This window comes from Netta rufina, assembly GCF_964035555.1.
Source record: "Netta rufina genome assembly, chromosome: 20".
In the NCBI taxonomy this organism is placed as follows: domain Eukaryota; kingdom Metazoa; phylum Chordata; class Aves; order Anseriformes; family Anatidae; genus Netta; species Netta rufina.
Genome location: NC_140144.1, coordinates 6,231,709 through 6,298,537, shown reverse-complemented (window position 1 = coordinate 6,298,537; position 66,829 = coordinate 6,231,709). Strand labels below are relative to the sequence as shown.

At 61.2% G+C, this 66,829-nt stretch overlaps 4 protein-coding genes across 6 annotated transcripts in view; 2 read left to right on the top strand and 2 right to left on the bottom strand.

The window, feature by feature from the left end:
- URM1 (ubiquitin related modifier 1) overlaps positions 1-15,648 on the top strand; it is a 16,116-nt gene extending 468 nt beyond the window's left edge. Inside the window, exons 2-5 of the mRNA XM_084299321.1 lie at positions 2,160-2,230; positions 13,441-13,522; positions 14,583-14,631; positions 15,390-15,648. Of these exons, the coding sequence (XP_084155447.1) occupies positions 2,160-2,230; positions 13,441-13,522; positions 14,583-14,631; positions 15,390-15,458 (271 nt within the window). The 3' untranslated portion in view covers positions 15,459-15,648. The remainder of the gene's footprint in view (positions 1-2,159; positions 2,231-13,440; positions 13,523-14,582; positions 14,632-15,389) is intronic.
- A 12,552-nt stretch (positions 15,649-28,200) lies between these two features.
- Positions 28,201-33,646, top strand: CERCAM (cerebral endothelial cell adhesion molecule). Of its 2 annotated transcripts, XM_084298837.1 has the most exons (12): positions 28,201-28,287; positions 29,770-29,880; positions 30,232-30,349; positions 30,454-30,588; positions 30,666-30,870; positions 30,954-31,073; positions 31,204-31,280; positions 31,428-31,534; positions 31,627-31,759; positions 31,949-32,076; positions 32,146-32,349; positions 32,958-33,646. In XM_084298837.1, exons 2-12 carry the CDS (start codon positions 29,807-29,809, stop codon positions 33,190-33,192), a joined length of 1,536 nt encoding a protein of 511 aa, XP_084154963.1. In that variant the 5' UTR covers positions 28,201-28,287; positions 29,770-29,806; the 3' UTR covers positions 33,193-33,646. The 2 variants fall into 2 exon arrangements, with proteins under 2 accessions (XP_084154963.1, XP_084154962.1); XM_084298836.1 differs by lacking the exon at positions 28,201-28,287 and having other exon boundaries at positions 29,558-29,880.
- Positions 33,647-40,837: 7,191 nt separating this feature from the next.
- On the bottom strand, positions 40,838-45,458 carry TOR2A (torsin family 2 member A; the record flags this gene model as incomplete). Its single annotated transcript, XM_084299284.1, has 5 exons — positions 40,838-42,435; positions 42,994-43,121; positions 43,477-43,652; positions 44,728-44,993; positions 45,320-45,458. The coding sequence occupies 5 exons, from the start codon at positions 45,456-45,458 to the stop codon at positions 42,191-42,193; spliced, it is 954 nt and encodes a 317-aa protein (XP_084155410.1). The 3' UTR covers positions 40,838-42,190.
- A 180-nt stretch (positions 45,459-45,638) lies between these two features.
- Positions 45,639-66,618, bottom strand: SH2D3C (SH2 domain containing 3C; the record flags this gene model as incomplete). 2 transcript variants are annotated; one of them, XM_084298968.1, is made up of 12 exons in its annotated part: positions 45,639-46,118; positions 46,233-46,439; positions 47,066-47,177; positions 47,852-48,023; positions 48,161-48,276; positions 48,471-49,042; positions 49,485-49,609; positions 50,909-51,357; positions 51,568-51,696; positions 60,555-60,594; positions 64,349-64,955; positions 66,579-66,618. In XM_084298968.1, the coding sequence occupies 12 exons, from the start codon at positions 66,616-66,618 to the stop codon at positions 45,943-45,945; spliced, it is 2,745 nt and encodes a 914-aa protein (XP_084155094.1). In that variant the 3' UTR covers positions 45,639-45,942. The 2 variants fall into 2 exon arrangements, with proteins under 2 accessions (XP_084155094.1, XP_084155095.1); XM_084298969.1 differs by lacking the exons at positions 64,349-64,955; positions 66,579-66,618 and adding an exon at positions 63,455-63,573.
- Positions 66,619-66,829: the final 211 nt, after the last annotated feature.

Below are 66,829 nucleotides of genomic sequence, written 5' to 3'. Positions count from 1 at the left end.
GCGTGTTCACGCGCGCTCGCTGTGCGCTTCATGCCCCTTGCCGCAGGTGGGGGTGAGGCCGCCGGGCTCTCGCTAGCAGCATTTTGGCCGGTGCTGCCGCCCCTCCGCCCCTGGGAAGCTGAAAAGTGCCTGTGAGGGAAGGCTGCGAGCGTTTGTGACCATACTTGTGCTCCTTCCTTAAAGCCTTCTTTTAGCAGAAGCTAAAAGGCTGCTCTTTATTTGGTTTTTCCCACCCTCTCGCAAACACAGACACGCCATAACCCTTGAAATGCCCCTCTCCTTAAGAATCCTTTCCTCAGTCTTTCCCGCTTCCAGCTGCAGTAACTCTCCTAATTTTCCCAGAAGAGTGAGATGCATTTTTGCTTCCCTTGGAAATGCATAAATGAGCTCTCTATGTACAAATCGCAGCTGAGTTCTCCCCAGCTAGCGCATCACAGAAGGACCTTATCTTGCAATCTACATTTCCCGCTGTAACAAAGCGTGACCTTGTTTTCATTGCATAAAAAAATGTTTTTCATATAATTACTGTGACTCGTTCTTCTGCACGAGTCTCAGCTCTTGTTAATAATCGCTGCTTCAATTTGCACATAACTATTTTTTGTGAGCTGGTGGAAGAACACCAACAGAGTGCTCTTTAGGAGAGTTGCTGCATATAAGTAATGCTGCTGAGGGCACAACAAGGCTCCTGTTGTGCTCTGCCATGGTAGAGCCAAGAAAACCTAGTGCGGCATTTTTAGATATCGAATTTAAAGGAACTTGGTAACGTGGGGGTGCACCTTTGCTGATATTTAGGCAGGGATTATTTATTTTAAATAATTTATTGAGAACGTTTTCAGGAGATGCAAGGCACCCGGGAAGTTTTCCAGAATGTAATCTCGTTAAGAAAAAATAAATTTAAATGGTTTAAGTGAAAATAGCATTTTGCCACGGTTAGATGTTCCTTCTAAATGGGTTAGGCATTTTTCGGTATCAGTTGAGTGCTGAGTGGTTTGGGTTTCCCAGTTGTTCAAGCTCTGGCCATCCTGGTCAGTCTGGAACCAAGAACTCATCCTGCCTGCCTCTGTGCCGTGTTTTATGGCAGCACGCACGTTTCTGCTCTGTGTTCCTACTCACACGGTGAGGTTTTATAATCTGAGGCTGAGTTCGGCCTGCTGCCTCACACCAGGAATGCTGCCTTGTGTCTGTCAAGCTCAAAGCAGTCAGAATTCAGTCTTTTCCCCCTCCCCCCAAAAATGGATACAGATGAGAAACCTGCTGAGCCTTATTAAGTTGCAATTACAAAAAAGACTTTTTTTTTAAGAGCCAAAGGAGATGAGGTGCATTGAATGTAACTCCCATTTTGTCAGGTGTGAGGACCAGCCCCTGCACTTGCCGGTCTCTCTATTCTGTAGTTTGTTCACACTTGCTCTCCTGTACAGAGCTGTGGCTCAGAGCTCTGCTTTGTTACCTAGGGTGAGTGCTGCAGGTAAGTTCTGAGTCTCAGAAAAGGGAAGTTAGGTCGTTCAGCAGAGGAAGATTGTATTTTTTACGTTAATTTGTAATCGTTGCCACTTGCTCAGCTTGCTTCTCCCGGGCAAGACCCTCCTGCGAGGGAGCGCTTTGCAGTGACAAGGTCGGGAGAGGCCTGCCAGGACTTGAGGATTGCTGGCGCTGCCTCTGCCTCGCCGTGTAACCTCGCATGAGTCACTTCCTCTCCCTGCTTACAAGTGGAAACGGGGGAAACGGTGACTCCACAGCTACGCTGTGATTTTTCACATTTCTGAAATGCCTGGAGGCTTCTGGCCGAAAGGTGCTCGGGAAGAGCTGTAGCGCAGTGCCCGTAATGCGTTTGGAACTGAAGCAGAGCTGATAGCGAACAGGAAAGGGAAGGCTGGGCACTGCCTGCTGCTCTGTGAGCTCTTTGGGATGCAGCCACCTTCCTGCTCGGGCACCGTGGGGTTCTGGACTGTGGCTCTGGTGTGTGATGGCAACAGGAGATGGCACCTTCCCCAGGGCACTTTTGCAGTTTGAGAGTGGAGAAAAGACGGAGAGAATCCTGTACTGAATGTATTCTGTGTCGTTTGTGTGCTGCATTGTGGCATCTGTGGAAATTGCTGCTTTTGTCCTGTCTTCCTTCTGCCAATAAAGAGGAACTCAGCAGTTCGTTCTTTTTGTTTCAGAGGTGGTGCAGAACTCTTGTTCGATGGTGTTAAAAAGCATCAGGTGACTTTGCCTTCTCAGCCAGAGCCTTGTGAGTATCCGAACCTGCTGGATAACTTGAAAGAATGACCACAAATGAAATTCACATGCAAAACAAAAGCTTATTTGTGCAGCAGTTGCTGTAGTTTACAGGTATGGATGTATTTTAAAAGCACTTCCAGACATGCCGTTGATCAGATGGCTTGCTGCTTGGGCCTCAAAGTGAATACCAAGCAGAAATAGTCCGAACACCTCTGTATGCTCTAACAAATCATGAAGTGAGTCCTTTGTTAAGCCTTTGGCCTCCCTCCTCCTGGGCAGACACCAGCCTCGGAACATGTCCATCATGTCTACGTTCATCTTGATGCATGGCACTCCTATAACCCGCTCTACCTTGTTTTGCCTTGCCTCTTTTGAGGTTCCCAAGAGGCACGTATAAATAAATGTGCGTATATATGCACTGTGTAGAGACGTGTGTAGAGCAGTGTAACATTTGTGTACTTTGTCTACTTATTTTTTGTACTTTTAAGTACGTGTAATCATTCTATATTAGCAATACAATTGAAAAGGGCAAAGCTAATGCTTGAACGTGATGCTGGACACGCTGCCTGTGGCTTTACCTGCAATAAAAACTAAGAAGCTGTTCAGTGAAAGCTTCGAGCATCCCCGTGATGCAGTTACAAGCTCTGCTTTGTGATTTGGCTTATCAGCACTGGGAAGGGCTGTGTTAACTCTTGTTCCTACTTGTGTGTGCGCGTACTTCAGTTGCAACACACTCCTGCTGCAGGTAGGTTTTGGATTTTTCCAGCTAGGTAGCAGTGCTTTATGCTGCTGGAGGGTGGGATTGGAAACTGAGTGAACACAAAGCATCAAAGGATGTTACCAGCTACTATCTGGTGAATGTGCAATACCACAATCTACACGCTGTGAACGTTCGGGCCTGAAATCTCCTTGCTACGCCTGTAAGTAATTAGGGATCCATACGAGTACTTGGACATAAGTATAGGTAATTCAAACGTAATAGGAGCACTGAAATAGTGTGTTATCGTGTCGTTAGTGAGTCTAGGAACACGATCTGAGACCGACTAGTGTGGTGAATTTAGTCATGTCGCTTAACGTTCCCCTGGTGCTACTGAAGCCGTGGTGAGAGCTCCATGTGGCACAGGAGGGTTCGGCGCTGAGTTCCGGCGCTGTTAGAGCACTTAGGGCCCTTAAACGGGAGCTAGTAAAGAACTGCCAAAACGCTCGTTTGGTTGGTTTATGAACGTGGGGGCTAGAGCATCATTTTCTTTAGTGCTCTGTGTGTTCAGGATTCCTGCTGACAAGCACGGCATCGCTGGCGTTCAGACCGTGATCAGACCCTCGAGCAGGAGGGGTTGCTGCCTGAGCTGTGGATTTCTGCCCAGGGAGGGGGGAAGTGATGCCAAAGAGTGATCTTCCAGCCAGGTGGTGGTTAGTGCAGTTGTGTGTGGCCTATCCCATTCCCATTCAGAGCTGCTGGGAAGACGTTTGCAGACTTCCCAGAGAGCTGGCTTTATCCTACAGGATAAATCTTTCCCTGAAGATCTGGCTCAGCCTCAGGGCTCGAGCTCACGATCTCCGGTGATTCATTCCAGATTCACCTGATAGATTTTTGCTTCTGGCTTTTGTGCCGCCGTGCCTTTCTTTCTTTTTACAGCTGCTGTTATCCCTGCACCTGTAAGAGCAGCAGAAAGGGCACTGGGTCCAGTTTGCAGCTCCCGTGGCTTGCAGCCTGCTGCTTGATGTGAATGCTCTTTCACAGGTTTTTACGTGACAAGGTGCTGTCGGTTTGGGGGCTGGTTGGGGATGGCAGAAGCTCAGGAGTGGACACTCTGAGTTGTGAGGCTCTGGCAGTGTTTACACCAGCACGAGGATGGGGTAAGCAGATGTGGCAGTAATGCCCAATCTAGGGGATCACTGGAGACACCCGTCGTAATTTTCCAGATGAGAATTGCATCGGAGAGGTAAGAGATCAATAGAATCAAATCAGAAACGTGTAAATAAGGAATTTAGTAAATTCTTGCAATTTTATGCTGTTCCTAATGCCGTCCATGGTCCTCTCCCAGCAAGGAAGTAGGATTCAGCTGTCTGGGTAAAGGAAGATCTACGTAGTGTGTTCCCTGCTGCCCTGTGCAGCCAGAATTACCCTGATGAGAGAAACAAACCAGCTGGGTGCTGCGCTGTGGCCCCCTGCTCACCTTGCCTTCTGCGTTCATCGCTTAATGCTCTGGGGAAAGCTTTGTAGTATGAGGACCGCCTGAAGACCTGCACTTATAACCCCATTTTAACTGGTTTCATTAGCTGTCAAGCTTATTTTTGGCCAGTTTGGCCTCTCTTTCCCACTCTTCCTTTCTTTCTGGGTTATTTTTGTCTTTGTCCTCTTTTTTTGCAGAGCAGCTTCTTCTCTCTGGGACGTTGGGCCCAGCTATATTTTAATTGTTTGGGCATTTATATATCTATCCCAGAGGGGAGGGGAGGGGGAAGATTTTATGAGGATATAATTTTATATTCTACAAATATTTATGTGAAGAAAAAGAAACAAATTATGCTCTGTAGCTGACACGGGCAGCGTTCTCTGAATGGTGATAACGTTGCTTTAACAAAATTCTGCAGAGCCCATTCCTTTTTGCTGGTAACAGGCACTGGGTGGAAAGTAGGTGGGTTCCAAATCCAGTTCACTTTTTGTACCTTCGTTTCTCTGCCCTATTCTGATGCCTGAAGATGGGCTCCTGGAGGGATTAGGCAAGGCAGGAGGAAGGAAGCTGCAAATGGGCCAAGAGCGAGCCACAAGGGGTACAGCTGTGTGGCAGGCCCTCTTTTTATTATCCGAGGGGCTTTTTGTATCCTTACAAGGCCAGGAAAACAGCAGTTCTTTATTCCCAAAGCGCTGCTGTCGTGGTGTTGCTGCCAAGTGAGAACTTCACAAGGTGTGATGTATCTGCAGGGAAAGGCAGCTCTGCAGAAGCCCAGCTTCGTGCAGGGCTGTGCAATCTCTTCGAGCTGCCGCAGAAACAGGACCCGAAGTTGAACAAGAGCCTCGTCCCGAGCTGCTGGCTGTTCTGGTGATCTCACTGATAATGCTGTTAGGATCTGAAGGCACTGATGCCCCGTTGGCTGCCTCTGCATAAAAACTGTGTGTGTGGGAGAAGGCAGCTGGGGGAATAAGGATATTTGTCACATGGAGAGAGGATTAAATTGGCAGGGAAATCAACTTTATTTTCGAGCATCTCAGAGGCTATTAGAGACAATGGAGCATAAAAGAGAGAAACCCTAAATTAAAAACTGAAAATGTATTTGGCAGCTTCCTCCTGAAACAAGCCACAGTAATTTAACCAAGTGCTTCAGTAATCAAATAGATCATTGTATGACTGCTCTGCGAGTGGTGGCGGAGCTCCTTCCTCCATCTCGCTGGGGCTCACAGTGGTGGATTTGTCTATGGCCATGCGAATTGCATGGACGCCGCTGGAGGGGTGGGAAGTAGCTGCCTGTGCTTAACCCTTGTAGTCGGTTCAGGTTTAGATCAGCAGCGTCCCGCTGGCGAAGAGGGCTTACAAAAGTTTTCTGCTGAGTGCTTACAAAAGTTTTCTGGGTGTTGTATCCGGGGGCCGGGGCTGCTTGTAAAGTGTCTGCCAGTTGTGCTGCAGGCTGCGGGCCTTCCACTTCCAGCTTCTCGTGTGGTTTCAGTGCTGGGACTTCTGGTTTAGGAGCAGCAGTGGTCGCCTGGACCTTCTGGGCTAACCCAGAATTCGCTGTGTGTTTTGGCACTTGCAAGTCAGGAAGGATAAATTTTTAATCAGGCTGTTTTGGTAATTGTTTGTGGTTTCCTTTTACCAAAACCCCAGGGAAAAAGGCTTGTTGCTAATCAGATTTTTTTTTTTCTTTTAGAGGGAAAATTAAAATAATCTGCCAAGTGCTGCTTATGTTAAAATCCCTGTAGAGAAGAGCGTGGACTGCTCCTCAAGAGCTTTGCTTCCCGGGGGCCTTGTGCACAGCGTGGAGGACTGCTGGGGAGCTGGGAGAGTTCATCCCCTCAGAAAAGAGCCTGGGGATCTCGAGAGATCACACCTGTGCTACAGGCCTAAAAATGGCATGTGTTTGGAGGGACTGGGGTGCTGCACAAAACCCTGTAAAGCCAAGAGTGAAAGTTTGAAAATCCAGGGTAAAAGTTGTCTTTAAATGCCTAGTGCTGCTGCTAGGTAGCGCGGGGTAGCTGGTAAGTAATTAGTACTCTGGGATGCCTTTATTGCTCTGTTCATTACCCCTGATGGTTTAAAACTTGCTCCAGAAAGGAATCAAAGTGGTGGAGGTGACGCAGAGGCTTGCTGGAAGGCCGGCAGGAAGCTGTAGGTGAGGAATTCCACGCGGCCAGGTCTTGGAGCACGGCAGGGCTCAGAGGAGGCAGGGAATCACTGCACGTGTTGGGGTGAGGAAGGGGGCTCACCGAGTTACCGGGCTGGCACCCCACCTGCAGCCAGGAGCTCGGCGTGAAGGAGCATCCCCGCCACGGCTGCTCTCAGTGCTCCAGCTCCCAGTTTCAGCCCGAGGAGGAGCAGCAGGTCCCTGGCGAGGGACGAGGGACGGGGAGAGGTGTCACAGCCCTACAGCAGCAGCCCCAACACCCTCGAGGGAGGCCGCGGAGCCTCTCATTGTGCGGGGAGCTTCCCAGGCAGCCAGAACCCAGCTCTTGTGTGCGACCAAATCCCCAGGGCTAACAAAGCCTGGCTTTTCCCCCCCCCTCCCCGCCTCCCCGGCCGCCGCGCTGCAGTGCGGGCACCTAGCGGGATAACCTCTCTGCGCCGTGCCCCCCCCCCCCCTTCCCTCGGCTCTCTCTTTTCTCTCGGTGGGATTTGCTGCGCTGACAGCACTGTTCTGAGGGTGGCAGCGGAGCAGGGCTTGGGGAGGAGGATCCGGGCCCTTTAAACCGCTTAGCATGCGGTTCACACGGCTCCGGGCCAGCTGTTCCTTTCTCCTCCTGCCCTCACTCGCAGGAGTTGTTTGCTGAGCTCAGAGCTCCTGTGCAAAATTGCTTTTCAAAAGAGCCACTTTCTGCTTAATTAAACAATGAGCCGCCGTCCCTCTGCACATCTGTAAAGCTCCCTCTGCAGCCCCTTTATCCCACAAACTGCTCCATTCTTACCTCCATTCACTTGTAAATCTTACCCCCCCTCTCCTCCACCCTGATCATCTCACTGGCCCTTTCTTTTCCCCTTTCAAGTAAGACTGAGGGGCTCGGAGTATCCGTGGGGGTGGCTGGGCTGGGTGGGCAGGAATCGGTTTAATGGTGCTTGCCCTGTATGAAAGTGATAATAGCCCAGCGGAGCCGAGCTCGAAAGTGAGAGGCGAGGGCTGGGCTCGGCGTGGTCCCTGCATTTAGGGGAAGAAAACGATGGCAGTCACTGAGCTGTGACACTGACTCATCCAGCAGCCAGAGGGGACACCAGCCACCAGCACGGCTGGAAGGGGGGCGAGGGGTCTGCTTCAGGGAGCTCTTCTCCAGCTGGCAGTGCCCAGGAGAGCCCAGCCCTGGGGGATTCCCTCTGCCAGGCTGGCTGCATGCAGTGCCAGGCACAGGGAATCCCTCTGCAGCTCCTGCAGGAGCAGCCACCTTCCTCTGTGGGGTCTCACATGGGGCTCCTGTGACACCGAGAGGGTTTTCCTTCGTAACCCTCCGCACGCACACAAAACCCAGGAGCTGGGAAAAATTGAGAGAGGGGAAAAATGCAGTGTGCTGGGTTCTGGCTAAGCTTTGTGCCTGCAGTTAGTAAGGCGTCCTCTGAATTGTCTTCCTCAGCAGCTTAAAACAAAAAATAACCAGCAAGATTCAAGGTTAAGCGGGATAAATGAGCGGAAAAGCAGTGAGGTGGGATATCTCCTTGGTCACAGGGAAGGACGGATGATAGCCGGGGTGATGCAGTGCCATCGAGCACAGATTGATAGGGAGGAGTGGAGAAAAGGGAGTTTGGTGCGTCGCAGGAAGATTCCCGACTGCAAAACTGTCAGACCATGGCACAGTCTCCTGGGGGGCTGGTAGCAGGCCTCTGTGGCTCGAGCATCTCAGAATCGGAGCGGGCAAGGCTGGGGGTGCTCTTTTGTTGCAGGTAATTCTGCGCTGCCAGAGGGATAAAAGTGCAGGAGCTGTTAACCTGTTGTTTTTCGTGCCTGTGCTTCCTCATCTGGCCCTCTGCTGCCTGTGCAGGAGCCCGTGAGGCTCTCCCAGGTCCTTCCCTCGATGATTTTGAACAGGAGGCAAGGCTCCGGACCAGCAGCAGCGGTCTGTGATCCTAATTAAAGGAGACGGTTTGGTGCACCGGCATTTCTTTGGGAGGCTGGAGTGACAATAGCATCGGGTGTTACGGGATTTGCTCTGACTTTGGGAACGCGCGGGGATTAGGTTTACCCCGAGGAGCAGCCCAGAGCTGCTTTCTTGTAACGGGAGCTGATGGATCTGGAGCCTCGCTGCTGGCTACGTAGGGGCATTGGAGATCCCTTGAACTTGTGGTGTCCTGCCAGCAGCCTGCGGGGCACGGGAGATCCCGAGCAGCTCCTCTGCAGCTCGGGGGAGCTGTGATAAAACCTCAGGGCTGAGAATTGCTCAGTGACAGCTGGGATCTGAGCCTCTGCTGCTAACAGCAGGGCGATGAAAGAGCCCTCTGATCCCGTGGACACAAGGAAATGGGGAAGAGCTGCTAAGGCTTCTCTCCAGGCTGGGAAGTGAGAGGAGGGTGTTGTAATACAAATAAAAATGACACAAACCAAGACCTTGATGTTTGCTTAGAGCAGACAACAACAGAAGAGAGGAACAAGTGGGATTCTCCTGTAGTTACCCCCTGATATTTCTGTAGCACTTAAAGCAGCGGCCACTCCAGCGCCTGGCAGGGTGGGCTCGTGTGCCTGTCAGACAAAATGGATTTTGCTCTCCTCAGCCTGGCTCTGCGCAGCACCGAGCCCGTTTGCCTGTGACTCCATTTCTCTAAGCTATTCCAGGTCTTCTTCTGCGGTTTATGGCACACCATCGTCTGCTTCAGCGAGTGATTTGCATATCAGATGGGAGGCTGCGAGAGGCTGAAGCATCCCTCAGGTCAGGTTTTGTAGCAGGCTCTTTTACAGAGCAGGTTCCCGGAGTGCCGTGAGATGGAAAAGCACACAGCAAGCGTTCACCTGGCGGGGCAGCAGGTACCGGGAGCCGGTTTGTCTCTTTAGAAACATGCTGCTTGAGCAGGGAAGGGGGCTACAGATCGTCTCTCCCTACATTTCCATGCAGGCAGGGGGAATAATGGCAGAGGAGCGGCAGGGAAGGGGCTTTGTCATGGTTACAGGCCAGTGGCGGAGAATGTGGGTGGAGCGGCGCTCGTCCAGAGTTAGTGACCTCAGCAAATTGGAGCTCAGCCATGGTCAGTATGATAAATGATCTGATTCTGGGTCAAAGAAGCGGTACCCCACGGGGAGCTATCCGCGAGGCGGCCCGGGAAAGCGCCGTGCTCCTGCGGCACTGACCCCTTAGTGACCAGTGCTGCATAGATCTTCTTTATTGCGGACCAGAAGGGAATTTTCCATGCTTCGCCCTTTGTAGGGTTCCCCTCTTCCCTGAAATAAGCGCTCAGCTCTGCAGCCAAGGCGTGATACGGGTGTGACTGCACCCTCGGGATGCCCTCTGGGCGCTCTGTGCTGCCTGATGGCCATTATTTGGATTTTAAGGCCGGGGACACGGAGGTGTCTGGGCACTGCACGTGTGTGTGCGAGGCTGCCCGTGCCCTGTGCAGCTCCTGGGAGTGGGGCCGTGTGTTTGTGTAACTGGGATCCTGCAGAATCCTTCTGTGTTCCTGCACATGTATCAGCTCGGTGTGAGGGTCTTCCCCTGCAACCCCCAGCTCGGTGTTTCTTACTCCAGGCTCCTGTTTTCTCTGCTCACAGGGAGCGCCCTCTCTGCTGAGCTATGGCTGATGAACCTGTCAGGCCAAGGAGGTTTTATTGAGCTGGGGAAGATCTATGGGCTTCAGCCCTGGGTTTCAGGGTGCGAATGAACCCGGGCTCTTGTTCCAGGCAGTGCTAAAATGGAGTCCCGGGCGCGCTTCTCTTGCAGAGGAAGCTCAGCAGATTCCTCATCAAGGAACAGTGGGGATAACGCAGAAGATCAGGCCTCAGAGGAGACGCGAGGGGACCGAGCAGGCTGTGCAGTTCTCCCCGCCACTACCAGGAGTGTTTGTACTGCAGCTGGGCTGAAAACGAGCCGAGGCTGTGGGGTTTTTGTATGCACGCTCACTGCAGTTTTTGCATCCTGTCCGCTTGCGTGACAAGCCAATGATTTTGTGTCACTGCGAGCACGCTCGGCGTTTTCCTGAGCTGTGTGTTTTCGCTGGGTGATTTGTTTTATGCATGTATTGTGGGTTTGAGCTCCCATCTGTGCACTTGAACTAAGCGGTTTTCTCAAACGTTCGTCAGTTTTCCTTTTTTTTTTTTTTTTTTTTTAATTAACTTTAGATTATTTTTCCCGAGAATTTGGAGAGGTTTGATGTACTGTTAGCACAGGCAGCAGAAGCTGTCTCTGTGTACAAATGAGGCAGGGATTTCCTACCATGTGCTCTGGTCCCTCCTTTGCAATTTGAGAATATTTCAGCTTCCCCGGCCTCTTCGCTCTGGCTTCTCTGCTGATGCTGCCAACGGTGAGGACAGTTAGGGTGGCTTTTTGGTGGGGATTATTTTTTCCCCTCCTTCTTTGTTGGGTGTGGGGGCCCGGCCGCTTGCACAGCAAATCCTTCACCCAGGGAGCAACCTGGGCGCGACCCAGCTCAGAAAGAAACTGCCTCAGGAACTCCACGTATGTCAAAGACAAGAGGCAGGAGGTAATTCACCTCTGGTTATTGCCATCGTGACGCCGTGCAGGAACCGATCGAGGCGCTGAGCTGCAGGATGGCTTCTCCCCAGACCAACTGCGATGGAAGCAATTTTGTTCCTTTCCGATAGCTTCCGTGGCCGAGGTGGTTTTGGGGCGTCTCTGGTCATTTTTCATCCTCTGTAATTGATTTGTTCTAGTAATCTTGGTGCACAGATTGTAAAGACATGAAGGTGGGGGGGGAAAAAAAAGGTTCAGTGCAGAGAAATCAGCTGCAAGTATTAGTGTGGAGGTTGGCCAAAGAGAAGGGACCTTCATTTTCATCACTGCTAAGAGCAGGGAAGCTCCAGGCATGCACAGGGCGTCAGTTTTTTCCTGCTGCCTGAATTCTTCAGTGCGTGTGCGTGACTTGTGGGGAGGGCTAAATGAATGTAGGCTCAGGTGGGGCTGGAAATAACGTTTATTACGGGAGGAGCAGGGCTGAGGGAGTCTTCCAGCGCGGCCTCAAATAAATCAGTCCTCTCGCCCCTCCGTCCAGCCTGCGTCTAGGTGGCTGCCTTTTATCCAGCTGGTGCAGCGTGTTTCTGGTTAAATGATCTCTCCCGAAAGGTCCCAGAGGAAAGGGCTGCTCATTCCAGGCAGGGAGAATTGTATCTGGCACAGCTCATTGTTGCGTGCCCCGCCGCAAGTGCATAAATATGAAACAGCTCGCGGGCGCGCTGCTGGTGGGGCCGGTGTCCCCTCCGTGCCCCCCCCCCTCCTCCTCCTCCTCCCGAAGGCTTCTCTCCATCTTTCTTCCTCCCCAGCTTTCATTTCTTGGTGATGGAGAGCGGGAGCTGTTTGGGTGTGGGATCCTGAGGGCCTGACGCTGCAGCAGCATTTTCCTGTGGTCCAGAGCCACGAAACAGGGGAAATGGGGGCGGAATCCCAGCAGCTCCCCCTTTCCTTAGGAAAAAAGACACGTCCCCATCTCCAGGGCTGCTCACCCTTAGCGTGACAACAGCGACGGGGTGACCCTACTGGAAGAACCCCAGCCCTGGGTGTGCACGGTCCCATAAAACCCCACTGTGTGTCAGGGACTGGGTCGAGCTGCTGCCAGCACGTTTATTTTTGCTGCTCACGAAGCAAACACTTGGTGAATCAGACGCAGGGGGTCGGATTTCTGTGCAGGAGGGTTCCCCGCAAGCACGGCGGGGCTGCCACACGTGCAGGAGTCACCAGGACCCGAGAGCAGCTCCAGCCCTCGCCGCCTCCGGGAAGCGGCTTCGCGCCTCTAAAACAAACAAAACTCTTCCAGGGCTTTCAAAGGGTTGTTTAAAGGAGCCCCGGGAGAATAACTGATCGTGGATTCAGAGTGATGAAGTGGGCTGTGGAATGGTGAAATATAGAGGCAAAGGCAGGAGAACTCCACGTTGTAATTTGTCAGCTTCTCTAAACCCTGTAACGGATTATTCCCCCCCCCCCCCCCCACCGTCTCTTCTCACCTCTCCAATAGGAAATTAACTGATGCTATCACTAAAGAAATTGTTTTTGCCTCACAAAGTAAAATTGATACTATAAAAACCCGCCAGCAGTGTCTCCTCCTCCTTTTACATGAAGACAAATCCTTCCTGTCACCTACCGAAATGGAAAGATAAAGGCTGAGCTTTAATAAAGAAGCCGTGAGCACGAAGTGCATGGGGAGGGAGCTGGTGGGGAGGGAGGAGGCCGGGCACGGGGGGCACGGCTACGCCAGCAGGAGCAACGCTGAACAACGTGACCAGTGCCCCAAACACACCTGGCACGGGCAGGGCCTGCGTGGTGCCTGGTTCTGTGCACATCTGTGAGCTGCAGAGCACGTCTCCAGGAGCTGGAGCTGGTTTCGGTACCCCTGGTGTCTCTGCTGTTCGTTCAGATGCTCGGCACACTTGTCTGGACTTTTAGAATTGAATTAAATGCTGGGTTAAATAGCGATTTGTTGGGTGAGCCCAGGATGCGCAGGGCGTGGGGTGTGCTGAAGGAATCTTATCAGGAATCTCCTGCTTCGGTGCTGCTGCGTCAGCCTTGTGGGATGCCTGCAGCGCACAGAGCAGGGGGGTTGAAGGAAGAGGCCCTCGCCAAAGAGCTGCTCCAGCTCTCAGACTTCCTTTTTGTACCCCCACCAGCTGAGGCAGGGGGGCACCAGTCCCCAAATCGCCCTTTCTCTGGGGAGGAGCAACCCTTTTCTGCCAACCCGGGGAGCTGAGGGCTTTGAGCTGCCTGGGTAGCTGCTGCTGAGGGGCAGTCCTGCTCTGATGGGAGGAGTGGGGCTCTCCCTCCCCATCTAGCCGGCAGGTTCCTCGTCTCCTTTTGGTGGGTGAACAATCGCTTTGTCCTGGCACTGCCCAGGAGCTGTCAGCTCGCCTGTAACCTGCTCTCCTCTCTCCTTGCAGGGGATATCAGGAACCTGCTAAAGTGGATCAAAACGAATCTGCTGAAGGAACGGCCGGAATTGTTTATGCAAGGGGAATCTGTGTAAGTACAGCTGCCGTGAACCTTCCCTGCGCTTCCCTCTCTGGTGATGCCCGTGGTTTGGGCTGCGTTTTTCCTGTTGGTTGCAGGAAGGGAAATGTCCCTGAAAACAGGGGATATGCTGATGTGATAACGAGGAGCGTGTCCCCTGGGTTTGGAAGGAACTCCAAGCTCTACCTCCCACTGTTCCCTGGAGAGCTCGTCTGCCTTTTGCAGCCCTCACCCCGAATCCTTAAGCCTTAAACCCAAAGCAGGGCCCCAGATAATTTCTGCTCTCCGCGTTACCACCTGGAGCGGTGCAGCTCGCATATCCCCAATTCCAGGACTTTTAGCAGGTCTGTCCATTCCCTGCTGACATCACTGGGACTGAAGCAGTCGCTCGGCGAAGTGCCAACAAACATTTCTTCTGGGAAATGTATTTTTATTGTCAAAATGGGGCCAGCCTCGTGGAGGGGGAAAGGAAAAAAAAAAAAAAAAAGAGAGAGAGAGAGAGAGAAATGGAGCAGAGTGAGCTGTGCAAACCATCCCTGACTGCGGGGTGGCGCTGGGGGTGTTTAACATTCGTCACGGATCTTTGTGAGCTGAAGCGTGTGCCAGGTCCCCTGGTAACAGGAGAGACAATTGCAGGACACTGAAGATCAAAGAGGGGGAATCCCTCTGCCTGGAACCGGGGGCTCGCAGTGGATCCCAGGTGGTTGCCGCCTTCGGTAGGGGCTCCGGAATGCCTTCCCCTTCCTTCCCATCGAGCTCTCTGCGCTCGACTGTTGTGTGGGGGTTTTAATTACCTGGCTTTTCTACGTGGTACGGAAATATAGTCATCCTGGAGCATCCTCAGGAATGGTGCATTTTGATTTAAATGAGCTCTGGGATTGCTCCTGCCTCCCCTTTATTTGATCTAGAAAGGGCACAGACTGTACCTGTTCCTACCTCCATGCTAGGATTCCTTTTTCCCTTTGGCTTTACAGGCAGCCAGCTTGTGATCTGTGCTTTAACGTCCCTCGTTCTTAACTATTTGTGGAGCTTTTTAGCCGCCCTGTATCCTAATTATTTCTGTGTTCTGCAGGAGGCCAGGAATTTTGGTGCTCATCAACGACGCAGACTGGGAACTAATGGTCTGTACTCCTTCACTTTGACTTTTTCTTTGTTGAAAATATTGCTCTGTCTGTTCTGCAGTTGCTCTCAGAGAAGCTATTTCGGATTCTTGCCCCGAGCCAAGTGTCTGGGATTTGAGGGGGAAGGGGCAGGCTGGGATCTCTGCCCTGCCTTGTACCACCGGGGCTGTTCCACAGCCTGCAGCCTCGCTCTAACCTGCTGAGTCTCATCAGCCAGCCTCTGTCTGAGGAGAGAGCCCTCATATTCCCCGGCCTCCGGCGACGGGCTGCTCACCCCTGGCTGCTCCCAGCTCTCATCCACGCAGGAGGGAAGAGCCTGGGGGGTCCCGGGCAGCTTCCCAGCCCTGAGCCAGACCCCTCAGCAGGAGCAGGGTGGTGCCCTAGCTGGTGAAGACAGCCCTGGGGAGGTTTCTACCCAAACAAGCAACTGCTTCATGCCTCTCCTTTTCAGCCCACTGTTGTGCTCAGCAAACAAACAGTCCCTAACTATTTTCCTGCCTCAGGCAACCACCTGTTCTGTCAAAACCGTGGTCCAGAAAGCGGCGTGTTCCTGGGATAATGAGTGTCAGCTCCTTCTCTGATCTCTCACCTTTGCTGCCTTTAAGATGAAAACATCCGTCTATCCCCTTCTGCTCTCCCTAACGCTCACCATCTTTTTACAAGATGTTTTCTCTTTGCAGCTAGTATTTGGAAGTGACATTTCAACCATTTTTCTTTCTTTTTTTTTTTTTTTTTTTTTTTTTCCCCTTGGCCTGCAGGGTGAGCTGGATTACAAACTCCAGGACCAGGATAATGTGCTTTTCATCTCGACATTACACGGCGGGTGAACTCCTGGAAAAGCAAGAGGACGTAAATCCAAACCTTTGGCCAAAAACAAACAAACAAAAACCTAAACCCACCCAAAACTCTCTTGAACTGTCCATGCCTGGTCTCGGCACCTTCCCACCATGTTCCCTTGTTCCTACACATCCAAATAAAGCCTCGCCAACGTGCGGCCTGCTGTGTGCTGAGACAGCATCCATCTTTTGGTCCTCATTTCACCTCTCCTGACTGCACTTCAGGTACCTTAACGAGCAGAGAGCACCTGCTGCATGTGCAACTGTGGTTTTGTGACGGAAGGAAGAGGGCTGCTGGACCCTGATGGTGCCTCTTTGCAGGCAGTGAGGCGTTTGGGGGGGATTGTACCCGCTCTGGGGTGAGGCGTGGTGCCTTTGCTTTGGTGCTGGGGATCTTTCCACGCGGTGTTTAGGGTTGTGCAGGCTATCGCAGCAGCCACGGGGCTGCCTGGGGAAGGATGAGACGGGAAGTGCAAGGAGACAAAAGGTGGCTTTACTGGGAGGTGGTGGAGGTTACAGCTTCAGAGCCCTCTGTGCCGGCTCTCCACCTGTCTCACTATTTATCTGCAGGCAGTAGACAAACACGCTTTTTTGTTTCTGTTTTTCTGATGCCCTATGCCTCCTGCATACCTGAGCTGCGGCAGGGTGAAGCGCGGGTCCACAAACAATGTCAATTTACAGCCATTTGGTTGGAGGGTAAACAAACCCATGCCTGCTCTCAGACAGCACGGAGCGATAAGGGCAGCAAATTATCTTTCTGTCAAGGTGACGGACAGAATTGATCAGCCTTCGTTTCATTCTGTGCAGGTGTGGAGCAGCGGGGAGCTGCGCTGCTCCTGGAGAGATGCGGAGCCGGAGGCGGCGCGGGGCGGGTTCACGCCAGTGCTGCTGCTTCAGGCTGGGCAGGGCGGGAGGCAGGGGCTTGAGAGCACGGTAAAAGTGGAGAGCAGGGAAAGAGAGAGAGGCTTTTAACCCTTTCCAGCAGCGGCAGGGGGAGGCTTCTCGCTGCGCGCCCCGAGGACGTCCTGTGGGCGCAGCACAAGTGGCAGCGCGGGGCTCTGCTAGGACGGAGATGCCGTTCAGCTTCCAGAAGTTTCCTCGGACGGGCGAACTGGCCCACCTGCCACGGCGAGAGCACGGGGAAGGAGCCCGAGAGGACGGCGTTGGCCCCGCAGGTCTGCACCGCGCTGCGGCCTTCCTTCCTCGCCCCTTCCTGCGCTCCCCCGGCCCTGCTCACCTCTGTTTTCACACAGCTCGCCGTGGTTCCTGCACGGGGCAGAGGGGCTGGCCTGTGCCGGGAGCTGCTCTCCGTGCCCTCCGAGCTGCCCTGCACCACCTCCAGCTCCCTGCAACACCGAGGAGGAGCCGAGGCGGTGAGCAGCACAGCGTGCCAGCCCCTGCTCGGGCAGCGCTCACGCCAGGAGCCTCTCCCGTCCCGCGCTGTGGAGGAGTTCCTCTGCCTGACGGGGAGGGAGTGCCAACGAGCAATTCCCCCGGCTGGCTGCTCTGGTGACTCCTCGGTCACGTTCACCCCGCCATAACCTGCGTAACCACGAGCACCGCGAGCTACGACGCTGCCGCAGCTGAGAGACCTGAACTTCGGCGCAAGCCACCGCTAGCGAAGCGACACTCGGCCCTCTCCGAACCCAGCCACGGCAGCTCCAGCCCAGCTTGTGCCGTTTGTGAGCCACACGGACGGGCCAAATGCTCTTCTCTGCCCTGGCCCTGCTGGGCGAGGGGAGCCGGAGGGGGCTCCAGGTGACGGTAGGACTGGCTGAAAACCAGTGAACCTGCGTGGCTCGAAAACGGCCTTAAACCTAGCTGGGAAAAGGCATTTTTTTTCTGCTGCCTGCCCTGCATCTCACCACGGTTTTGCCTCGGGCTGGGCTTTTCTGTGCTCATCCCCCCCAGCTGCTTGTTCCCGGCAGGATGAGTGCCTTCACCGGGAAGCGTTAGCCCTTGCTAGTGCAGGTGGGCCCCGTGCTCGGCTCCTGCTGGAGTAAAAGCTGCCGATCCCTGCTGGAAATCTGGGAACGGGGAGGTGAGGGATGCCGGGCAAGGGGAGGGGGGGGGAAGAGAGGCGCAGCAAAACCCGGTAACAAAAACTTTCTGAAATAAAAACCCTTTGAAAACACTCTCTGCCTCCAGCTTTGTCCTACATAGGCTCTGGGTGAAATTTTGCTCGGCTCCTGCAATGCTTCCCTCCTCCTCCCGGGTTTCCTTGGCAGCTCCGGCGGTGCGGCCAGGCTGGCGGGGTCAGCGTGCCTCCCTTCACCGCCTCTCCTCCCGGCCTCTCCCCTTCACGGCCGCCGCTTCCCGGCCCCGGCCCGGTTACGGCGCTGAGATCCCGGAGCTGAGATCCCGGAGCTGAGCCCCCGGCCCCTCCTGTCCCACTGCCGCCGGGAGCCCCGGGGCCGAGCCGGGCCGGGCCGAGCCGTGCGGGCTTCGAGGGCCAGCCGGGGGCTGCGGCTGCTTCCTCCCGCAAGAGGAGGAGGAGGAAGAAGAGGAAGAGGAGGAGGAGGAGAAGGGGGTCCCTGCTAGCAGGAGCTGCGGCCGGGGCCGTGCACCCGGAGCCCCGGCGGGGAGGCCGCCCTCCCTCCCTCCCTCCCTCCCTCCGTGCGCGGTGCTCTGCGCATCCCCACCGTGTGCCCCGGGGCCGGGCGGCGGCGGAAAGAAACGAAATGAAAACGCGATTAAAAAAAATGATAATAATAAATAAATAAATGGAGAGAGCCACATCTGCCTCGGAGGGATGCAAGGCAAGGCGCTGCAGGGCCGGGGAGCGCGGCCGCAGCCTCCCGCAGCGCTCGGCTCCATCCCCGCCGGAGAAATCGGGTCTCCCGGAGAAAACCCCGCAACCGGAGCCCTCCCGGCTCGGTCCCAGCCCCGATCCCGGTCCCTGTCCCTGTCCCTGTCCCGGTCCCGGCCCCTCTCGGTCGGGGCTGCGGAGCGGCGGCGGCCCCGGCTGGGAGCCCGGCTTTTGGCGCAGCAGGACGGAAACAGCGGCAGAGCTGGGGGTGAGGGGTGGCCACTGGCGTTTATTTGGGTTCCTCGAAATCCTTCCCGCGGCTCCCCCCGGGCCGCAGCCGGCAAAATCGGTACCTTGCCGAGCCGCCGGTGCGGGGAGAAGGGTCCCGGTCCTCCGCCTCGTCCTCGGCCCGGCCGCCGAAGTTGAAATCTCTGCCACAGATGTCCAGACACAATTCTTGGTTCGTACGGCTCCATCGCACAAGAATTGCGTTTGGACAATCAGGAGCAGAGATTCCCGTCCCGGGCTCGCAGCATCTTTCGGGGAGCCGCCTGGAGCCTGGAAAAGAAGCACACGGGGGCCCGGAGCCGCCGCCAGCCCCGGTGCTCGGTGCTCGGTGCCCGGTTCCCGGTGCTCGGTGCCCGGTTTCTGGCCCTGCCGGAGCCGCTCCTGCGGCCCCAACAAGTTTCCAGCGCAGCCGCGGCGCCTCGCATCCCGATTTCGATTTAATCTCACCGCCGCGGGTTTAATTTTAACAACTCGTTTCTTACCCCTCTTTAAAAAAAAAAAAAAAAAGGAAAAAAAAAGAAAAAAAAATCAGCCCTTAAAAAAATTAAACCAAGCTCAAGCGAAAAAAAAAAAAAAAATGGGAAAAGAAAAAAGGAGAAAAAAAGCCCGAAAACGAAAAGCGGCGAATTCATCCCTGCCGGAGCAGCTCCGGTGGAGCCGGGGCTCGGTGCACCGGGGCCGGCAGCCGCCGGCGGGGCTGGGTGCCCGGGGCAGCCCGGGGGGCTCGGGGGGGCGCCGGCTGCGGGCACAGCCCCCGGCCCCGCGCCGCATCGGAGCAGTGACCGCTCCCAGCCGCATCGCCCTCCCAACCCGGCCACTTGGAAAATCGCCGAAATTCACGAACGCGCGAGTGGAGGAGGAAAATAATAAAAAAAATAAAAAAAATATTAAAAAAAAATAAAAAATCAGAAAAAAGGTGAAAAAAAAAAATATATCAAAAAAAAAAACGAGTTGCTCCCTCCCCCGGCCCCTTCTCACCGAGCGGCTCCCACGAAGTTGGGACCGATCCCCCCCTTCTCGGAGCGGGGGGAAAGCCCGGCCCGCTGCCGCCGCTTTTGCCCCCAGCCGGCGGGGGCCGGGCGGCTGCCCCCGGGGAGGGCTGCGGGAGGTCGGCTCCCGGTCCCCCGCGGCTCCGGAGCGGGGCTCCGAGTTTCCACGGGGCTCGGAAAGTGCGTCCCGCGGGGGCGGAGCGGGGCCGCGGTGCTGGGCTCCGCTGCACCTGCTGCCGGCGCCTCCCCCGGCCGAGCCGTGCCGAGCCGAGCCGGGCCGAGCCGTGCCGAGCCGTGCCGTGCCCAGCCCCGCCGGCTCTGCCCCTCGTCCTCCACGTTGTATCCACCCGGGAGGGTCCCAAATCCGCCCGGGAGGGATGCGCACGCCGGGGCTCTGCGGGCTGCGCCGGGGCCGGGCAGGGCTTTTAGTTGAACGGCACAACAATAAATGTGTTGCAGAGCCGGCGAGAAAAGAATGGGGATGACCTTCAATTGGTACTGGATTTGAATAACACCACGGGGTGATAAATGCCCATTGTGTTTTAGGAGTAATGAATCTCCACTGTCTCTATAGCACAGAAACAGCAGCTGCAACCTGGAGCCAGCCATCTCTTAAAGACACAGCTCCCACGCGGCAGCCCCCGGCCCGGCTCGGCTCGGCCCGGCCCGGCCCGGTGCCCCCGGGCTGCCCGGTCCCTGCTCGGGGGGTCCCCGGGGTGCGCCCCGCTCGGGTTCCCCCAGCCCGGCCCCGGCAGCAGCCGGGGTTCGCCCCGCCGGGGGCTGGGGTCCCCCCGCTCAGCCCCCTCTGGCTGTGCCCTGCACCCCCTTTGACCCCCCCCTCGGGGTGTTTCTCCGCGAGTTTTGGGGTCCCCCCCCCGGTCCTGCTGCTCCGGGACGAGGTGGGGGCACTGCTCGGGTTCCCCGGTGTGGGGTCACCTGCACCCCACGCCGCCCTCCCGTACCCCCCCCCCCCTCCCCGGTGCTGGGGATAAATAATGCTCATTGTTGTCCCCTGATGAATATTACTGACTCGCCAGGCCGGCAGCTGCTGGAGCCGGCCGGGGGAGCGGGGGCATCGCCTGCTCTGCCCAGCCCGGGGGTCCCCAACCCCAAAACCCCCCGCCCCGACTCGCCCGGGGTCCCCGCAGCCATGGCAAGGACGTGGGGCTGCTCCCTGCCTTGGCCCCATCGCAGCCCACCAGGGAGCTGGGGGGCTCTGGGCAGAGCCATGGGGGGTTTGGGGAGGGGGCTGGGGGCTGGGGGGGTCCCTGGGGGGGGGTCCCTGCCCCTCCTCGCCTCCCTGCATCTCCTCGTAAGGGCTCCGGCCACGTGGGGAGAGGGAAAGGTTTGAGCTGGGAGAGGAGATCCCACAGCCCTGGGGATGCTCTGAGAAGCCCTACAGAGGTGCCGGGTGGCCCTGTCCCTGTCCCTGTCCCTGTCCCCGTCCCTAGCCATCAGCTGTGCCAGGCCTGGGCAGGGGACAGCTGGTGACGGGTGAGGCCTGAGCACCCCGGACACCCACACCAGGGGTGTCCCCGAGGCAGGGAGGAGGCACAGAGGTGGCGCAGGACGTGGGGACCCTCGTGTCCCCCTCAGCCCCTGCCCTGCGCCATGGCCAGGTGGCAGGAGGGACAGGAGGGACGCGGGGACATGGCCCCCACCGCAGCCACGCGCCTCCCTGGCAGCGCCGTTGGTGCTAAACCCGCTCCTAGGAGTGTGAAAATCAAAAGAAACCAAGAGCATTAAAAAAAAAAAAAAAAAAAGAGCATCAGCATCATCCGAAGGCCCCGAGCTGGTTGGGAGCCACCGGCGGGGACCTGCTGGGTCTTTGGGGTCTTTGGGGACCCTCAGCGGGCGCTGGGCCCGCGGGGAAGCCCCCGGCGCTGCTGCTGGGCGCTGGGCATTGTTTCAGCCCCTGGACCTGGCGGCCTTTTAACTCGCTTTAATTCCCAACGCTCCCCCCACCTTTTCTTTTTTTTTTTCCTTTTTTTTTTTTTAAGTCTCTTTCCCAAATCTCGGCCGAGTTAATGAAGTTATGTGATCCTATAAATGTTAATTGTCTAAACTTCTTCTCCTCTCTCCTTTTTTTTTTTTTTCCTTTTTTTTTTTTTTTTTTTTTATCTCTCCCCTCCTTGCTGCTTTCTGCTCCACTTGTAATAAAGAAAATATCTTGGCTGGTCTTAGCCAGTTGCTTGGCAACCTCAATTGAAAAAAAGAGAACAGAATGTAACCAATCCAAAGACAACCGAAAGATTTTGGTGACATGTGACCCCTCCGAAAAGGGCAGCCTTAAACTGTCCCTTCTGTCCTTTGCTCCTGACCATTAGGGTACCTCTCCCTCCCCCCCGGTTCCTTACACCAATAAATATGGATTAGTGAAATACTTTTTCCCACACTGATGAAAAGCCGGGATTGATCTTTCCACCTCCTTTATGTACCAACCTGACAAGTTTCTAAACAAAATTAACAGGGAAGAGGCACAAGGAGCGAGCCCGGGCTGGGCGGCCGGGGCCGGCTCCTGCCCCACGGCCCCACGAGGGGGGACCCGGGTCCCCAACGGGGCGCTGGCGCCGGGCAGGGCCCCCCAACCTGCCTGAAACATCCCCCCGTGTGCTCAGGGTGCCCCGTGCAGCACCAGCGGGTCGGGAACTGAGATCTATTTCAGCCCCAAGTGGGAAAAATAAACCCTGGGCCCTGCCCTCCGCTCCCTCCTCGCCTGTGTGTGGCTTGGGGAGGAATTTCGCTGCACGTCGCCGTGGAGCCCGAGCGCTCGCGGGCCGCAGGGGAAGGCGTCTGCAAATGAAATTTCATCCTGGAAAAAAAAAAAAAAAAAAGAAAGAAAGAAAGAAAGAAAAAAAAAGCAGAAAACCACCACCCTGATGTCATTGGCTTTCCGGTGCATCCTGTGGTTGGGCCCGTGGATTCCACCTGCAGCGGCCTCCCCGCTCAGCCCCGGCGCGGTGGCAGTCCCCCGCGGCACGAGCCTCCCTGCCGCCCGCCCCTGGGTCCCCTCGGGAGAGCGGCCGAGATGCCAAGTGTTCCCGGGCTCCCCGAGCGGCGAAAGCCTCTTTCACCAGCAGTCCCCCTCTTCCTCAAAAGCATCACCTTGCCAGCTCCCTTCCTCCCGCGGGCTGCCAGGAAAAAAAAAATTAGGGCAAGGAGAGCGAGCGAGAAAAGCCAATGAACTTGGTTCCAGCTTTCGCTTCGGAAGAGCCGTCCAGCACCGGGAGAAAAATATTTCTCCTGTTTAAAAAAAAAAAAAAAAAAACAACAAAAAAGCAACCCTCTCAGTGCAGCCTCAGAGCCCTTCGGCACTGGGAAGCTGTCCGGAGACGTGGGCTGAGCTCTGCGGCAGAGGACACCGTAAGTCGGGCGCCTTCTCAAGCAGTTTCCTGGCTTTTTTGGGGGGGTTTTGCCGTGGTTTGGGGCTGAGCTGCCTGGGCTGGTGGAGGAGGGGGTGGTTGGGGTGTGGGGGGCCCCGACCTGGTGCCGGGGAGGGCTGCGAGGTGCTGGTGGTGGCGGGCAGTGCTGGGTGCCGGCGGCTCCGCACACCCCGGGGTGCACAAAGCCCCCTTTGAGCGGTGCACAGAGCGGCCGCTCATCCCGCACCGTCCCTCGTCCCCGGAGCTGTCCCCAGCACAGCCAAGTGGGATCTTGGCCCTTCTGACCCCACAGGGTGGGGGGAGCTCGGGATCTGGGGGCTTGCACCCCCAGGAAGGGGATGGCTGCTCAGCTATTGCCCCTGGGTGCCCCCAACCGGGGATTTCTCGGGATTTTCAGCTGCTGGCTGTCCTCGTGCTGCCTCACGGACAAAAACTGGGCCTGGCCACCCCACGCTCTACCTCCTGCCCCGTGACGGTGACACCCGCGAAGGCACCAGCCCCTGGTCCCTGGGGTGGCCGCGGGGTTGGGGTGGGGAGGCTGGTGGCACCTGGTGGCACCCGGCGGGCCCCGCTGGCCGCCCGCCCCGCGGCGAGGCCGGCTCCCCAGGCACAATGCCGCGGCCCCGCTCCTGAGCCGGGAGCTGAAGCCCCTTTCCCAGCGCCGAGCGCCTTTGTCTCGCCTTTGTGATGGAAAGAGTCCCTCCTAAATCAATGCCATGACACCGGTATTGTCTCCTCGCTAGGAGTTTTTAAACTTTTCCCCCCCGAGGTCAGGAATGTGGCCGGTTTCTATTGGGACGGAGGAGCACGGGTGGGTGGGGGGCTGCGGGGTCACGCTGGCTCGGCGGGTCAGCCGAAAACAAAACCTTTTGAAATACCTACTCTCCATCACTGCCAACATTGTCCCCTGCCAGCAGGGGCCTGGCACGGCCCTTCAATGCCTCCAGCCCGGCCGCTGTCCACCCCAGCGGTCAGCATCTGGGAACGGACAGAAGGGCATTGTGCGGGGACAGCTTTGTTTTCGGTCACAGCTGCCCGGGCTGGGACGGGGCCCGACCCAAAGTCCTGGTGGGTGGGAGAGGAGGGAGGGGACGGAGGGGATGGAGGGGACGGCAGTGCACGGGTCAGCGCGTCGTGGGGGGACCCGTCCTGTCAGTGCTGTCCTGGGCACCCCAATGGCACCATCCCTCTGAGAGGGTGCAGCGGGGGACGGAGCAGTGTGCCCTGCTGGGGTGCCCAGGGGTGCTACCACAGCTGCATCCTGCCCAGTAGGGCCAGGACAGGTTGGGGTTGGGGCTGGGAAGCAGGAGATGCACTGGTGGCATCCTCCCACTTCCCTGCCTCAGTTTCCCCTTGCTCTGAGGTGCCCCAGTGCCCCCAGTGGGTACTCCGGGGGGCTGCTGGCCTGGCACCGCTGATGGGTCCCAGCCTGAGTGGTGTTTTGGGGCTGAGCACCCTGTGCTGCCTATGGGGACGGAGCCTGTCCCCATAGAACCTATGGCTGCTGGGAGGCTGCAGCGTGGTCATGCCCATGGAGCAGAACATCGCTGATCCCAGCACGGGGCAAAGGGGCTTCCCCTCCCCGACACCTGCAGCCCCCCAGAACCACCCCAAGCATCTCCCAGCCAGTGAGGGGCAGCATCCCGGGGGGGTTAGCGATGATTTTCTGCCCCATCCCCAGTAAAAATCCCCCTGGATCCTCCATCCAACACGAGGATGCTGCCCCAGGTGGCCGGAGCAGCCTCCATCCCCTCCCACAGGGTCTCTCTTGGGTGGCCCCAAACCCCCCGGGGATTTCTCCAGGTGGGACACGGGAGGATTTCGAGGCTCTGGGTTTGTTTGTGATATTTTTGCCTGCTCCGGGGGAGCGGCCTGGAGAGGAGGAAATCCGAGCGGCGCCCGGCGATGGGTTTAGCAGAGAGCTGGGAGCGGAGCCCGGCTGCGAGGCCAGCCCCGGGCTGCTGATGCAGCGAGCAGCTGGGGGGCAGCGAGCACAGCCAGCACCCAGGGGCTGCGGGGTGGGCACGGGGCGAGGGGAGCCAGGCACCACCCCTGCCTCAGTTTCCCCAGCTGGGGCAGTGGGTTTTTAGGGGATGGAGTCACTCGGGCAGTGGCACAGCGAGGGAGGGGGCCCCGAGGCTGCGCTGGTGGCCGGGGCACCCGGGGACACCGCGGAGCGGGGCCGTAGGAGGAGTTCTTCCTATGAAATAAGTTTTTAAAAGGATTTTTGGAGGCTGGGGGACTTGTACTAACCCCCTGGGCACACAGACACGCATTATTTCTGGGCGTATAGAGATATTTATTAATTTCCTGCAACCAAATCCGAGGCTTTCAACCCAGCAGAATGTGACGTTTGAGGAACCTGGAACTTCTCAAAGGCTTTACTGAAAAACGTAGCGAATGTCAAGGAAGGGGTGGAGACAGGAGGCTGGAGAGGGCCAAAAACCTCAGCTCTGGGTCCAAAAGCAACTTTTCCCTGTAAAAAAAAAAAAAAAGGAAACACACTGACAGAAACTTCACTGCGCAGGAAGGAGGCAAGGGGGTTCAGCGCCCGTCCTGGGGGGTCCTGGGGCCCAGAACCAGCAGCAGTCCAGGGGCTGGGGGTCCAGGGGCTGGGGATTCAGGGTTTTGGGGGTCCAGGGGGTGCAGGGCTTGATCAGCAGCCAGGTGGGGGATTTGGGCAGGTGGAGGAGGCGCTGGGCTGGCCCCGGTCCCGCTCTGATTGCAGGACCCAGCTGCCCCAAATCAGCCCGGCTGGGGGAGCAGGGAAAAAGCAAACTAAAAGAGATCTTACAGCCCTACCCGAATAAAATCAGGACTTTAATAATGGCCAGGCACGATGGGAAGGGGCTTTTTGGGGCGGGATGCTATCGGGCCTGACGGTGGCTCTGTGTTTCAGGTACTGCCACTGCTGCACGGGGTCCCCTGGGGACCTGGCCCCCCCCCGTGCCACCCCGATGGAGGTGCTGAGACGCAGCGAGCCGGGCGGGCTGGCACCCTGAGGAGGACACAGGCACAAGAGCAGGTAACCTCCGCTTCTCCCTGTGCTCCTTCACAGCTTTCTTTCTTTTTTTTTTTTTTTCTTTTTTCACTGCTTGGCACAAGCTGCAAGGTGTCACCAGCCCCTCGGGGCTCTGAGGGCGATGTGATTTAAGGTGCACGACCAGCAGTGACCCCAAGTGATGCAGGGTGAGCTGCTCCTGGGCCAGTCCCGTCCCATCTCTGGTGTCCGTGCGCTCCTTCCTGCACTGCTCCGTGCCTCAGTTTCCCCAGGTCGGGGCGCAGCACCAGCACCCCCCTCAGTGCTCGCCGAGGGGACAGCAGGGGACGAGCACACGGGGTATTCTGTGGGTTAATCGCTGCTGGCACCCGGCCTGTCAGGGATCCAGGGCTCTGCACAGCCTGGTTGCTGCTGGTGCTGAGCTCCGTCTGGCCCTGCAGGGTGCTGGGGGCACGGGAGGGCTGTCTGCGACCCCCGGGGGTGCAGGAGTAAAGGGATGTGGGGGTGAAGGGGTGCAGGGGTGGAGGGATGCACAAGTAGAGGGACATAGGGATGTGGGAGTAAAGGGGTGCAGGAATAGAGGGGTGGAGAGGTGTGGGGGTGGAGGGATGCAAGACTAAAGGGATCCAGGGATTTGGGGTGCAGGAGTAAAGGGATGCAGGGATGTGGGGGTGAAAGGGTGGAGAGATGGGGTGAAGGGATGCAGGGGTGGAGGGATTTGGGGATATGGGGTGGAGGGGTGCAGGAGTAAAGGGATGCAGGGATGTGGGGGTGAAGGGGTGGAGAGATGAGGTGAAGAGATGCAGGGGTGGAGGGATTTGGGGATGGAGGGGTGCAGGAATAAAGGGACGCAGGAGTGGAGGGGTGCAGGGACGCAGGAGTAAAGGGGTGCAGGAATAAAGGGACGCAGGACTACAGGGCTGCCCCCTGTCAGGCTGCAGGCACGGCCCCGCATCCCCCCCCGGTCCCCGCGCCCCCCCCGGCCGGGCCCGTCCCGGTTCGTCCCCGCGGGGCCGGGAGGTGGCAGCAGCGGCCGCGCTGCTGGAGTCGGGACCCGGCGGCTGCGGGGACCTCGTCCTGCCCGGGGACCCTGCTGCGGGGTTTCGGGGTGTCCCCCGCTGTGCGGCCGGGTTTTGGGGTCCCGCAGCCCTCCCCATGTCTCTGCAGAGCGCCCTGAGCCTCCCTGACCGACCCCGTCCCCAAAATACTTGTCTGAGCTCGGGGTGTAGAGGTATTTTTGCTCCCTTTCTGCCCGTTATGGGGTGTCCCCGTGCTCCCAGTGTCCCCCCCCCCCCGGGTAATTTTCTCCCCTGTCCTTGTTCCAGGTGCTGTGGGACAGCTTCGCCCTCCCGGCCACATTTCGGAGGTGCCAGAATCCCAGCAGGATGGAGGCGCAGGGAGTGGACACCCGGCCGGGATGTGGGGTGGGCCTGCAGGTTTGGCAACGCGCCCCCGGTCCCTTCCCAGTACTGGGGGCACTGGGAGCACTGGGAACACCATCCCGAGGGGTGCCCAGCACCGCCGGGGTGGCCACTTTCTCCCCAGGACACGGCCTCTCCCCGGCCACGCTCGCTGTGGGTACCGGCCGGTATTTATGGGGCCGGAGGTTGGTTATAGGGAATTTCTGGCCAAATGTCCCAAAGTCCGGCAGCTCGGACACGTTGCAAAGGCCCCGGGACCTGCTGCTGGGGGGGCTCAGTGGGGCCAAACCCCTCGGCCACCCGTGGGCAGGGGGTGGCTGAGCCCCACTAGCCACGGACCCCTTGTGGCCACCAGCCCCTCGCCCCCTGCAGCAGGACACGAGTGGAAATCGCAGGGTGGGGGCACACGGGGGGGTGCAAAGGGGCACGGGGGGGTGAGAAGGGGCACGGGGGGCACCTCCTGGGGGCTGCCATCCCGTGCCTGGCTCTCACCCCACCGGGGGGCTTTGGGGGGGGCTTTGGGATGCCGGCTTTATTTCCCCACAATATCTAACAAAGCGCCCCCCTCCCCGGGTGGTGGTGGTGGGGGGGGGCGTCCCCTCGGCCCTGTAGCCCCCTTATTCCTCCTCCTCCTCCTCCTCCTGCTCCGGGGCGGTGGTGGCAGCGAGGGGGAGGGTGGGGGGGGGTCCGTGCAGGGGCCGGGCCGGGGGCGGGGGGTGCGCGGAGCTCGGCGGGTCCCAACCCGGGCGCGGAGCCCGCCCCTTCCCCGCCCGCCGCCGCCGCTCCGCCATGGGGCTGCTGCGAGCCCTGCTGCTGCTGCTGGCCACCGGCACCTCCAGCGGGACCCCCCCCGGCACCGGGACCCCCCCGGACCCCGAACCCCCCCGGGTGGTGCTCGCCCTGCTGGCGCGCAACGCGCAGCACTCGCTGCCGCACTGCCTGGGCGCACTGGAGCGCTTGGATTTCCCCCCGGCGAGCATCGCGCTGTGGTGAGGGGGGGGGCGCCGGGACCCCCCCCCCGGGGAGTTTGGGGTCTGGGGAGCAATGGGGGGTTTGGGGGGAAATGGGGGTGTTGGGGGGAAAGGGGGTGGGTGGGTGCGGGGGGGTCTCCGGGGAGGGGGAGGGTGGTGGGATGGGGGGATGTGGGGGGAGTAAAGGGGGTCTGGGGTGGTTGGGGGGGCTTTAGGGGATTGGGGGGGCTCTGGGAGGTGTGGGGGTGAAGGGGGGGAATGGGGTGCGTGGGGAATATGGGGTGAGTGGGGAGAATGGGGGCCCTGGGGGGGATAAGGGAGAGGGTAATGGGATCCTGGAGGAGTGGGAGCCCCTGGGGGGGGGGGGCAGAGATTTGGGGAGTGGGAACCTGGGGACTGCCCCCCCCCGTTTGTGGCAGGCAGCAGGGACCCTGCGGGTAACCAGAGGGGCTGGGGCTGTGCGGGGGGCTCTGCCCTGGCTGGGGTACCAGGGGCTGGGGGGGGGGGCACAGCCTGCAGCGAGGGGCAGAGACCCCCACTGCCCCCCTCCCAGAGCTGTGGGGCTGCCGAGGGAGGGGCACCCCGGGTTTGGGGGGCTCTCCACATCCCCAGGGACAGACGCTGCCTCCCCCTCCCTACTGAGCCTGTCCCCGTCCCCCCACCCCCACACACAGCCCCCCCAAACCCCTTTTACCGTGCCGGTGGGGTGGGAGAGGCGCCCCCGTCCCTTCCCTTCCCCGCTCTGTCGCAGCCGCCGCTTGCCCGAGCTCGCTGGAAACTTTCCCCCAGCTGCTTTTATGGGCAACGAGGCAGGGGCTGGCCAGGGAGGGTTTTTTTTGGGGGGAGGCTGTGTTGGGGGGGAGCTGGGGGGCTGTCACCTTCGCTGTGCCACCCCTGGAGCCTCCCCGGACCCGATGTCTGTGGCAGGCGCTGCCGGAGCTGTGCGGGGCCAGGCCTTGCCTTCCCCCCGTGTCCTCGGGGTCCCTGCGGTGCCAGGGCCTGGGGGGCAGCTTGGGGGCTCTGCAGTGGGGTGAGGGGGGCGAGGAGCATGGGGGTGGCACCGCTGTGATGTGGAGCTCAGCCCCGTCCCAGTGGGTTGCCCCCGGGCATCGTTTTGGGGATGGGGTCTGTGTGTGGCGGGGGGGAAGCTTTGGGGAGGGGGTGCAGAGGGGCGCAGCGGGGTGCAGAGGGGTAGGAGCCACAGCTACGGGGCCAGGAAAGGCAAAGCCGATTTCGGGCTGCAAGAACAGGGTCTGAGGGCAAGCGAGAGCCGCGGGACAGCCCGTGCTGGCGGGGCAGAGTCGGGGAAGAAATGACCCGTTTGCCTTCCTGCTGCGAGTGCAGCTTTGGTTCCTTCAAATTACACGGTGCCTCTCCGAGCGAGCCCCGCTCCCCTCCTTCTCTGCCCCGGCCTCGCGGGGCTGGCGGTTTTTATAGCACAGGGAAGGGTTTTGTTGTTTTGTTTTTTTTTCCCTGCGGGGCTGACGTGCCCCCCTCCAGGTGCGCGACGGACCACAACTCGGACAACACCACGGCGATGCTGCGCGAGTGGCTGGTGGCGGTGGGCAGGGATTATCACTCGGTGGTGTGGAAGGAGGCGGAGGGGCCCAGGTGAGGCTGGGAGGCACGGGGCCAGGCTATGAGCGACCCCACAGCCTCTTCTTGGGGTTTGAACCCCTTTTTCCTTCCAGCTGCCCCTTGGATGCGGGGTGCTGGCAGGGCTCTGTGCGGAGGGTTGCTCTGTTGTCCTCCCCGGCTGGGTTCGGGGCAGCTCCGAGCGGCGGCACAGCCCCGTCCCGTGCTTGTGGGGCTCCACGGCCCCGCCGGCCCCATGGGGATCCCGCTGCAGACCTGGGGTGGCTGCCAGCAGCAGCCGTGGGCTGACTCAGCCGGCCGGCACGCGGAGCCTGCACCGAGTCTGTGCGTCCCCGTTAACCCCCGCCTTCCTCCCCCCTCGCTCAGCGCCTACCCCGACGAGCTCGGCCCCAAGCACTGGAGCGACAAACGCTACGAGAACCTCATGAGGCTCAAGCAGGAGGCCCTGAGCTACGCCCGGGAGCAGCGGGCGCATTACATCCTGGTAGGGCAGGAGGAGCACGGGGGGCACCGTGCATATAGGGCGCGGGAGGAGTCGTGGCCGGGCGGGCATCCCCGCGCCTCCAGCCCCTGCATTGTGCCCCATAGTACGTGGACACGGACAGCATCCTGACCAACAACCAGACCCTCAAGTTCCTCATGGCGCAGAACAAGTCGGTGGTGGCCCCCATGCTGGACTCGCAGACCTTCTACTCCAACTTCTGGTGCGGGATAACGCCCCAGGTACGCCCCCGACACCCCCGGGGGGCCGCCCCGCTGCGTGCCCCGCGCCCCGCCGCCCTCAGCGCGCTGTGCCGCAGGGCTACTACCGCCGGACGGCCGACTACTTCCCCACCAAGAACCGGCAGCGCCGGGGCTGCTTCGCCGTGCCCATGGTGTACGCCACCTTCCTGATCGACCTGCGGAAGGAGGAGGCGGCGCGGCTGGCCTTCTACCCGCCTCACCCCAACTACACCTGGGCCTTCGACGATATCATCGTCTTCGCCTACTCCTGCCAGGAGGCGGGTGAGGGATTGGGGAGGGTGAGAGAGAGGGGGTTCGGGGGCCGGGTTCTGTGGTGTTCACCCCCCTCTGCTGTGGTCCTGCAGGCGCTGAGGTCCACGTGTGCAACCAGCAGCGTTTTGGCTACATCAACGTCCCGGTGAAGGCCCACCAGACGCTGGAGGACGAGCGCGTCAACTTCGTGCATCTCACGCTGGAGGCCATGGGTGAGCGCTGGGGGGGTCCCGGTGGCGCAGGGTGAGGGGTCCTGGTGTTGCCCCCATGTGGGGCCGTCAGCCCTGGGTCCCTGCCAGAGGGGTCCGGGCTCCATTGAAGGGATTTCCCACCTCTTGGCAGTGGACGGCCCCCCCATGCAGCGCTCCAGGCACATTTCGGTCCCCCCCAAGCCTCTCACTAAAATGGGTTTTGATGAGGTAAGTGCCCAGCAGCCCCCCCCGTGCCTCCCCTCCATCCCTCCTTCACCATGTGCTGCTCCCCACCACCACGGCGTTCAGCCAAGCCCCTGTCCCCACGGTGATGTCCCCCCCCACACCCCGTGGGGCTCTCCTCTTCCTCCCCAGATCTTCCTCATCAACCTGGTGCGGCGGCCGGACCGGCGGCAGCGGATGCTGGCGTCCCTGCGAGAGCTGGAGATCGCCGCGCGCGTGGTGGACGCCGTGGACGGGAGGTGACTGTGCGGGGCCACCTCTGTCACCCTGGGGAGGGGGCTGCGTTTTGGGGGGTTGGGACACCTCGGTAATGCGACCCCATGCCTTGCAGCACCCTCAACAGCAGCGACATCAAGGTGCTGGGTGTGGACATGCTCCCGGAGTACTACGACCCCTTCTCTGGCCGCACGCTGACCAAGGGTGAAGTCGGCTGCTTCCTCAGCCATTACAGCATCTGGAAGGAGGTACGGGACCGGGGGGGGGACACCAGGACTGGGGGGGGCACCAGCACCGGGCAGAGACCCCGTGTGCAGCACCAGCTGTCCGGAGCCACAGGGAGAGGGTTTTTCCTGCAGGGTGAGCAGGCCCAGTACGGCCCAGTATGGCCCAGTGTGGTGCTGGGGCGTGTTCACAGCGCTGTGCCCTCCCTGCAGATCGTGTCCCGGGGCCTGGAGCGCTCGGTGGTGTTCGAGGACGACGTGCGCTTCGAGGTCTCCTTCCCGGCACGGCTGCGGCGCCTGATGGAGGAGCTGGAGGGGGCGCAGCAGGACTGGGACCTCATGTAGGTGCCGGGAGGGGGGGATGACAAGGGGGGGACACACGGGGCTGGCTCTGACCGCTCGCCCTGCAGCTACCTGGGGAGGAAGCAGGTGAACGCGGAGGACGAGGCGCCCGTGGAGGGTGTGCGGAACCTGGTGGTGGCCGGGTACTCGTACTGGACGCTGGCCTACGCCATCTCCCACCGCGGGGCGCAGAAGCTGCTGGCCGCCGAGCCCCTCTCCAAAATGCTGCCGGTGGACGAGTTCCTGCCCATCATGTACGACAAGCACCCCAAGTAAGGAGCAGGGGGGGGATTTCGGGGAGGCTGTGGGGCCGTGCCGCTGTGGGAACATGTGTTTCTTCTCCGTCGTCACCGTCCCCCCTCCCCGTCCTCCCCCTGGCGTTGCTCATGCTGGAGGAAAACATCTGCAGCATGAGCTCATTCCCCCCCAGCCGCCGCCTGGCTGCCGGCCGCTGGAAAATGGCCCTTGGCCAGCGTGGGGGGGTGGCGGGGACGGAGCTGGGGCACGGTGCTGGCCCCGCACAGGGGTCTCGGCCCCGTTGGGGGAACCTCCCTGCCCCGCATCCCAGGCTGGGGGCAGTGGTGGGGTGGGGGGAGGCAGCTGGGGGTCAGGGGGAGCACCGGGGGTGACCCTGGGGAGATGGGGTGGGAAAAGCAGAGAGCAGGACATCAAAATGGAGAGATGTGAGGGTGAAAGGTGGACGGTGCTCTGGATGTGGATGGGGAGCTGCGAGGAGCCCCCCAGCACCCAGAGCTCTCTGAGCACGCAGTGTCTGTGCCCATCCCCACTACCCGCTGTCCCTCCCCACGCGGTGGCTTCCCCAGCACGGCTTTTCCAGCCCTGCTCTGTGTGCGAGCCTCTCTCCTCCCGCTCTCCCCAGCGAGGACTACAAGCGGCACTTCTCCCCGCGGGACCTGCTGGTGTTCTCGGCTCACCCCCTCCTGGTTTATCCCACCCACTACGCCGGCGACAGCAACTGGCTGAGCGACACCGAGACCTCCACCATCTGGGACGATGACTCCAAGCAGACGGGCTGGACGGGCTCACGGAAAACCCTGAGGGACCCGCGGGGCGGCGGGGGCTACCTGCGCTCCTCTGCCCATGATGAGCTCTGAGGTTGCTGGATGAGCCTCCCCGGGGGCAGCCAGACCCCCTGCCAGCCCGGCATGAAAACATTGGGTTGCTCACAGTTGCTCCTGCCTGGACCTGCAGGGATGCTCGCTGCTTTTCCCCGAGGGACCAGGCGTCGGGACTCCGTGGGGAGCATCGCTGGTGCCCCAAGGTGGGATTTATCCCCAGGGCTCTCGGAGAGCCGGTGCCCAGCTGGGCAGAGGGGCTGCTGGACTGCTCTGCTGGGGATGTATTTTCCTGGTTTGCCAGCGCTGTCCCGAATGGTGCAAACTTCTGTTTTTTTGGACATCTCATGTGGATTCGCAGGTGTGGGAGGAAGGGGGAAGGCCTCCTGCCACCCACCGGGCCTGTCCCTCACCTGTGCTGCGTCTGGGCTGAAGCCCAGGGAGGATTAAACCAGACTGTTTGGAGCTGACGTGCCCGGCTGCTGGCTGTGCTGGGCAGCACTGCCCCGCATCACATCCCGGAGCCTGCCCTGGCTGTGCTTTGGGGTGATTGCTTTGGAAACAGGGAAAAAGGAGAAATGGGGGAAAAGGGGGGTGAGAGATAGGGAATGGAGCTGTGTGCTCCTGGGGCAGGACCAGGCCTGGGGTGAAGGCTGGACCCAACAGAGGACCCAGTTTGTACCAATGTGGTGTGCTGATCAGGGTACTTCTGTGGGGCAGGGGCATGGGGAAAAGCCCCTTCTAGCAAACCAGAGCTGCAGGGGGAGAGCCCCATCCCTCCTTGGCAGCCATCGGTGTGCTCCGACCCTCGGTGGGTGCCGGTCAGTGATGCTGGTGGCCCTGTGCATCGCTGTCCCCCTGGGGCTGGCGGTGGGAGGCAGCCAGGAGGACCCATTCCTGCGGAGCTCTGCTCTCCCCAGGTACCGCCGATGAAAATGACTTCCCTCGTTTGCGCCGATGCTCTCAGTGGAGGTTTTGACCTTTGGACTGAAGACCTGACACCAGCTTGAGCACCGGGATGTGCAGCTGAGTCCTGCTGGGCTCTGGCATTTGTCAAGTTTGTGGCCAGATTTGGAGGAGGGTGTTTGCTTTTCAAGAGCCTGAGCTTGTTTGGTGTGAAACCTCAGCTCCCTGGAGCGGGTAAATGCTCTGCAGGGCAATGTTTGGTTGAAAACTGAGGTGGAGGAGCAAGTTTCTTAAAAATGCTTCAACTAACTATAGTCCGGGTGAGTTTGGGGAGACGTGAGCTCCCTGTCAGCCCCCCAGCCTGATGGAGGTGGTGGGGAGGTGGCAAGTGAGCCCCACAGCAGGATGTCTGAAGCCACCAAAATAACGATCCAGGAAAGTGTGATTCAGGGCAGGGTGAACAGCTACACCAGGGGCCTCCTGCAGCTCCAGGAGGTCACAGAGGGCCTGAAGATCCCAGTGGATCCCTGGAGAACAGGGAGCAGGACATGGCCACGTGCAGTCTGCAGTCACAGGGTCCCAGACAGTACGTGCATGGGTGCTGTGGCAGGATGGAGAGCTGATGGGAGGCTGGGGACGCCTTTGCCACATTGCCTGTCCCTTGGCTGCAGGTAACCTCGCTGAAGACCTTGCAGCTTGAGGAGCTCTTGGCTGGGAGCTGCAGATGGAGAGGGTGAAGGTCTTTTGCCAGCTGGAGCAGCTGAAGGAAGCAGCAGCAGTGCTGTGGTACACGTGGCACAGCAAGGGTCCTGGGACATGTTCCAGTGCCCGCTGGGATGCAGGCAAGGAGCCACCGTGCTCTCAGGGCTTGTAGGGCAGGCAGGACGTGCCAAGGAGAGCCCAGGGCCTTTGGGATGCTGGAGTGGTGGTGGTGGGGAGAAGCCATTCCCTGGGCTGCCCGCTCTGGCAAGGGACCTGTAACGGGGCTGGCCAGGAGGAGCCAGAGTTCCTCCAGCTTTCAAAAACTCCAATTTTGGCACAAAAACCCTAACTCAGAAACTATGACGGTCCCTCAACCTCCCCACTGCTTGCTCCAGCTCAGTGGGCGCAGACCTCATGAGCTGGTGAGCTAGGAAATTCCAGGCAGCTCTGGCTTTCCATGACACACGGTGCTGGGACACGCTGCCGCAGTGCATCCGCGCATCCACGAAGCAGGGAACATGCAGGTGAGGATGGGAAGGTGATGTTTGGAAAGCGCTGCGTGAGGCTAAAGCCACCAGCAGGGACCTCAGGGAGGGACCCAGGAGGCAGCAGCCCCTGCCCAGCCACCCTACAGTCATGACGGGGCAGAAGGTGGCGATATCTTGGTGCTGTCAGAAGGGCTGGCTGGCAAAACAACTAAAAAGGGTCTCCTGCCTTCCTCCTGTTCATGTCTCTGCTCAGATCCCTTCTGTATGTTGTCCCAATTGTCCCTGCCATGTGCTCCAGTTTGGCCCTGCAGCTCTCCGGGTGCACCCAATTTCCCCCAGAACCTCCCTAAGGGCTTCCAACAAGAAACCCTTAGAGCTGCAGCCACCTTCACGGGCCACCCCTTGCAGCACTGGGACTGCCATCGTGGGGACAGACTCCGATGGCACCTGAGTACTAGGGTGCCTGGCAGACATGGAGCTGCCAGCACTGGTCCCAAACAGGCAGCTGAAGGGCGAGGGGATGGTGCTGGGCCATGAGGAGCGGCCCCCATGCCTTCCCTGGGTGTGTGGGGCCCAGCTCCAAGAAACATGAGGCTGGCCGAGGTTTGTGCTGGGCTGCGCCAGGACAGCGGGCTCCTGCCAAGCCTGGCGGGGCCGCGAGAGCTGCTTGTTTCCATGTCCGCCGCCCTGCCAAAACACCGTCTGCCTTGGGGAGGCGGGAGGAAGAGGGCAAAGGAGAAAAGAGGGAGAGGAAAAGGGGAGAGAGGGGAGCAGGGACTTGTCAGCAGCAGAGGGGGGAATGGGAGCTGGGGACGACGAGCCCTGCACTGAGGAGGGGACAGCACCTGTCCCGCCAGGACCCCCTCCCACTGCACAGCACCAACACAGGGCTAGACCCCATCATGTCCCCGTGGGGTAAAAGGACAAAATCCCCCACATTATGCTGCAAGCACCGGGCCACGGGTGGATGCTGAGCCCCTCTCCGCAGGCACGTGCCCTGAGGCCAGCCGCCCCCTCACAGGGCACCTCCCCGGCGCCATCTTGTTGGGGGGAGGGGAGGGGGCAGCCATCTTGCTCCCGGGCACCGCAGCCATCGTGGTTGTGGGCGGGGGGCGGCATCGTGGGGTCGGGCTGGGCTCCTCCATGCTGCCTCCTCCACAGCCCTGGGGGTACGGAGGGACCCTTCCCTGTCCCTTCTGCCTTCCTCCTTCCTCCCAGCTTTGGCCGTGGCTGGGGTGCCCCCCAGGATGCTGGCTGGGGGGGGATGCTCAGGAGGGGCTGTGGGGCAGAGGAGGGCTGCAGGGAGCTGTGTGCTGCTGCAGGGGGACGCAGAGATGGCTGCTGGGGAGCTGTTTGTGACAGCAGTGCCTGAGGAGCAGCTGGAGGCCGGCAGGGAGAGGGCTCTGCAGAGGATCTTCGGGTCCAGCCACTGCCTGCGCAGCATCGAGCGCCCCAGGGAAGCGGGGCCCTTCGGCGCGGTTGTGCAGGGCAGGATGCGGGAGCAGTAAGTGCTGGGGCTGCTCTGCCTCCGAACATGGTCACGCCTGGGGCACCCGGTACCCGTTACCTGCTCTAACTGCCTTCAGCAGCACTCTGCGTGGGCAGGAGCGTGCGGGGTACACGGTCCTCAACATCCCCCCAGCCGCCCTCCAGCCCTGTGTGTGTCTCAGCTCTGCCTTTGGAGCTGAGCTCCCTTCGGGTCCTGATGGGCTCCACAAGCTCCCACGTTTGGCAGCGAGAGCCTGGGCCCAGCTCATGGCTCTCTTCCTCCCCGCAGCTGGCAGAAAGGGCTGGAGTTCTCCTCCTGCGGCCAGTGGGAGGAAGCCGTCATCTGCTACACAAAAGCCATCCGCCTGGATCCGCAGCGGGTAGTGGGTCCCAGGGGGCTGGGGACATGCTGGGGAAGGGGAGGCAGTGTTATGAAGGCTGGCTGTAACACCAGTAACACCAGCAACACCAGCATCTGGTTTCAGGATGTGAAACTGTGGCATTAGCCTCTTGCCAGGCTGATCCTGGGGAGCTTGAGTATTGCTGGGTCGTGGGCAGCAAGGGCTGAGGGTGTCTGTGGTGCAGGCAGAGCTGTACGAGCAGCGGGCAGAGGCTTTCCTCCAGCTCTGCGACTTCCAGTCGGCCGCTCTGAACCTCAGGAAGGTGCTCGCATTGGGACCTGCACGGGAGCAGCACTGCCTGGCTCGCTTAGCCCTTGTCCTTGACCTACAGGTGAGCTACCACTCCGTCCTCCCTGCCTGCAGCCCTGCCCTGTGGCCACGCTGACAGGCTTGCCCTGCAGGGACGATGTCTGCTGGACCAGGAGCTCTACAGCGAGGCCCTGGAGTCCTTTACGCGAGCAGCTGAGCTGCAGCCCCACCGCAGGGTGTTTCGCAGGAGGAGGTGAAGCAGCACAAGGCTGTTCAGCCGCGCTGGTCCTGCCGTGGGCTCCCTGCCAACTATGCCCCTCTCCTCTTGCAGCATCTTGTGCCTTGCTGCCCTCAACAAGTTCCCCGAGTGCCTCCGGATGCTCAACAGAGACCTGGCGGAGGATGCGAGGAACCCTGACTTGTACGTGCTGCGTGCCTCCTTCTACGAGCACTTGGGGCAGGTACGGCCGCTCCGGTCCCCGAGGGATCCTGGCTGCTCCTCCTGGAGGCGGGGGATGCAGATGGAAGCTCCAGGTCCTGAGGGATCCCGGCCTCCCGGGCAGCTGTCCCTGTGCCACCAGGACATCCAGCGGGCCCTGGAGCTGGACCCGCAGCACGGAGCCGCCCAGGCGCTGCGGCAGAGGCTGCGGAGGCGAGGCCTGGAGGCCAAGGCTGAGGCAGTGTCGAAGGCTCTGCGCGGGGACCTGCGTGGGGCCCTGCTCAGGATCAGCTTTGCCATTGAGACCAACCCCTTGGCTGCTGAATTCTTCACCCTCAGGTGGCGGACGTGTTACTGCAGCCAGTTGGCCCCGCTGGTGTCCGAGTCTTCATTTCTCTGTCCCTGTGTCGCAGGGGGGCCCTCCTCCGACGGCTGAAGGACTTCGGTGCAGCCTTAAAGGACTTGGCCAAGGCGAGGCAGCTGTGTGCCGACGAGGGCCCGGAGGCTCAGGAGGCTCGGCGGCAGCTGGCGCTCACCTACAACGACCGTGCCGTGCTCTGCTATGCCCGGGGCCGGCTCGATGAGGCTGTGATGCTCCTTGGCAAGGCTCTGCGAGATGAGAGGACAGAGGAGGGGCTCTATGTCAACAGAGGAGGCAAGTGGGGGTCAAAGCAGGGTCCCCAGGGCAAGAACGGGGGCTCGGGGATAGGGCTGGGGTGTCAAAGAGCAGCAGCTTGTACCTACACAGTGCATGCAGGGAAAGGCCCTGCTCTGGGGTCCTGTGTTAGGGACTGGTGGCTGAAGCTGGTAGTTCTCTTGGGTTCCTCCTGGGTTCTCTCTTGATCCTGATCCCAGTTCCCAGACAAGATCTCTGTGCCCCTCAGGGGTGCCTTTACTGTTTCAGCAGTGGGGAGAGGACCAGGAGTGAGGATTTACCACTGGCTGTGCTGCTCCCTCCCCACAAGATCTGTTCAGGGACAGGGCTGGGATCTGCTGCCCTCTCCCATACCGGGCTGCTTCTCCTGGTGGCCGCAGAGCTTTTGCCTAACGATGCTGAAACCTGGGGTGGGCTGAACACGAGGCATGCGTTTCCCACCAGCATGGAGAGCTCCAGGCAAAGGCCCAGGGCAGCAGCCAGCCTCCAGCTGCTCCGGGTCACTGAGACGCCGGCACGGCTTCGTTGCAGACTGCTTCCTTCGCCTGGGGGAGCTGGCCCACGCGCTGGCGGATTACCAGCAGGCACTGGAGCTGAGCCCAGGGAACCTCGGTGTGCAGCGACGTGTTGCGGCGGCGCTGCACGAGTTGGGTCGTCGGGACGTGGCGGCGAGGTGAGCAGGAGGTTGGTGCAGCTTCCTGAGGGCCTGCGGAGAGCCCTGTGTGTGCTCCTGTCCCCTTGCAGGTGGTACCAGCAGGCAGAGGCTCATTTCTCTGCTACCATTGAGCACGACCCCAAGGAAGCTCTGCACCACCTGCACCAGGCCCGCCTGTGCCCACAGAAGGTGCAGAGCATGAGGGAGGACACCTTGCAGAGCCTGCAGCTGGACCCTACAGACAGCGAGGTACGGCCCTGCTGCTGCTCCCCGCTGCCCTGCTCGGGGAACAGGCAGTCACTGGCTTGCTGCCTCAGCTGCAGTGCCTGTGCCTGGTGGTTTGGGACAAGCCTGGTGTTTGTGCTCTGCGTCAGGGCCAGCAGCTGGCACCAAGAAACATGAGTTGGGGGTCAGGGGTCCTGCTGGGGTACAGGTCCAAGCCAAGCAGCAGTGGTTACAGCCTGGCTGTTACAGCAGTTCTGTGGTAGAGCCATTGGGCAGGGCTTTTTCCTTCTCATCATTTTTATTTTCCTGTTTCTTTGAACTTAACACAAGGCAGAAGCCCTCCTGCAGCTGGCTGCGATGAGGGGAGCATGTCCCCACACTGCTGTTGCCAAGCGTGGCACTTAGTGGGGCAGCAGCACTGCTCAATAGATCAGGGGCTTCTTTATGGAAAACCAAAACAAAAACGGGCTCCCTGTCGGGGCAGGTCCTGGGGAGGCTGCCAGGTCCTTTGCTGGTGGCACAAGGCAGGTGTTTGGCTGCAGGGGAAAGCTTTTCCGTGCGTGCTGGTACATCAGGAGGACACCCAGGTCTTGTCTTGTTGCCGCTGCAGATCCTTTCCCTCACACACCACCTCTTTCCAAGAACGACTGTGCAGCCTATCCTGAGGAGTGAGACCGGACGCCTCACCCAAGAAACCTTGGAGAAAATGCTTCAGAACCCTCCAGAACCCACAATTTTGGCCGATGACGCCTGGTGTGACAGCAGTAGGTGAGCAGGTTTGTCTCAGGTGCCAGCCTGCTGGCACTGCCTGCTCCCAGAGGGGTTTGCTCAGCCCTGAGCGTGGCAGTTTTGTTTGCTCTGGAGCACTGGGGCCCATTTCAGCTGCCTTCAGAGCTAACTGCTGAATTACCCATGGTGTCAGTGCGGTGACAAGTTGTGTGTGCTGCCAGGGCACAGGGGCTCAGCCTTTACCCAGCCTGTGATGCAGGCTGTGGGCTTGGACACCACAGCACCCACCCAGCACCTCGCCTTGGCTGTGTGCTTGCACGGCCACCCAGCAGCTTCTGCTGTGACCCCCCTGGGGAGCGAGGTGCTGTGTGCCTTCTGCCTCCTGCTCTGGCACAAGTCCTGCGAACGTGGCCTTGTACACAGAGCTGTGCTCTGCACAGGGGAAAAAGGGCTGCCCGTAGCTGTGGCACAGGCCCCGTGGTGTTCCTGTACCTCTGCTGGCTCCTCTGCAGGGAACGTCTGGGCCAGCCACTGCCACTTCTCCTTCTCCCCTGGGAAAGGCCCCTGTCTTGTTTCCAGTCACCTAATTAGAGACATCATCTCTGGGCCACCAAATCCCTGAAGTGCTGTTGCATCAGGCGGCCGTGCCCACACAACTGCAAGTCTCCCAAGTCCTCCTGCGATAGCTGCAATTAGGAACCCAAGTAAACGACTCTTCCCCAACTATTTATTTCGTAAAAGATTTATTTTAAAATTAGAAACACCCAACGTTTCTGAAAGAGGCAGGATGTTTGAGCCTGTCCGTGGGCCAGCTCCCAGGCCACAGCTGGGTGGTGCCTGCAGTCGCTGTCCCACAAGCTCTGGCTCTGGAGGCAGGCTGGAATGGGCCCAAGCACGGGCAGTTTCAGCACAGGGCCTGAGGGGAGCATCAGAATTTCCCCGTTCACCCACCCCTCGAGAATTTTGTTCCCAGAGACTGAATGGTTCTGGTTCCTCTGACCTGTGCTCCAGTAACTGCAGAGATTAACACAAGACAAAGGCCAGCAGTGCCACACACCCCATGCCTGACAGCTCGGAGTGCTGCTCTTCTCTCGCTTGTCCTCAGGTTCCCACGTAAGTGGCGCCCCCAGGAAGCTCAGCAGAGCTGGCCCAGCCAAAGTTTGCGAGGTCTGACCAGCAGAAAGACGTAAAAGAGGCTCAGCAGCTTATAGCACCAACTCCTCAGTCTGCTGTAGAAATCAATATTGAATAAAAGGAATTTTACAAACCATTTGTAGCACCACAGTCTCCCCTGGAGCTAGGCACAAACTTTTTTTTTTTTTTGTAGCTAGTAAAACAACGGCGAGGTCTGGTGTTTCGTTTTGTTTCCCTGGTTTGCTGCAGGACCTCAGGGGAAAGATGGACGGGGAGACGAGGAAGAGCTGGGCTCTTGGCGGGTTGGACATTGACATTTCCCTCATTATGACCCCGTGCTTCTTGCTGGTGAAGCTGGTCCCTACCAGCACCTATTCACAGTGAAAGGAAACTGGAAAGAAGTTGGCTCTAAAAATCCCTTGAGAAGAAAACTTTGCTGCAGTGTTGAAGGTGTTCACCAGCCGGTGGTGCAGAAGTCAATGCCAACGCTGTCACATTGTACCAAGGAACTGAGGTACTGCCACGCTTAAAAAGTTAAAAGAAAAAAAGCTAAAATGCTGTATTAAAAAATATTTTTGGGGCTCAGAATCTTGATGCAGTGGATATCAGTAGCTGCCAGAAGAGGGGAAGCTGCAGATTGGTGCTGCCGGCAGGGTGAGAAACCTCCCTGACGCCGTGGTCCCTCTTGGCATCTTCCCCTTTTCATCACAGATGTTTGGGCGGTGCACCAGGCTGGTCGTATCCACCCTCACCTGGCCACAGGATAAATCCATAAAGTGCTTTAAATCACATCACTTGCACTGGCTCCCACAGCTGCATCCTGCAGTGGCATCCTTGGGGCTGGAGAGAGGAGATCAGCAGGAGAGCACTTGTGCTACCTGGGCCTCATCCTGCCAGCCCTGGGCTCTGCAGCTCCACAGCTCCGTATTTGTTCCTCATGGAGCTGAGCAAGGCCCCTGACAGTGGCTAGAAGAAAAAACTGATCCGAGAGGCCACTGTTTTGCAGCCTGTTGATGAAAATATTTTCTCTTCTTCTGGGAAGTAGGGGATGCTGTCAGCCACCTCCTGGACCACGTCCTGACGTACTTCCAGGCCCTGCTGGACGAGTTCGTTGACGACGCACTGCTTCACGTGGTGGCGCTTCAGGGGGAGGAAGGGCACGATGAAATCAATGAGATGTTCGTTAATGATCCCGGATTTCCAGAACCCACCTGCAAAAGCAAAAGAGGAGACAGGTTTTACCTTCAGAGTGTCAGCAGTCCTTGGAATTCAAAGAGCTGCTTGGTGTGAAGCCAAAATACTCAGCTGCGGACAGATCTGCTCTGGTTTGGTACAAGGAGTGGAACCGACCAGTTGTTAAACCCTCCTCCCCCAAACAGATTTGTTTTTTCTCCAGGAATTGGTAGGATTTAGCGGTCAGCCTTAATTTCTGCTCCCTGGGACAAGTTCAAAGCGAGGAGATGCAGGCAGGCAGCGGGGACTGGCCCTTCTCTGTGAGCGTGCTGTGCTGGCTGCCATCCCTCGGCTGTGAGCACACATCTTCTCCAAACAACTTTGCTAAGAGTCTTAACAGGTCTGCTGGCCTGGGGAGCTGGGCTATCCCTTCCCTCTGCCAGGACACCTTGAGGGGCCTGCAGTTCCCTTCCCTCCAAATCCCTGTCCCTTTCTGTCTGCCTGGGAGGTGCCAGGCAGCTCGGTGGCTGTGCGGCATGGGCCTGGCTCCCTCTGCTGGGCTCTGCTCCCCGCCAGCAACACTTCCAGGGACTCACTCTGAGGGTTTTCAAACACGGCCTTGGAGATGGCTGACTCTGCGTCCTGCAGGCTGATCTCCTCCCGGTCCCTGTGGGCCCGCCACAGATCCAGCGTCATCTCGTTGATCTGCTCCCCTCCTGCGTTGCTGCACAAGAACAAGGCGCTGGCTTACCCGGTGTCCAGGAAAGCGGTGCTGCAGGACAGAGGAGGCAGCCGACAGCCTCCAGCCTGCAGGAGCTCAATCCAGCTTTGCCCCCTGCCCGCCCTGAAATGACTCCTGTAACAGCAGCCAAATAACAGGGACAGGAAAGCTTTTTCAGGCTCTCCGATTTCGCCTGTTCAGAAGGAAATAATGTCTCTGTTTTTGCAGAGGATGAGTGCGGGGAGAAGGAAAAGCAAAGTGAAAGCGGGCTGCGAGGCAGGCAGCGACCCCTGCCCAACTGAGGGGCAGGGTGCTGAGCACCCCGCACCGTCCCATGCGCCGCAGAGGCGCCTCTCACCTGATGAAGATGAAGATCGCTTTGCGGTAGTTGGTGCCATACACGACCCAGGAGGGGCCCAGGAAGGGCATGATCACGTCGATCAGGCCCGGGTGCATCTTGTCCATCTCGTCGAAGAGGAAGGCCGACCGGCCGCAGCTCGTCAAGTTGCCCTGGATCCAGCGCTTCAGGTTCTCCTAGGAAAAACATCCACCAAGCCGTCAGGGGGTGAGATACTGAGGGAGGAACAAGCTACCCCCGAGCAAGGGCTGAGGTGAGGGTGCCGAAAGCAGCTTGTCCCTGCACTGCACCACCTCCTCAGAGCAGGAACAGCAGCACTGAGGGGGCCTCCTTTGTTCTGGAGCTGGCACAGCGACGTATCGGCAGTGTTAGCCCACTGTAGATCTCGTGTTGCAGAGTTAAAGCAGCAGCGTGAAGGAGGCAGCAAACCAAAGCTGGGCGTTCAGCCTCCTACAGTTCCCTACATTCTCTTTCACTCTATCCACAGAGTTCCCAGTGACTGAGCACCAGAAGGGAGACGTGCTTTTTGCCAGCTCCTTTCATAGTGCAAAAACCGTGTGCCTGCACTGAGGGAGAAGAGCTCTGCTTCTCTCCACCACGGCTGAAGTTACCTTGGTGCAGATGCCAGCCCCCCATGCACACTAAGCCTCTTGGAGGCATGCGTAGCTCTTAATTAAAGCATTTTACCCAGTAGGATCTTTTACCTTACTGAGCATATTTCTTCTGAGGACACAAAAGAACCCATAACTTCTCCAAACACCCAGAAACAAAACGTTCGGGTGCACCAATTCCCCTGCTCCGCTGAGGTTTCATTAGCAAACCTTCACGTTTTGGTTTCTTGCCTTCCTCAGCTTTAAGAGGCACAGGTTCAGCTGGTGGTCGGGAGCTGCTTGCTGTGCGAGGAGGAATTACACAGCCGAGCAGCACAGGGGCTTTCACAGCTCTTCGGCTGTTTGCAAAGCAAGGGGAGAACTTTCGGTGGAAGGCACTAAAGTGAGGCCCTTCTGTGTGCGCAGAGGGCTGTGTAAATATTTAAAGAATAAGAACGCAATCGCAGCAAGGACGGCTGTGGGGAAAACGAAAGTGGTAACAGCCAGAGGACATCCCAGCTGCTGGAGGATCCTTCAGGAGGTTCATGGAGCTGCTTGGCAAAGGGCTGTACCACTACAGCTCACTATAAAACAGCCTGGGTACGTGCTGAGGATGTAACCAAAGCCCAAAGGAGAAGCGAGCAGCGCTGAGAGGCCTTACCTTGTACTGCTCGATGTGCTCGGCGTGGGGGAAGTGCACGACGGGGGAGAAGTGGTGAACGTAGGGGCTGCCCAGCCCGCCCTGGAAGAGGTGGCGGACGAGCATGGAGCTGACGTAGGTTTTGCCCGTCCCCGTGGAGCCGTGGAAGGACAGCACCAGGGGCTTGGCGGGGCTCGGGCTGTGCAGGAACTGCTGCAGCCCCTTCATCAGCTGCTGCCGCACCAGGGGCTGCCCCACCAGGCTGAGGGCCAAGTCGCACTCCAGACCTGAAGGGAGTTCCACGTGGCGTTGAGAGAACCCAGGCATTGAGAGAACCCAGGCATTGAGAGAACCCAGGCATTCAGAAAACGAGTTTTCAGAAAATTCATTTTGCAGGAAACCCGGAAATTCAGAAAATGGAGATTTTAACAGATCCACGCCCAGGCACAAGCAGCGGGGCCGTGTCCCAGCCCCACCCCGACCTCCCCCTGCCCCGCGTCCCCCCCGGGACCCCCCGGGACCCCCCGATCCCCTCTCCGGGCCCCCCCATAACCCCCCGAGCCCCCTCCCTGTCCCCCCCCGGTCCCCCCCCGGTGCCCCCCGACCCCCTGACCGCGCAGGTCGGTCCCGAAGCCGCACTCGCAGTCCGCCGAGAGGCCGCAGCGCAGCGCCCGCAGGTCCCAGGCGGCGGCGGCGCCGGGGGGGGCGGCCCCCAGCAGGGCCACGGCCAGCGCCAGAGCGGCGGGGGCCATGGCGGCGGCGGCACCCGAACTACAACTCCCAGCGTGCCCCGCGGGTGGGCGGGGCCTCGCACTTCTTACCCAGCCCACCGGGCGTGGTCTGGCCGCTTGACCACGCCCCCACCCAACAGGCTCCGCCCCCCAGGGGGGTGTTTGGGGACCCCAAGCAGGAGCAGAGGCAGGAGGGGGGCACCAAAGGTTTATTGTGTGCGGGGCCGGGCTATGTACACCTATGTACAGGGCGGCGGGGAGCGGGTGTGCAGCGCGGCGCGGCCGCGGGGACGTATGTACAGCGAGGGGTGCGAGGAGAGGAAAACGCGGGGCGAGGCGACGGGCACCGCGCGGGCGCTGTCCCCGTCCCTATAACAGCACCGCGGGACCCCCGGCTGGCGGTGAGCCACGTGGGGTCGTGGTGGTTGTGGTGGTTGTGGTCCTCTCCCTGTCCCCAAATTGCCAACCCGTCCCTAACGCGGAGGGGTTCCGCAGTGCGGGTGGGTTACAGCTCGCTGAAGCGCACCGCCGGCTCCAGCTTGTGGGACAGGGCGGTGAGGACTTTGTCGAACTTCTCGTAGCGCTCCGCCTGGCTGCTCTCGGCCCCGCGGCTGCCCCACAGCAGCCGCAGCTGGAACTCGGTGCTGAAGACCTCCAGCAGCTCCGCTCGGCCCTGGAAACCTGCGGGGAAGGGAGAGTCAGCGCCGCGGGTCTGGGACGGGGACCCCGTGCCCGCAGGACGCACGGGACGGCGCCGGAGGTTGAGGGGCCGTCCCCGTTCCCCTCCTCGCTTACCCTGCAGCTTCACCTCGGCGTTGGTGTGGTACAGCCCGCCGTGGTGGGCCACCATCCGCGCCGCCTCCAGGTGGGCCATCACCACCTCCACGCCGTCGTCCGTGCTCTCCCAGGGCTCGGGGTTGTCCACCAGAGCGTTGTCCCGCTCCAGGAGGGTCACCAGGGGCATGACGTGGGGGAAGGTGGTGTTGGTCAGCGGGGGGCCTTCTGCGGAGAGACGTGCCCTGAGGCTCTCTGGAGGGCTCGGTGTCCCCGTGTCCCCCTCCCCACCCGCCTCGGCCCCGTGCAGCGCTCCCACGACCACCCAGCCCTACAAAGCCGGGCTGCCACCGTGCCCCTGGGAGAGGTTTTCTGGCTCAGCTGCAGCACAGATGCGGCTGTGGCTCTGAGCATGGCTCTGCCCGGGTCCACCGCCTCCTCCAGCACCAGCCAGGCTCTTTCTGCCGCTCCCAGGGCTGCAGCGAGGAGCGGGTGTGCAGGCCCGGGGCTCTGCGTGTTGGAGAGATGAAGCTTTTCATCCTCCCTGCCTCAGACCGGCTGGTGTCCCCTCGCCTTGGCACGCACTGCCATGCGAGTGCATGGGTTTGGCTCGGCCCGGCCGTGTTTGTGCCCAGCCACTGGTTTTATTTAGTTATGAAATGCTTCCTTGGGAAGGAAGGGGCAGCTGAGGCCAAGCGGGCCCGGCCGGGTGCTGGGGCTGCGCAGCGGGCAGGAGGGAAGCGTCTGGCGCTGCTGGGGGAGGGACGCAGCTCCCAAACACATCCCCGCCACAAGGCTGTGCACGGCTGAGCCTGGAAGGAGCAGGCAGCGGGGCTGGGAGCCGCTCTCGTTACCTTTCCCTTCGTTCAGGCTCTTCAGGAACGGCTTCAGCTTCTTTTCGTAGAGGATCGCGCCCTCCGTGTGCCGCTGCCGCAGCACCATCCAGGTCTGCTCCAGCCGCGCGATCTGCAAGGGGACGGACGTGCTTTGGGGTGGACGTGCTGGGGGAGCGCAGCCCCAGCACCGAGCCCCAGCCCATGGGATGCTCCCGAGGTCAACCTGGCCCTGGCACGACAGCCCCAGCAGCGCCTGCTGCTCCCCAAAACAGCCTCTGCTGCTGGCACTCGCCGCCAGAGGCTGCAGGGCCCTGCCCTGGCGCTGGGCTCAGCGTTTCTTCCCCTGCCGTGCCCCAGGACAGCAGTTTCCCCGCACTGCAGCGGCCTTGAAGATGAGCTGCAGGGAGGGGGCAGCCCTTCCACCTCCTTTGTGCAGGCAGGAAGCAAGGCTTCCCAGCTGGGCTTGATTTAAAATTGAATTTTAATCTCCTTTCATCTTCCAAAGGGAGCAGCGCGGCTGGGAGACGCTGCTGCTGCGGCCTTGAGACCGATTTGTATTGTACCGGAGGGCAGATTCATTTCCTCTCAGGAACAGAGCCCAGCACAAAAACAAAAAAGCCCAACCACCGAAAAAAACAATCGCATCCCGGCGGGGCCGGGCCGTCTGCTCGGCGGAGGGGGCGGCTCCGTCCCTTCCCTGCTTACACCCCGCTGCCTCTGCTGGGGCCTTGTCCCCGTTGTCCCCAAGGGCTGAGCCAGCAGGGGGGGAGGCGTGAGGGGAGGACGGAGGCGGCGCCCCCGTACCTGTGTCATTTCCAGGGCGTTCATCACGGCGGCGAAGCTGAACATGTTGCCCATGGTGCTCTTCAGCTCGGCCGCCAGCTGGATGGTTTTGTGCAGCAGGGCCGCCCGCTCCTCCGTGCTGCCCGTGCAGCCCAGGATGTCCACGGCGATCATGATGGACATGGTGTGGAACCTGCCGCGGGGCGAGAGGCAGAGCGCGAAGCTCAGCACGGGGACGCTCCCGACGCTGTCCCCGCAGAGCCCAGCACCCCCCTAAAGGTCCCATGTCCCCCCCCGTGCCACCCCCAGCGCTGCCACCCCGTGCCGTACCGTTCCAGCAGGTCGAGCCGCAGCTGGTGGCCGTGGGGCAGGGTGAGCAGCTCCATGCCAGAGCTCACCCCCATGAGCCGCTGCGTCTCCGCAGTTACGCCCAGTATCCGAGCGACCTGGCGAGAAAGGCGAAGAGGTGATTAGAGCTTTGTTAATTGAGGAGAGGCCGGGCGGCCCTGGCCTGCCCCAGGCGGTGCGGGGAGGCAGAGCCCAGCTGGGACGCTCTGATTTTTGGGGGATGGTGCTGGGGGATGCTCCGCTCCCCTGGAGGGGGGCAGTGCCCGGCCCTCCCGCCCGGCCCCGGCCGTACCACGCAGTCCACTTTGGTGATGTGCTTGGCCAACGTCTTCGCGTCCACCTCCGCCAGCAGCTCCTTGACCTTCTTGAGCACGGCCATCTCCAGGGGCTTGTTCTCCAGGGGGATGAGCAGGGACTGGAAGGCGGCAGGGTTGAAGGAGGAGCACGTCTCCATGGCGGGGGGCACGAAGCCCCCCAAGTCCCGCTCTCCTTTCAGCCTCTGCCCTGCCTCTGCCTCCCCGGAGCCGTTCTCCACAGTCCCTCTCTGTCCTTCCTCCACCTTTAGCCTCTCCACGTAGCTCTTTGCTGGCTTGGTGTCGTGAGCCGGCCGCTCCCTGCCGACGGGGGAGGTGGGGTGCAGCTGGCAGTAGTGCCCCGTGTCCGGGTCGCTGTAGCTGTTCACGGAGGGCGAGGGGGAGGCGCGAGCGTAGCCGTGGCAGGGAGTGGAGTGGGTGCTGTGGGCAGGGTCCGGGAGAGGTTTGCTGGTGCTCCCCGGGCACAGCTGGGGCTCGCTGGACCTTCTGATGACCGGGGAGGCCGGGGCGATGCCGGGTGCTTGGCAGGCGTGTGGCTTTAGCCGTGTAACTGCGGGGAGAGAGGCTGTTAGCACAGCTGGGAGGGGTGCACGTACCGAGAATCGCAGAGCTGGAGGGGTTGGAAGGGAGCTCGAGAGCCCATCGGGTCCAACCCCTGGGAAGAACACCACAGCCGGGGGTTGGGGAGCTCGGGGAAAGCCCCTGCGGCCCCAGTGGTGCCACGACAGGACCCAGGCAGCCCCAGGAGAGCTGCGTGGCCGCACTGCGGTCAGCTGGCATCACCCCGAGCTCAGGCCCTCTTTTGGGACATTTTTTTTTGCTGTGCAGAGCCAGGCAGGGCCTTGCCAGCAGGGAGGAGTAGCTCGGAGCATTTAGGGCAACACGGAGCATTTAGGGGCTTGTTTTAAAGCCAGCTCCGTCCCCCTCCCCACGTCCCTGTGGTGCTGAGCTCAGCCCGAGCCGTGTCCCCGCCGTCCCCGGGCCGTGCCTACCCGTGCTGTAGGCGGGCGAGGTGGGGTTCTCCGAGATGGGGGACATCGGGGCGTGCAGCTCCTGGATCTGGTCCACGCTGACGGCGCAGTTGCGGATGATGTCCCTGTGGTGCGGCAGGGACACGCTGGGGAGGGGGCAGGAGCGTTAGTCTGGCACTCGGGCAAGGGCAGAGGGGCTGGGATGAGGATTTTCCCCCCCCTCCAGGCACTGCCCCCTTCCACTACCAACAAGAGGAGCCCTGACGAGCTCAGCTGGAGCCCTGAGCTGGGGAACCTACATAAAGCAGAGGAGCCTGGTCCTGGGGGAATGGAGCAGGGCTTAGCTCTGCTGCACCCCGGGGTGCTGGGGAAGGGGTCTGGTGAGAAGCAGTGGGGCTGTTTTCTAGTGCTGTGGTGCCTGGCTGCGAGGTGGGAGGTTTTTATGAAGCTCTGTGTGGTTTTTCTGCCCGAGAGCTGCGTGGTGGTGAGGCGAGCTCCCTCTCTCACAGTGCTTAGGAGAGGTGGAAGTGCCTGGAGGCTGCACTGGGGGCCCAGCTGTGTCCCAGAAGAGCAGGGAGGTGCTGCAGCCTGGGAGCCGTGGCTACAGCCTGAGCTGTGCTGTGAGTCAGAGGCATTGCAAGAGGCGCTGTGGCTGCAGTGGGCTGAGCGAGGGCAGTGCTGCAAGGAGGACGGGTGAGCAGCGGTGGGGTGAGACGTTTGGGGAAACGTGAGGGGAGAGAAAAGGCCCAGAAGGACCCAGACCCATCAGCGTGTGCTCTCCTGGAAGCCTGGCTGCTTCCCCACAGTAGCAGTTGGATGTCTGCTTTCTGCTGGCGAGCTCCCGCCCTGCCCTCGGGCTCAGAAGGTCGGGGTGTGAGAAGGAAGCTCGGCTCTAAGGCCTGCTGGGGGACAGGCTGTGCCCGCTGGGGGTGCAGGAGTGGATGCAGGTCCCTTGGCCTCTCTGTGGGGATCTGTGTGCGTGCTCTGCCTTCCTGCACAGGGTCTGGGCACCCTGAGGCTGCCAAAAGAAAGCCAGGAGCCAGAGGAGCCAGAAAGCCACGTGAAGGAAATCTCCACCCCTCCTGAGAAGCCCAGGTGCTGCAAGGTTTTTTGTGAGCAGGGCAGCCCCGCAGGGCTGTGCGTTCCCCTGCCAGCACAGCTCCATCGGCTCCTCTTGGCAACTCCTTGCAAATGTCCCACTGGAAAGGGCTCTAAAACGAAAAGGGCCCTCCAGAAACGAACCAACAAATCCCCTTGTGGTGGCTGTGGCAGCACAGCACGGCTGGCAGCTGGTCGAGGAGAACACCCCAGCTCCAGCTGGGTGCTGGCTCCTCTCCTGTGCCTCCGCTGGTCCCTGCCTGCGTTGGGGCAGTCCCCAAACCCTGCCGTGTCCCCGGGGGCTGATCCCGATCCCCTGCCCAGGCAGCACGAGGCCCCACACTCACCTGGTGGGACACCCCTCGGCCCTGGTGATCTTGTCGGCCGTCAGGCCGTCCGTCATGGTGATGCTCCTCCTCTTGATGTGCCCCCCTTTCTGGGCGGCGGGGCTGTGGGGCGCCCCGTGCTTGCCGTTGGCGAGCCCATAGCTGGCCTCCAGGTAGCGCAGGGGGAAGGTGCGGTTGATGGGGCAGTAGACGATGGCACCGCTCTGCTCGGAGATGGCCTTGCGGTTGCCCACGTAGAAGCGGACGAGGGCGGGCACGTTGTCGAAGCTCTCCTGCTCGAAGAGGTACTGCACGCGGCTGTGGCCGTCGCTGGACTTGACCGGCGCCTTGTTGATCTTGAAGTGCAGGGGCTCGTTGCGCCAGCGGCACGTCAGCACGTAGTCGCCCAGGCTGGTGAGCGAGTCGCGGATGAGGAAGTCGCCGTTCCTCTGCACGAGGCTCTCCGACACCTGGCGGGGGACAGGGCAGCAGCTCAGGCACAACCCCAGCGGGTTAACCCAGGGGGAAGGCGTGGGTGCTCCACCTCGGCTGTTTTACCCCCTGCTCTGGGTTTCAGGAGGGTGTTGCCCACAAAACCAGGCAGCTTGGGGCTGGAGAAGCCTTGTCCTGGTGGCTCTGCGTGGGCTGGGAGCTGCCCGCCCTCCCCTCCCCATCCTCACCTCCCGGGGGATGCGGCCGTGGTACCAGGCGTGGCTGCGCAGGTCGGTGCTGCTCAGCTTCAGCTCCTCTTCCAGCTCCTTGTGAAGCTTCTCCGGTGACGAGTCGAGGATGTACTTCTCCTTGGAGAACTGTAAGGGGTGAGAGAGAGAGGGAATGTCAGCCAGGGCCCTGGTGTGTGTGTGTGCATGGGGTGGGGTGGTCAGGTCCTGCCACCGGGAGCACTTTGGGGGTCTCCTGGCAGCGTGTCCCCGTTGTGCCTGCCCCAGCTCCCAGCTGGCACATCTCCAGGCCCGAACCACCGTGGGAAATGCTTCTCCAGGAGGAAACCCGCGTCGCTGCTCCTCCTGCAGGCAGCCGCCGCGATCTCCCCTCCCCAAAGGGTTAACTCGGCTGCGCTCAGCCTGACGGTGCCATGAATAGTAATGACAAATGTAAAGGGAACCTTCTGCATCGAAATGAGCTTTCACCACCACTGGTGCACCTGAGCCTGCAGGATGCAATTCGCCTCCTCCCTTCCCCGGGGAGATCGGGCTGGGGGCACCTCTCCCTCGGCTGCCCCGCTCCGTGGCAGGAGCGTCCCCGAGGGCACCACCAGCGGGGCTGGCGCTCGCTTGGGGTTGTGGACAGGAAAAAGAAGGAGACGTGCGTGCCACCAGACCCTTTACCAGCACCGGGTTCTGCTCCCCGAGCTGCCTCCCCCTGTGGCTGTGAGGGAGGCTCAGGGTGCTGCACTGCGCTCCCACCCTGTGTCCTCTGTCCCAGGACTCTGCCAAGTCCCTCAGCGGGTTTTGTCCCCTCTGTCCCGCTCCTCAGGGCAGCCCGACCCCATTCTGGGCCAGCTGCTCCCTTTCCTGGTGTAGCTGCACGCATCAGCCAAACTTCGGGCATTAATCCTGCCCCAGGGACGTGGCTGCAGCCCGGGGAGGTGGGAGGAGGCTGGGAAGGAGCCGCGCGATGGCCCGAGCTCTTCAGGGCTTGCCCTCACCAGCCTGGACCTGCCCCTGTTCCTCTTGTTCCAGCTCTGAACAATTAAAAAAGTGCTGGGGCGGTGGAAGCAGCCCCGGGAGGTGTTAGGGGCCAACTTGTGTGTGCTCCTCTGCCCTCTGCTCCCATCTCCGGGGAGCGTCCTGCTTGTTGGAGCCGCAGGGACCCGACCAGGAGCTGTTCTGGGGTCACATCCCCTCAACGAGCGTGGCGGGGTGCTGAGCACCTCTGCTGCCCCGGGGCCCTCGTGGAGACAAAGCCGCTCGGTGCTGCTGAGCCCTATTAAAAATAAATGGTAGCCACGGGGCTGCTGAGGTCCAGCTGCCTCCTGGGGGACCGCGGCTGAAGCAGATGCTGTTCCTATGACAACTCCTCTGCTGCCCAGCACCCGTGGCCGGGGCTGCCCCTGTGCTCAGCACCTCCCCGCGGCGCTTGGGGCTGAGCTGGGAGCGATTTGGGGCCGCTGCTTTCCCCCCAGCTGACCCCACAGAGAGGGGATTAGCAGCTCTCCGCTCTGTCCTACAGCTGGGTTTTCCCCCAAATCCTCCCCATGCAAATGCGCGGGATAAGGGACTCAAACCCAGCTGAGCAGCACCCGGCGTCTCCAAGCCTGGATTTGGGCAGCAGCCGGCTGGCAACCGTGCCAGGAGCCAGGTGCTGAGCTAGCACGGAGGCTCGGGGGGCTCTGCATCATCACGGCCGTGAGCGCAGGGAGCCACGAGCCACCTCCGGCCTCCTGGCTGGGTGTCACGGTCCCATCCGGCTTGCACGGCCACCAAAAAGCCACCGCCTGCAGCCTGGAGCCCGATGCACAGGGAGGAATCCTTTTCCTTTGGTGCTCTGCGGCTCCAGGGACCGGTCCTCGTGCTTTGACTGGGCTTCCTTCTGCTCTGTGGCGTGTCTCGGAGGAGGCGGAGGGGCTGCCAGCTGGCCGGGTGCCGGCGAGGCGCAGCAAGGCAGCCCCGGCCGGCCCGGAGCTGTCGGGAGCGTGTAAGCGGATGTCTGAGTGCCGAGCTGAAAAGGGCACCGCTTGGCGCTCTCAGCTGTGCCAAAAGGACATCAAAAGATGCTCGGGCCCGATGCGAGGCCTCGCAGGCGAGAGGGCTGGCTGCGGAGAGGAGCCTGGACTGCTCGGGCGCCTGGTGCCGGCCTCCTGCACCTCTTCCCACAGAAGGGGGAGAAACGGGGCTGAGAGCGGTTCCCCAAACCAGCCCCACCAGACAAACCAGCTCAGGAGCTGCCAGAGACGATGCCAAGCTCTGCCTGAGGAATCCCAAGCTGCAGCCAACGTGGTTTGGCTGGAGAAAGGAGAGCTCCTCGGTCACGTTCGGCACCCAGACAGGCTGCTTCACGGGCCTGGGGCTGCGGGATCCCTCCGGAGCTGCCGTGCAGTGGGGGCAGTGCTCACTGGGAGGGGATTCCCTGGGCTCTCCGTCCTTGCTCGTTTCCTTGCCTCTACCTGCTGCTTTCTTGGCAGAGGGAGGCATCTTTGGTCCCAGCTGCAGGGCAGGGATGGGAATTGGCAGCCAAAGGGCGAGATCTGGGGGGATGGAGGGTGCTGACAGCTGTGGTCTGTGTAAAAGAGCGGCTGTTGCTCTGCCTGGTGCGAGGAGAGCTTCAAAGGCTGGCATTTGGCTCTCTCTCCTCGCAGAGGTACTCTTACGAAACGGGAGTGACTTGCAGCCTGCTTTCCAGCTCCCCCCTCCCAGACCTGAACATGAAGTCAGCCTGGAAAGCGAGGTGTGCGGCACCCACCCCGCCCCGCGATAGCATCTCCTGGCTAACCTCAGGGCACAAAGCACAGCTGCTCTCCCTCTCCTGCTCCTCCTCCTGCTGTCTGCCCCACGTTGGGACCCTCACCGGGGAAATCCCAGCCCCTGCTGCAAGCTCTTTCACCCCGGCTGGAGCAGCTGTGGGGCCTGGGAAGCACAAGTGGGAGAGAAGGGAGTAGGGAGCCACTTGGAGCAGGTGCATGGGGAAAGCCCCAGGATCAGCAGAATCTCTCTGTTCTCCACTTAGCTCCCTACCTGCCAACGGGCTGCTTCACAGTGGAGTATTTCAGAGCAAACATCCTTGCTGAGGCAGCCAAGGCCATGGCGAACCCAAGAACTGCTCTGCTTGCCTGGTGCAGGGCTGCTGCCTGAGCTCCCCGCGTGCCTGAGAGCGGCCGGTCCATCCTGAGGGACCACAACGGAAAAATCCCACTGCAAACACCCCTGGGTTGTCATGGGCTTGCTCCTCACCCACGTACCCTGGTGTGAACCAGTTGGTCTCACAGATCTTGGTGCCCAGATGGGAAAGAACTGGTTTGTCTCTCTGCATCGTCTCGCCATGACTCCGGGCACCCAAAGGGCCTCCTGGGATCTTTGTCCTGGCACTCCCAGCCTTTCCTAGGAGTGCTCCTGGCCACCCAGAGGTTCTCCTCTCCTGTCTGTGCTCCTTTGTGGCAGCTCTGGAGCAATTCCGCCTGGCTGGCAGGGGTGGGGAGCAGCTGAGGGGTGCTGCCTGGGAACATCTGGGTGCCTTAAGATGGGACAGGTGCCCCAGGTTGCGCTGTGGGGTGGCGGAGCGCGCCGCTGCCCTGGGGGAGCGGGTCTCCAGCACAGCATCGGGGCGTGCGTGTACACACATCTCCATCCATCTATATATTACTTATCTCACTCCGAGACGGCGGCGGCCGCTGCTGCTGCATCCCTTTTCGGAGCTGCTATTGGCCAGAAATGATGTCAGTGCTTCCCAGGCTGGGTGCACTGCCATTGGCGGTGAGCAGGGATGCGGCTGTCAGCTGGAAGCGCTCCAGTCATTCATGGGGACTTCAGTGTGTGTTTGCTGGGCACACTTGGACACAAATAGACGGTGAAAGATCTGGCAGAGCCAGGTGAGCACTCGGGGCTTCGCTTTTAACTCTTTTCCCGGCGCTGGGATGGAGTGCCCTTCATCCCCTCCCGCATCCCCGGCGCCCACCTGTCTCCCCCTTGTTCTGGCAGCAGCTCGCTGCGATGCTCAGCCCCAGGACTGCTGCGTTAGGGCACGTCCCCCGGTGCTGCTCGGTGGCTTTTGGACAGCCAGGAGCAGCTCCTCTGCTTTCTCTCTCCTCGCCCCCACTAGCGATCAAAATCCCTGGCTTTGCACTGAGATCAGCAGCAATCATGACAAGACTTGAAACGCTTCCTCTGGGCTCCGTCTTACCCAGCATAATCTCTACAGCTCGGCACCTACCTCCCCGAGCAGCGCTGGATGAGGCTGCCAGCTCTCTTGGCTGCCAGCTCCGGGCGCTTCTCACCCTTTTTAACTTGCAGCCTGCCGGGAGCTCTTGCTTCAGATCAGAGCCTGCTCGGCTCTTGCGATCCTCAGCACTTGGCGCTCTCCCTAAGCAGGTAAACGAAGGAACCGGTTTCTGGGGCTTTGCCCTTCCTCAGCCAGAGCCCCAGACAGGACACCTCACCTTGTGGCAGCGCTGGAGGTGCCACAGGCCGGGTGCCGGCACCGCGGCCGAGCCGTGCAGCACACACACACAGAGCCAGGCCGTGGTGCTGCGGGTCCCTCTGGGCTCTGTCCCTCCTCAGAGTGTAGCAGGAGCTCCTGGAGCACCTTTGGAGATGTGCTGCCCCTCACAGGGAGCTGAACGCTCCCCTCCGTGAGGTCTCCTGCCCTCAGGGCTGCCTTTGGGGCCGCTGCTCGCAGCCCCTGACCCGAGTGCTGCTCCGAGGCTCCGGCTCCAGCTCCGACCCGCACCCAGTGCCCAGAGGGGATGCAGGGGGCAGCGCTGGAGCCCAAACCGAAGCACCTGAGCGGGGCAGCGCTGCAGGCTGAGGACACTGAGGCACGAAACCTCGTGTCAGCCCCGCAGAGCCCCGTCCACAAGGTCAACGCCACCCCCACGAAGCCCCCCTCAACGCCGCCACCACCACCTCCATACCCCGGGGGCACCCAGCCGAGGGGCTCCCGGCCACCCTCCGCTTTCCCCGTCCTCGCTGCCGGCCCGGCTCACCTGGACCTGCATGAAGGAGCCTCGGTAGAAGCAGCAGGCGGCCGCCGACAGGGCGCTCCACAGGCTGCAGCGCTCCGTCATGGCGCGGCGCCCTCAGCCCCCCTCAGGGCTGCCCCCAGCCCGGCTCCGCTGGGCTCGGCTCGGCTCGGCTCGGCCCCGGGCTGCCCCTCACGCTGCCTCCGCCACCACCGCCACCACCGCCGGGCTTCAATTTCAGCCGCTTCCCCGATTACCTCATCCCTTGTCGGCAACGGGAGGCGGCACCGAAGCGGCTGCTCCGCCCCGGCCCGCCCCGCAGGGACCCGCGGCAGCCGCCACAGCGCGGCCCTGAGGGGAGCCGGTCCCGGGCTGCCACGGCTGGTGGCCCTGAGGGGGACCTGGTGGCCCTGAGGGGGACTTGGTGGCCCTGAGGGGGACCTGGTGGCCCCAAGTGGGGCTGGTGGCCCCGAGGGGATCCAGCCCCACCACGTCCTGAGGGGAGCGGGGTCTTCTGAGGAAACCGGGCAGCCCCCATCAGCCACGTCCTGAAGGGAACCGGTGTCCCTGAGGGGATCCAGCCCCACCATGTCCTGAGGGGAGCTGGGTTTTCTGAGGGGAATTGGTGTCCCTGAGGGGATCCAGCCTCACCATGTCCCGAGAACTGGGTTTTCTGAAGGGAACCGCTGTCCCTGAAGGCAGCTGGCACCCCTCATCTCCTCCATACCCCGAGGGGTTCCCCCAAAGGAGCTGGCACCCCTCATCTCCTCACCCTAACCTGCCCTCCGCAGTGACACACGGGGTCAGGGACAGGCTCGGTCCCTGCTCTCCCTCACGCCATCCCTCCTCGCCCTGCCCGTCCTCCTGCTGTCCTTTTCTGGGGAAGACGCCGGCTCCTGCCCCACGTGGAGGCAGCCGGCTGCCTGCTTCCCACGTAGGCTGTCTCCGAGTCGCGTTTAATTAAGGCTCCGCTCCGGTTTAATTAAGGCTGCGGTTTCGCGGAACGGGATGCACGAGGCGGCACTGCTGGCTCCGAGCCGCCTGCCAGCCCCGCAGCCCCCTGCTGCTCCACAAACTGGCCCCAGGGGATCGCGTCCCGTGTCCCCGCCGTCCTCATTTTGCCTCTCTCAGTGGGGACCGGGGTGGTGGGAGCAGACCTGGGGGACACAGGACTTGGGGTGCTGGCACAGTGCTCCCCTCCCGTTGTATCACTCCATCAGGGATGTCCCTGCCCCAAAGCTTTGCTGCCCGGCTCTCCCCGAGCAGCTGCGGTTCCACTAAGGACAGAAACGGACAGAGATTTACGAGGCTGTGCACAGGGCAGGGAACCTGCACCAGGGGACGTGACAGTAAATCCTGCGCTGCTGCTCTCCCGGCCGTACTGCCGAAGGAAGGAAGGAAGGAAGGAAGGAAGGAAGGAAGGAAGGAAGGAAGGAAGGAAGGAAGGAAGGAAGGAAGAAGGAATAAGCCCTGCTCCCAGCGGAGACCAGCTCCAGTTAGCGAGAGCCGTCCTCAACGCGCGTCCCCGGCCGAAGATGCCTCCTGGTGCACCCCTGCCCTGCCACGCCGCGAGCTCAGAGGTGTTCCTGCTGCCACCCGCACGGCCTCTCTGCTAATTAATTCAGACGAGCCCCTCGCGTCCCCAGGCGAGGAGGAAGCAGGCAGGGCTGATGAGATACAGGTCTCCAGAGCGGCTCCTCCACGCAGAACAAAGAGCTCGACCGCGCTCGCTGGGCCCGCGCTCTGCCCTTCTATTGCAGGGGAGAGGGGAGCAGGAGGGTAGCGCCTGGATTTAGGATGGGGCCGAGCAGCAGGAGGAGGAGGGCAGAGCACAGGGTGCAGGGCAGCGGGTGTCCCCGCACCCAGAGGTGCCTGCAGCCCTAGCGGGAGCGCGGGCGCTCCTCTCCCCTCGCGAGGGGCCGAGGGACAGAACAGATGGCAGCACGTGGGGAGACGCCGCTCTGCGAGGATCCGAGGGTGATTCACTCGCCGGCAGAGGCTTCTCCTCCGCAAAGGGCTCGGCTGCTTCCCTCCTGCGGCGGATCCGAGGCTCTCCGCTGACGGAGCGAGCTGGAGCTGTGCCCGTGCTGCCCCTTCGCAGGCGCAAAGGGAAGCTGAAGCCCCCGGCGCTCGCTCGCTGGGACACATCAGCTTTATTGGCAGCAGCTCCCCCGGGGTGTAATGGGGTTTTGCAGCTCCCTGCCTTCCCCTACAAGAGGGCCAAACCTAGGCTGGCAAACCCCGCTGGGAGGTGAGCAAACGGAGCCCGAGTGCAGATCCCCCAGGCAGTTTGGGAACACCAGCCCTTAGGCTATTATTAAAGTGCGTTAATTACCAAGAGCTTATTGATCCTGGCTGCCTACCCCTCGCTAGCTCCTCGGTCTGGCGTCGCACCTCCCATCGCGGCAGGGTTGGTGAGGTGAGCGTTGCTCCTGGCCAGTTTGTTGCTGATGTTTGTGCCCACCTGGGCGCTGTGAGCCCCGAGCCTTTGTCCGTGAGGGCTTTGCAGCGTGTCCTCTCCCTCCCTCATCCTCTCTCCTTCCCAGCACTTTTCCTCCTGTCCTTTCTCCTCCCTGCTCGTTTCCCTCACACCACAGAGCAGGGAGCTCTTTGGGTGCCAGGTCCCAGCCTTGCTCCCAAGTGATGCCAGCGGGCACCCAGCCACCCCGATCCCCTCAGGCTATGGGGCCGGGCACCGCTGGGTGCTGAGCACCCCGTCCAGGCAGGGCTGTGGGCTCCCCGCCAGGCACGGTGCCTGCAGTCAGCCGGCGTGCCCCCAGCATCTCGGCCGCACGCACTCCAGCTAATTACTTCTTTGCCTAAAATAGCTGCTGTCGCCGCAGCCATCGGTCGCTTCCGTAGCTCACGGGAAGCGGGGTGTAAATCACACACCCTGCCCATGGGCTGCATCTGGACACCGCAGGGATGAGTAAGAAAAAAAGGCCAAACAGATCGGGTTTGGCATCCGCCTGGACAGCGGGGAATTCTCCTGGCTGACCGAAAACAGCTCGGATCCTACAGGCAAAGCCATGCCCATCGCTCCACGCCCGTGCTGTCTCGATCCATTCACCCACGAGCCATAAAATTTGTCCACCTCCGGGTGCACAGACTGATAGAGCAAGGGAAAACACAGCACAGCACCCGCTCCACCCTGCCCTGGCAGGACTGGTGTGTGCGGGCAGGAGCCTCGCCGCCCCGTGCACATCGCACCGCCAGCACGTGGAGCTCCCACCAGCAGCCAGGCTGCTCGGCCCGCGTTGCCAAAGGGAAGTAAGAGAGGAGAGAAGTCCCACCGGGGTGGTCGCAGTGCTGGGGGTCACCAAGCCACGTCTGGCCCCGCTGCCCAGCTCACTGCTCTGTTTACACCACCCGAGTGGGGCGCTTCAAATCCCTACTCAACACCCAGTGGCATTTTGCACATCCCCGTCAAGAAACTGGACTCGGGACGCCCAAGCCCTCCTCAAACAAACTCCCTTTTGCCATCGTGTGGCAGCAACTCGCCCTCTGGGCAAGTTTTCAGTGCCCCGACCCCAAAAGAGCCGGCACCCCGTGGCCATCACCCTGCTCCTGCCCGGCTTGCCAGCAGCCTCCTGCAGCAGGGCCGGCTCTCCTCCAGAGCCAGGCGCCTCGCTAATGAATTTCTGGCCAGACATGAAGAGTCCTCAGGAATGTTAATAGTTTGCTGGAGGATAAGCAAGAGATTTGGAGAGATTTACACCGACTTTCATGTGACAGCCACGGAAAGTGGCTCAAACCCTTCCTCTGCTACGTGGGGGCGGAGGGAGGAGGCGGCCCCCACGTCGCGAGGGATGGGGAGCGCGAAGCAGAGGCAGCGGCGGGGGGACCGTGCACGGCTTGTGCCTCGCCTGCCCGGCTGTTCCTGGCACCAAATGTCCTCCGAGGACAAAGAGAGGAGGCGGTGGGATGGGGACGCGGAGCTGAGCACAGGGCACGGCCAGCCCCGGGGTCGCTGTCCCCCCCTCGCTGTCCCTGTCCCCCAGCCGGGACGGGCTGTGCCCGCGCTCGATGTCTTACCTTCACGTATTCGCTGCCGGACTCCAGGCCATTGTGGTGGCTGGAAGGAAAGGAGAAAAATAAATTTGTGTGGGTAAAGGGCAGCAAGTCGCGGTGGTCGGGCGAAGGTGGTGGTGGCACAGCAGGGGGGCTGTGCTCTGCGAGTTTGGGGAGGCTCCAAGGGCCCCCGTGCCCGCTCCCCACGCAGAGCTGAGCCTCCCTAATGCGATCAGGGAAGAATGGGGCTTTTTTTAAAGGATTTCACCCCAAATCAGCTTGGGACCGTGTGAGCAGAGCTGGGTACAGCCTGGCTGAGGTCCCCTTGGGTCACGGTGCCGGGGCTGCGTGCCAAAGCAGGGTCCCGTGCCCCGTGCCCTGGCAGAGCTCAGTCCCAGTGGGCGGTTGTTGGGACACGCTGCCCGGGGGGGGCTGATTGTTTCTCTGCATCTTTGTACGAACCCACAGAACCAAACCCAGGGTGGTGTCGGGTCTGAGGCTGCAGTGGAAGCTCCCATTCTCAGCGATGTGTTCACTCTTGGCCCTACTGACAACCAGCCCGACAGCTGGGCTGGCCACTTCTCAGCCATTCTTTCTCGGGGGGTGCTGAATGCCCTTCTCCTTCCCGAGCACGCAGCAACTCTGCTTTTTGTGCCCTTGTGGGGTGAGGTGTTTGTCTGTAGGGCTAATTCCTGATGGAATTGAGAGAGTTCGGGGTAGAGAGGCCATAACTGAGCTGGGAAGTGTGACCCTGAGGTCTCGTCTATCGGAATAAAACACAAACATCCAGACTTCTTTAAGCAGAACCCAGCAGCCATCGCCTCCCAGACTCCAAGCTTCAGCACGGACACCCCACTGCCTGCCGAGATCACCCTCCTGGCACAGGGCTGTGGCCCGGGCAGGCGGCTGTGGCTGAGAAACAACCAAACCCGACGGTGTCACAGCCCCGGGACGTCGCTTTCCGTCTGGGAGCCGCCTCGCTCCACCGAGCACCCTCACCCACCCGCACTGCTGCTGCTAGAGCCCCCCTGGCACTGCCCAGACCCCATCCCAGGGGCCAAATCCCTCCTCTGGGGGCTCCCTCCTGGCTGGGGCTGGCTCAGAAATCAATCAGTCCAAAAATCAATCCATCAATCGAGCCCCCTGGGAGCTGCGGTGCGCGGCACCACGCGAATCCCGCTCCATCCCCAAGCCCACCGGGCTGCAGTGGCTCAGAAGAGGAGAAGCAGAGTTGGAAACCAAGCGGGGGAAAAGCTAGAAGAGGATTTTTTTTTTTTTTTTTTGGGGGGGGGAACACGCACAGCTGCTTCGGGGCAGCTGCGGGCTGCCTGCCCACCCTGGCGCTGCCTCTCCAGCCCGTTTGCCTTTCACACGGCCGCAGAGAGCGCCTGGTGCTGCGAGAGCCGTGAGAAAAAGCGGCAGGAGGACGGGGGCCTCCGGGCAGGAAATCGGGAGCATGAGAGCAGCTGGGAGACGCGGCGAGGGCTGGCGGCGAGGGGGGGGCCTGGTGCTGGGGACGGGCAGCAGCTGCGGCTGGGGAGGGGGAGAAGGGAGGGCCGGGGGCCGCAGCCCCCCCTCGGCTCCACACATTCCTGGAGGAAACGGCATTTTTGGGGGCAGCCGAGCGCCTGGGAGAAATTCCTGGGCTGCCTTTGGAGCGCGGCCGCAGCCGGGCCGCTGGGACTCGGAGCTGCTGCTGGGCTTCCCGTGGGGTGGGGGAGATTTTGGGGGCAGCACGGTGGCACGCAGATGTGCCAGGCCCTGCGCTGGGGACCGCCGGGGCTGGTGGTGTGGGTTCAACCCCAATTTGGAGCCCAGGCTCTGCTCACCTTGGTGCACCAGGGGCCACGTTTGGGCACACGGTGCCTCAGTTTCCCCTCCTTGGAGCTCCTCGGTGCTGGCAGTGCCCAACCCGTGCCCCATGGGAAGCAAAAATTCCCCTGCAGGTCACCTCCCGTGGGTCACTGCGTCCCTGCCACTGTCCCTGCTGCTCCTGTGGGGTCACAGCAGCCCCAGGGCTGGGCGCTGCACCCCCTGTCCCCGCTGAGTGTGGTTCCCAAGGGTCCCTGATCCTTCATGGAGCTTCTGGGGCGCGTGGGCACCCTCAGCCCACCCTGCCCTGGGGGCCTGTGCTCAAGCAGGAGGCGTTGGAGATTCTCCAGGGCTGGAAAACATGACCAAGGGCCACGCTCGTCCCCTCCGCGGTCCCTTAGCGCGGGCACTCCCTGTTCTGGGCAGCTGTCCCCGGCCCCCCCTCATGTCCTGCTGGGGAAGGATTGTCCCTGTCCCAAGGACGTGCGCAGGAGGAAGGGCTGGGGAGCGGCACAGCCCCGGTCCTGCTTCCGCCGCCTGTCCCACAGCACAGCCCGGCCGTGGGGATGGCTCCGGGGCTGCCTGGGGCACACGGCCACTCCCCGAGCCCCCAGCAGGGCTCCCCAAACCCCAAACGGGGCCCAGAGGGGCAGAAACACCCCCGGTGCCAAGCCTTGCTCAGGTCACTCCTGTGCCTCAGTTTCCCCAGCAAACAGCACGGCCACGCTCATCATCGGGGCAGCCCCAGGTGATGCACAAAGGAGTTCGGTGCTCAAGTTTTGGGGATCCAAATCCCCCCTCCAGCACTCCCCAGAGCCCAGACACCCGGCTGCCCACCACCCGTCCCCACACCGCTCGGCTCCTGCCCGCCCCGATCTGGGGGCTAATTAATTTTTGGGGCAAAAGGGTGCCCTCATGGGGGCTCTGCGCCCACCCGGGGGTGCAGCAGTGCTGCCCGAGTGCTCTCCATCAGCAAACACCACGGCCTTGGCATCTCCCACAGCCCCACATCGAGGCTTTGTGCGCCCCGAGCGAAGCCCCTTTCCCAGCCTCCCCCTCCCCGTGCCCTGCACCGTGCCGGGGAGAGTGGGGGGGGGATCCCAAATCCTTACCTGCCCTGCCCCAAGGTGGGAAACCTCCTGCCCACCGCTGTCATCGGCCCCGCGTGGCTGGGCGAGAACCTCTGCTCCGGGACGGGGAGAAGCTCTGGAGGGTGCTCGCTGCGAGCCGGGACGTGGGGCGCGGCGGCAGACCCTCCTCCTTCCCGTCCCAGCCCTCCTCTGGCCCTCCCTTCGCGGCCGGCAGGAATGTGCAGCCGCTTCCCAGCCCCGATTCCTCTTCCTCACCCGGCTCCTGGCACCACATGAACCCCCCCTTCCCTCTCCCTTCCCTCTCCAGGATGAGCCCTGCAGTTGTGCTGGGGGAAAAGGGGATTTGGGGGGTGCAAGGGGGTGGGTTATGGGGTCCTGGGTTGGGGCTGGCACAACGGGACGTCGTTACGGGGGGAAATTTGGAGTCCTCTGCCCGTGCCCCCAGTCCCACAGTAGGGATGTGTTTGACCCCGGTGCCCAGACAGCCAGGTGATGGGCAAGGCTAAAAATCCCTCGTTCATTTTGAGGTGAAAACCCTCTGAACAAGCCAATCCAGGAGGGCTGAGGCCCCCAAAACCTTGAAGAGGGGTTAAACAGGCAGAAGGGATTGGGGCTGGGGGGGTTTTGGGGATTGCCCCTGTGCCTGGACAGAGGCTGGGCTGTTTGGGGGGGTGAAGGACGTGAGGGCTGGAAGGGGAAGGAGGGCCAGCCGGGTCAGGGGAGGCCGCGGGGTGTTTCCACCCCCTGCGGAAACAGGAGGGAGCAGAAATCCCACAGGAAACCTCGCTCAGCCTCCGAGCCAGGCCGTGCCGTGCCGCCGGCCAGGTGCATCCCGTGGGGACCCTGCTGTGTCCCAGCCCCTCGGCCCCCCCTGGGGAGCACAAAGCGGGCCCGGCACAGGGAATGGGGCCCTACCTGTCCGGGGAGCCCTCGCTGGGGGGCTCTTGCCCCTTTCCCAGCAGATCCCTGCTGGTGCTCTCCGTTCCTGGTGCGGGGCCGGGGGCTGCTCTAGGGCTCGGTGCCTCCGTCCTGGGGCAGATGATCCCTGCAGGCTCCTGCTCCATCCTGGACATCGCTGGGGTGCCCGAGGGCAGAGCCTCTTCCTCCTCCTGCTCTGCTTTCCCAGAGGCTGAGGACGGGTCTGTGCCGGCGTCTGGGGTTCCAGGAGTCTTGGGGGCGCTCATTGGGGTTGTGCCGGGCATCTTGTCCCTGGGGGTCCCTTTCTCCCGGCAGCTCTGGGTGCTCCTGGCTTTGCTGGGGCTCTTCCCCGCCTTGCCCGGGTTCTGCCTGGGCATGGTGCCCATGTGGCTGTACATGTCCGAGGAGCGGGCGTAGGGGCCGGGGCTCTTGGGCATGGTGTTGAGATCATCCTGGGTGCTGCCGAAGGGCTCCTCCAGGAAGCCGTGTGGGGGCAGCCCCCCTTCCCCCGCCTCCAAAGAGCTGGGGGCCACGGCCCCGCGCCGCAGCGTGAAGGAGCGGGGGATGCTGCTCAGGCTGCCGAAGCCTTTGAACTTGAAAAACTCTGGCGAGGAGAGAGGAGAGAGGGGGGGAGATGAGGGGTGGGCACGGGCACCGCGCTATGGTGCAGCCCGGTGTCAGCCTTCTGCACCACCGGTCCCAGCGCAGCGTTGTCACCGTGTGGCCTGGGGCACACACGCGATGCTGCCGGGGGCTCTGCAGGCTCTGCAGCTCTCCATGCTGAGCGCCAGGCCACGCTGCGTTTGCCCCAGAGCTCCCGGACTTGTGGACGTGCCCCGCGTGCACGTCGCCACCCTGCCCAGAGCAGGATCCGGCCACCGGCTGGGGCCGGCGCTGCGGTGCTGGCTGCGAGCAGGAGGCAGCCTCCTGCCTCCCCACTTCCTCGCTCAGCCCCTCGCAGCCTCGCTGCGGCTCCCCGGAGCCACCTGCAAGCGCCGAGCGCTCAGCGGTTGCCGGAGGAGTATTTATAACCCCGGCTGGGCGGCTCTGCCTTTCGCACCTCGGCGCTGCGTGCCACTGTGCTGCCTCCCCGCCTGCGTCGGTGCAAAGGGTGGCGGCAGGGCTGCGGTGCTGGAGCTTTGGTTTTCTGGGTGCTTTGGGGGTTTTGCAACGCTTACACTATACTCTTCCCCTCTGGGTTTGCCGAGGCAGGAAGCTGCACCCTGTGCTGTGTAAGGAGCTTGGGTGTGGGGGGCTCAGCCCTCGGACCCCACCTCCTGCACGGGCTGCAGGGTGCCCCCGCCACCAGACGGGGCAAAAGGGGCGGCAGCAAGCCAGAACCGCTCCTGCAGAGCCAAAATCTCATGGCCTGGACTCTGTCAGCAGCTGAAGTGCTTTGGGTTAAAGCCCCCCTTGGGGGCCGAGCATCCTTTGCGCTCGGGGCTGCCGCGGGGTGGAAAAGCTGGGGACCTTCCCGATCGCCTCGCTTCCCGCCCCGATGGAAAATCCCAGCTCAGCCGGGGCCGTGGGAGATGGGTTTTGCCCAGCCCCTCGCACAGCTCCCCGGGGAGCGGAGGGGCTGGCCTCCCACCGCGCCGGCAGCGGCACGTGGAGGCAGAGGAATGCGGAGAGCAGCAGCGAAGGCCAGCTCCTGCTCAGCGCGGGGCCCGGCGATGTGCAGTCCCAGGGCTTTGGGGAAAACCCAAGGTCTGTGAGAAAGAGCACGGCTCCCTCCCCGCGGGCACCACCGCTTCCTCTGCGCCCCGCTCCCAGCGCTTCATCCCCGAGCACGGCTCCATCGGTGCGGATTCGCCCCCGGCCTCCATCCCAAATTGCTGCTGCAGGAGGACCTGGAGCGCTCCTGGACACCCCCAGCCCCAGCTTTCACCCCCAGGCACACAGCGGGGTGAATGCTCCTTGCAAGGTGTGGTTTGGGGAGCTGAAATCCCCAGTGGGGTGAGAGTGGGGTTCACCCCCATTGGGTGCATGCTGGCACCCAGTGCATGCAGACTGGTCCCAGTCCCATTCCCAGCACCTGACCCATCAGCACCAGGGCTTGAGCCAGCCCTGGGGACGTAAAACCCCAGAGCCCCTCTCATCCCCAGCGAGTTTCCTGATGCAACCTCTCCCTTACAAGAGGTGACCGTGCTCGTGCATCCCCCCCTTTGGGGCCAGGCTGCCCAGGTGAGCACCCGGCGCCCACCCTCGCCGTCCCCCGCTGACTTACTGAATTTCTTGAAGCCCCCTCGTTTCTGGCCCTCGGCCATGGCCGTGCTGCGGGGACCGGGAGGGACAAGTTTATAAACTTGAAGGCTGTCCCTGCCCGCTCCTCCCTTCCTGTCCCCCCCCTCCGCCTCTCGCTTGTTCTCTCGATCACTGGCTTCCTCCCTGATGCTGTCATCTGCTAGTGTGGCAGCCCGCTGTCCCCACTGTCCCTGCTGTCCCCGCTGTCCCCGCTGTCCCCTCTGTCCCCGCTGT

Bases quoted from the DNA above. Each gene is read 5' to 3' on its own strand.
- CERCAM (XM_084298836.1), top strand. From the start codon at position 29,582: ATGACCCGTTTGCCTTCCTGCTGCGAGTGCAGCTTTGGTTCCTTCAAA. The intron at 31,281-31,427 runs GTAAGTGCCCAG...CTTCCTCCCCAG, and splicing joins CTAAAATGGGTTTTGATGAG to ATCTTCCTCATCAACCTGGT. The intron at 32,077-32,145 runs GTAGGTGCCGGG...CTCGCCCTGCAG, and splicing joins CAGCAGGACTGGGACCTCAT to CTACCTGGGGAGGAAGCAGG.